Source organism: Heterodontus francisci, chromosome 29 (assembly GCF_036365525.1).
Source record: "Heterodontus francisci isolate sHetFra1 chromosome 29, sHetFra1.hap1, whole genome shotgun sequence".
Taxonomy (NCBI): domain Eukaryota; kingdom Metazoa; phylum Chordata; class Chondrichthyes; order Heterodontiformes; family Heterodontidae; genus Heterodontus; species Heterodontus francisci.
In genome coordinates, this window is record NC_090399.1 from 19659904 (window position 1) to 19731992 (window position 72089).

Consider the following 72089-nt stretch of genomic DNA (forward strand, 5'->3'; position numbering starts at 1 on the left):
TTAGTAGCACAGTTCACTGGAGAGTCTCTCAAACCAGCTTCAGGTGTTTTATTTTCACCCATCTGGTGCCCCGATGTCCTTTAGGGAAGGAAATGTGGCCTGGTGTGGCCTACATGTGACTCCAGACCCATAGCAATGTGGTTGACTCTTAAAATGCCCTCTGAAATGGCCGAGCAAGCCACTCAGTTCAAGGGCAATTAGGGATGGACAACAAATGCTGGCCTAGCCAGCAACTCCCACATCCCACAAACAAATAGATTTTTTCCCATAAATTGGAGGTCACCCAAAACTTTGCTTCCTGTGTCTTAACTTGCACTAAGTTCCGTTCCCCTTTTACCCTTGTGCTCACTAATCTATACCTGGCTCCTGATCAAGCAACATTGGTGATTTTAAAATTCTCATCCTCATTTTCAAATCCCTCCATCGCCTTGTCCTTCCCTATCTCTGTATTCTCCTCCAGCCCCCACAACCCTCAGATATCTGCGCTCCTCTAATTCAGCCCTCTTGAGCATTCCTGATTTTAATGGCTCCATGCTTTCAGTTGCCTAGGCCCTATGCTCTGGAAATACTCTCCCTACACCTCTCAATTTCTCCACCTTTAAAACACTCCTTAAAACCGACCTCTTTGACCAAGCTTTTGGTCATGTGACCTAATATCTCCTTGTGTGGCTCAGTGTCATATCTTGTTTTATAATGCTCCTGTGAAGTGCCTCGGGACATTTTATTATGTTAACGGCGCTATATAAATATAAGTTGTTGTTGCAGACTTCCAGAGTTTACAGCGCAGGAGGCCATTCGGGCCATTGTGCCTGTGCCATCTCTCTGAAGGAACAATTCACTTAGTCCCCTTGCCTCATACCTTTAACTTTCATAATTAATGCAAATCCATCTTGGAAAATCTGCCCCGTAGATCACCACTTTCCTCAAGACATAGAGTACTTGGTTCGGTTTGTTATAATTGGGTAACGGTTTTATAGCTTGGGTATGGTGAACATAAAATAGTAAATATTCTGATCGTTGACTTACTCCAAAGTATACACAAGGGAAAACATGAGCAATGTTCTGAGAAGGCAAGATGCAGAGACGTCTCCTCTTGTGGGGAAGACTAAAACTAGGGTCCATAAATATATGATCATTACTAATAAATCCAATAGAAAATTCAGGAGAAATTTGTGCCTTATAGATGGTGGAAAAGCTCTGGGGAGTCTGCAGGTGTGTCACTCTTTGCAGAATTCCCTCTGACTTGCTCTTGTATTTATTTTGTTATGGAATTTCCATCTTTTTTGTGTTAAAACTTGGGAATCTGTATTTTTAACAACTAAAAAGGGATTTTATGGACATTGAAACATCTGGAGATAGCTGAACTTTATGGATGCTTTTTTTAAAAAGGAAGGTCAACAAGAGGTTCCCAGGTTAACCAGTAAGCAAGTACTGGAAACAAGGTGATTTCAACTAAACAGAGGGGGGTTGAGAATAGAGAATTTATGACGAGCATGAGACTTGCTTGGAAAAATGTTAGTTTCACTTTGAACTGTTAAAAGATGCTGGTTTTTGGACTAATATATGGACCTACCAGGAGATCAGAAGAAAAAAATCAGACCACTATTACGTCTCTTTAAAGAATCCCCGCTACTGAAAAGCAAAAGCTTGCATGAAGCTGTACTGTTGCCTCCTGTATTTTTGAAGACATCCTGAATGCTTGCAGAAACCTTGCATCTTTAAAAGGTCGTTTGCATCAAATGTGTGAGAACTGACACCTCTGTTGCTGCACACCTGTTGTAAGACCTTTGTGAAGCCTTCAGCAGTTGAATTTCTTTGAATGTTTACCCAAACAGACTGTTCATCAACCTGTTCCGAAGAAGGGTCACTGACCCGAAACGTTAACTCTGCTTCTCTTTCCACAGATGCTGCCAGACCTGCTGAGTGAATCCAGCATTTCTTGTTTTTGTTCATCAACCTCGCCTGGGAAGTGTAGGATCGGAATCCCCTCCAACTGGGAAATTTATGGAATATAAAAATCCAGGCCCACGGACATGGTTTGACCTCATGTTTTTAAGCGATAAAATACAAAAGGCTGCGTTTGCTGACAATGCAACCACGAGGTGGCGCTGCACTGGCACATGTGCAATTGCAGCCTGTTCAATGTCACAGTCAGCGACGTTCAGGCAGCTGCCAGGACTAAAGATGGCGCTGCTCAAATAATCGCACAAAGGCAATGTAAACATATGGCCGGAGAGATCAGCTGGCTGGGGAAATCGCCGGAGAGATCGAGGGGAGGTGGGGAATTACCGGAGAGAGTGGGCCGGGGGTGGGGGGGGGGGGGTTGCAGGAGGAGACCGCACCCGCCACCAAGGTGTTCGGCCGCTCCCTCCCCCACTCTCCCCCCACACCCCGCTCTCTCCCCAACACCGCGCTTTCTCCCCGCTTCTCCGCTTGCTCTCTCGCCCGAGTTATGCGATGTCGTCATCTGGGCATGCGTGCACCAGTCCTGGCAATTTACGTGATGACGTCATCCGTGCATGCGCCAACCGGTCCTGGCAATGCGGAACGCAGCGCACGCGCAGAGAGCAGGAGCCCGTTTGCGCATGTGCGCAGGTTGGTGCAGTCGGATGACGTCCCCGCCTGCTGCGTTGTCAAGAATCACTTTGAAAGCACAAAGCACTCCAAGCACAAACATTAATACATTTTTTAAAAAACAGGAAGTGGGTAGGCACAGTAGAAACAAACTAAACACACTAAAAAACCTTAAAATAAAATAAAATAAAAATGAAAACATAACTAAACATAAAAATGGGGGGCCCGTCATGCTCTGAAATTATTGAATTCAATGTTCAGTCTGGCAGGCTGTTAGCGTGCCTAGTCGGTAAATGAGATGCTGTCCCTCGCTTGCGTTGATGTTCGCTGGAACACTTCAGCAATCCCTGGATAGAGATGTGAGCATGAGAGCTGGGAGGAGGGGGACTGGCGGTTGTTGAAATGGCCAGGAACCGGAAGCTTGGGGTTATGCTTTTGGACTCCCCAATGTAGAGGAAACCACATTGTGAGCAGCGAATACAGTTTACCACATTGAAAGAAGTACAAGTAAATTGCTGTTTCACCTGAAAGGAGTGTTTGGGGCCTTGGATAGTGAGGACAGAGGAGGTATTACACCTGCTGCGATTGCAGGGGAAGGTGCCCTGGGAAGGGGACGAGGTGGTGAGGGTAATGGAGGAGTGGACGAGGGTGTTGTGGAGGGAACGATCCCTTCGGAATGCTGACAGGGGAAGGGAGGGGAAGATGCGTTTCTTTTTATTCATTCATGGGATGTGGGCGTCACTGGCTATGCCAGCATTTATTGCCCATCCCTAATTGCCCTTGAGAAGGTGGTGGTGAGCTGCCTTCTTGAACTGCTGCAGTCCATGGGAGGTAGGTACACCCACAGTGCTGTTAGGAAGGGAGTTCCAGGGTTTTGACCCAGCGACAGTGAAGGAACGGCAATATAGTTCCAAGTCAGGATGCTGTGTGACTTGGATGGGAACTTGCAGGTGGTGATGTTCCCATGCATCTGCTGCTCTTGTCCTTCGAGGTGGTAAAGGTCGCGGGTTTGGAAGGTGCTGTCTAAGGAGCTTTGGTGCGTTGCTGCAGTGCATCTTGTAGATGGTACACACTGTTGCCACTGTGCATTGGTGGTGGAGGGACTGAATGTTTGTGGATGGGGTGCCTATCAAGCGGGCTGCTTTGTTCTAGATGGTGTCGAGCTTCTTGAGTGTTGTTGGAGCTGCACCCATCCAGGCAAGTGGAGAGTATTCTATCAAACTCCTGACTTGTGCCTTGTAGATGGTGGACAGGCATTGGGGAGTCAGGAGGTGAGTTACTCGCTGCAGGATTCCTAGCCTCTGACCTGCTCTTGTACCCCTGGTATTTATATGACAACTCCAGTTCAGTTTTTGGTCAATGGTAGCCCCTAGGATGTTGATAATGGGGGATTCAGCAATGGTAATGCCATTGAATGTCAAGGGGAGATGGTTAGATTCTCTCTTGTTGGAGATGGTCATTGCCTGGCACTTGTGTGGCGCAAATGTTACTTGCCACTCATCAGCCCCAGCCTGGATATTGTCCAGGTCTTGCTGCATTTCTACACGGACTGCTTCAGTATCTGAGGAGTCGCGAATGGTGCTGAACATTGTGCAATCATCAGCGAACATCCCCACTTCTGACCTTATGATTGAAGGAAGGTCATTGATGAAGCAGCTGAAGATGGTTGGACCTAGGACAGTGGCTTCATGCTGGAAGCGGCGGAGGATGATCCTTTGGATCTGGAGGCTGGTGGTGTGGAAAGGTGAGCACAAGGGGAACCCTGTCGCGATTCTGAGAGGGAGGGGGAAGGGGTGAGGGTAGAGGTGCGGGAAATGGGCCAGACACGGTTTAGGGCCCTGTCAACCACAGTGGGGGGAGGTAATCCTTGCTTGAGGAAAAAGGAAGACATATGTCGTGGAAGGTAGCACCATCAGAGCAGATGTGTCAGAGGTGGAGAAACTGGGAGAATGGAATGGATTGATATGTTTGAGTTGACTGATTATAAAAAGAGGGCATATTGGAGTGACTGTGCTGCAGTCAGGTGAAGGAGGACGGGGACTGGTCATCTCCAGATCCAGGCCGACAATCAACATCGGTAATGATCAGCCGTGTGGGTGATTGTAAGCTTTCAGTCAAGTCTTGAAGGGGTTTGTACTGTGGGGGCTGCAGTCGGAAGAAGGGTCAGGATTGGTCACCTTGACTGAGGACCTACAATCAACATTGGACAGGCCAGCTGTGTTGGGAATTGTAAGTTTTTCCAGCCAAATCGTTGTGATATTGGTCTGAGGGTTTTGCAAGGTTTTGGGACAAAAGCATAGCGCTTTAGTCTGTATTTTGAGAGTTTTAAACTAAGTCGTAGTGACTTCATTTTGGATAACTGGGAACAGCGGTCTAATCGCAGAAGGGTTCAGCTGGGAATTGGAGGTGTCAATTTGGATAACTGCAGAAGGTTTTCTACTGGGGACAGTTTGTTTATTTCTTTTAAACTAAGCAAAGAGGTATCTGTACTAGCGACATTAGTAGGTTCAATAAAACAACACATTTATGGTTGAGCCAAACTCTGTGTCAGGTGCATTTTGTTCTTGTAATTCCTGAAGTCCAAGAACCATCGTACGGGGGAAACGGGAAAGGCACCTCTTACAAAAGATTCCTAGTGGCAGCCAACTATTCGACTTTGGGGCACCTCACCAAAACAAAGGACTTCCTTCCATATCTTTGCAGACTAAGTTTTTTTCTTCCTTCTATTTCTTTGTAACAGCTGTAAACAAAAATCCTTTTTTCCCCCCGGTTAACTGGTTTTTGGATACATGTGCATGAGGACAAGGATATAAAAAATACTTCAATTTCAATTCACATCTATTTATTTCAATATTGATTCAGACTTGGTTTATAATAAACGGATAATTTTGTTGTTTATTAAAGAAACCTGGTTGATGTGCTTTATTCGGGGGACAAATAGAGTATCTAATTGGCTGTTTCAATAAGTGGAAACATTTATTGAAATGTTGTGACCTGTGGAGAGGTGGGACTGAATTAACAGTGCACTCCTCCTGCCTCAGTCATGACAATTTTTTGTTATTCTTACTTTTATGTGGTTTGTCCAGTTCAGTTGCTGGTCAATGGTGACCCCCAGGATGCTGTTGGTGGGGGACTAGACAATAGTAATTCTTTGGATGCCCAGAGGATGTGGCTAGACTCTCTTGTTAGAGATGCTCATTGCCTGGCACTTGTGTGACACAAATGTTACATGCCACTTATCGACCCAAGCCTAAATGTTGTCCTAACATTTAAACTGTGTTTTCCTTCTGGCAAAATGATAAATGTGTCAGGTAGAGTGGTATTGGGCCAACAGACAGAACCAGACAGCAAGTTCTCTGGTTCTATGCCCAGTCTGCACTGAGGTAACTACTCAAATCCAGTGCAGCACTCCCAACTGCTGCCATGGTCCTCAGCATACACTAAACTAGAAAGAGAAAACTCAGTCAGACCTCCCGTTTCCTCGTCACTATGCAGTGTCTTCCTCCATTCCTGAAAATTGCAGTCCCCCGTGGAATTGCCCAGACAGTGCTCAAAATAGAGGAAAGACCACTTGCAGTGGTGGGACCAAGATAGAATTATTACCCAGCAGGAAACAGCATCTTTGGAAGATGAGTGAAAACTTGCAGGAGGAATGATTTTATTTCAAAAAAGTATACTATTAACAGCCTATAGCAAAATCGTAATGTTCAAAAATGTTCAACAGCATTTTGTAAATAATCGTGATGTGCTCTGTAACTTTATATATTTGATTATATATTGTTCTGTATAGTAATTTTAAAAGGTTACACCACAAAAACCATCTTCTCTGCTAATTTCTAATGTTGGAAACAGATTTTCTTTGTTGCAAAAAGCTAATTTCTAAGTCTTCTCTGCAGCCCTTGATTAGATTCCAGTCTGTAATTCATTCCCAGGTATCCATTATTCTATATATAAACCACCTGAACCCTCAATTAGACTCCAGTCTGTAACTCACTCCCAGGTATCCATTATTCTATATATAGTCTTAGAGTCATAGAGTTATACAGCACAGAAACAAGCCCTTCAGCCCATTGTGTCTGTGCCGGGCATCTACTCTAATCCCATTTTCCAGCACTTGGCCCATAGCCTTGTATGCTATGGAATTTCAAGTACTCATCTAAATACTTCTTAAATGTTGTGAGGGTTCCTGCCTCTACCACCTCTTCAGGCAGTGTATTCCAGATTCCAACCACCCTCTGGGTGAAAACATTTTTCCTCAAATACCCTCTAAACCTCCTGCCCCTTACCTTAAATCTATGCCCCCTGGTTATTGACCCCTCCGCTAAGGGAAAAAGTTTCTTCCTATCTATCCTATCAATGCCCCTCATAATTTTGCATACCTCAATCAGGTCCCCCCTCAGCCTTCTCTGCCTAAAGGAAAACAACCCTAGCCTATCCAGTCTCTCTTCATAGCTGAAATGCTCCAGCCCAGGCAACATCCTGGTGAATCGCCTCTGCACCTCTCCAGTGAAATCACATCCTTCCTGTAGTGTGGCAACCAGAACTATACACAGTACTCCAGCTGTGTCCTAACTAGCGTTTTATACAGCTCCATCATAACCTCCCTGCTCTTATATTCTATGCCTCGGCTAATAAAGGCAAGTATCCCATATGCTTTCCTAACCACCTTATTTACCTGTGCTGCTACCTTCAGTGATCTATGGACAAGTACACCAAGGTCCCTCTGACCCTCTGTACTTCCTAGGGTCCTACCATCCATTGTATATTCCCTTGCCTTGTTAGTCCTCTCAAAATTCATCACCTCACACTTCTCAAGATTAAATTCAATTTTCCACTGCTCCGCCTATCTATATCGTCCTGTAATCTAAGGCTTTCCTCCTCACTATTTACAACACCACCAATTTTCATGTCATCTGCGAACTTACTTATCATACCTCCTATATTCACGTCAAAATCATTAATGTACATCACAAACAGCAAGAAGTCCCAGCATCGATCCCTGCGGTACACCACTGGTCACAGGCTTCCACTCACAAAAACAACCCTCGACCATCACCCTCTGCTTCCTGCCACTAAGCCAATTTTGGATCCAATTTGCCAAATTGGCCTGGGCTCTTATCTTCTTAACCAATCTCTCATGCAGGACCTTATCAAAAGCCTTAGTGAAGTCCATGTAGACTACAACTTTACCCTCATCTACACATCTAGTCACCTCCTCGAAAAATTCAATCAAGTTAGTTAGACACGATCTCCCCCTGACAAAGCCATGCTGACTATCCCTGATTAATCCCTGCCTCTCCAATGGAGATTAATCCTGTCCCTCAGAATTTTTCCAATAATTTCCCTACCACTGATGTTAGACTCACTGGCCTGTAATTACCCGGTTTATCCCTGCTACCTTTCTTAAATAATGGTACCACATTCACGGTCCTCCAGTCCTCTGGTACCTCTCCTGTGGCCAGAGACGATTTGAAAATTTGTGTCAGAGCCCCTGTTATCTCCTCCATTGCCTCACATAACAGCCTGGGATACATCTCATCTGGGCCTGGTGATTTATCCACTTTTAAGCCCGCTAGAAGTAAATACTTCCTCCCTTTCAATGCTAATTTGTTCAAGTATATCACAATCCCCCGCCCTGATCTCTACACCTACATCGTCCTTCTCCATAGTGAACACAACTGAAAAGTAATCATTTAAAACCTCACCTTTGTCCTCTGGCTCCACACACAGATTGCCACTTTGGTCCCTACACCTTACCTGGTTATCCTCTTGCCCTTAATATACTTATAAAGTGCCTTGGGATTTTCCTTTATCTTGCCCGCCAGTATTTTTTCCATGTCCTCTCTTCGCTCTCCGAATTACTTTTTTTTTTTAAGTACCCCCTTACATTATCAATACTCCTCTAGGGCCTCCACTGTTTACAGCGCTCTGAACTATCTGAACCCCTCGATTAGATTCCAGTCTGTAACTCACTCCCAGGTATCCATCATTCTATATATAAACCACCTGAACCTCTCCATTAGATTCCTGTCTGTAACTCATTCCCAGGTCTATGATATATGCACACACTAGCCAATCTCCTGTAGCATTGCAGACTTTGGGTTTAACAATATGGTCTCGTACCAGTCTCTGCTGTCTTTGTATTGCTGCCTCTTTCCTTCCTCCGGTTTCTCAATGGGGAGTAAAATCGAGCAGGTGTATAAAATAAGCATTGCACACGATCCTGTCAGCATCCCTCCGGTTGAGTCGAGTTAAAGTGACTCCCTTAGTTGATCTTCCAATCGGCTGTGGAAAGGCTGGGTACAAAAGGGAGGAAAAAATCCAGGGGACACGCATCTAACCCCTGCCGGAAATTGGGCATGTGGATGTGGGTAGAGGGTCCGAATTACACGGGGCTGCACTGCTCCCCACAGTTGAATAGTCGACAGGTATGCCCTGCTTCAGTTCGCACACGGAGGCCCATGGAAAGCGCACCTCAGCAACTCGTCAACCACTTCAGGACAGAGTAGATGGGGAGAAGGAAACAGAAGACTGACAACGTATTCAGCTCCTGGTACCAAGGATTTCCTTTTTTTTAATTATTATTGGAACATATTCGCTACTCAAATACACTGTACCAGGTGGGCGACGTAGTGTGATTGTAACAATCATAATTTCCATGCAAACACTGTTCAACAAAGATAAAGGAAAGAGGAAAATAAGTCTAAAAATTGTTTCGATAATGGAATAGTGTCACTTGCTGTCAAGTGCAGCTAAATGCAGGGTATTTACATTCAGTCATTTCCATTGTCAATGCCGGTGAACGCGCAATGTAAAACGGTGCAGACCGCACAGTCAGACTTCGGGCTGTCAACAATCGACGGCAATAAAAGCTGGGTTTGTAGTCGCTCGTCTATCTGCTCTGTTCAACTGGAATGAGAGAGAAAGAAAAAAATGTGAGTAATATCCTACACAATAAAAATGTCTTTTTTTGCATGTGACATATCCTCCTGAGCCTTCTCTTCCCCAAACACTACCTGGGCTGAAATCAATTAACTCCTCTGGTTTTCATGAAAGACCATGAGATGCTTTGATGTTTTGGCCTCAGGCAAGCTGACCTGGTACCTCCATGAAACAATAAAATAACTTACATTTATATAGCGCCTTCCAAGGCCTCAGGACATCCCAAAGGCGTTTCACAGCTGAGTATCCTTCTTTTTGAAGTATGCTTACTGTTGTAGCTTAGGAAACACGGCATGCAGCAAGCTCTCACAAGCAGCAATGTGATAATGACCATATAATGTTTCAGTGATGTTGGTTGAGGATAAATATTGGCTCAGGACACTGGAAGAACTCTCCAGCCCTTCTTTGAAATAGTGCTGTGGGATCTGTTACATCCACCTGAGGGGGTCAACGTGCCTCGTTTTAATGTCTCGTTAGAAGGACACTGCCTCTGACAGTGCAGCGCGACCTTGGTACTGCACTGGCAGTCTCAGCCTGGTCCTTAACTCAAATTAAAAACAAGCAGGGTATGGTACAACAGTCATGACTATGGTGTTGGACGAGAACTCTAAAGTCCATGAGTTCCAATCCCATCAAGCCGCAAAATTATTCTACAACGACGTGGATAGACCAGAGAAGCTCTGATTGTTTTCCTTAGAGCAGAGCAGGTTAAGAGGAGAATTAATAGAGGCGTTCAAAATTATGGAAGGTTTTGATAATAGATTGGGAGAAACTGCTTTCATTAGCAGGAGAGGTAACCATAGCACACAAATTTAAGTTCATATCTTGACCCAGAGTGATCAGAACTCACTACCACGTGGAGTGGTTCAGACAAATAGCATAAATAGATTTAAGGAGAAATCTGCTAAGTCTGTGCGGGAGGAAGGATCAGAAGGATATGCTGATGGAGGTGAGATGAAGTAGGGAAGGGGGAGGCTCAGGTGGAGCTTAAAAACTGGCCCAGACCAGCTGAGCCCAGAGGCTTGTTCCCATGCTGCACATTCCGTGCAATGCTTTGCAACCAACGGCTCAACTGCTATCAAACTGAACCAAGCTGACGTCCAAAGTGTTTGTCCATCTCTAGTGGGTTAATGGAGGGGGAACAGAAGATGCCTGTTAACAGAGGCTATGCTTGACACTTACTGTATGAAGAGATGTCGATCTCATCAGGCAGCTCGCTGATGTTCACTTCAAACCTGTCCTGCACATCGTTGAGGATCTTGGCGTCATTCTCGTCCGACACGAAGGTGATGGCCAGCCCCTTAGTGCCAAACCGGCCAGCTCTGGCCACCTGCGATGCAAAGACCCGGATGTTAGGATTAACTGGGAGAGCTGTATCCGTAAAATATCGGAGCTCAGAGAAAGCGTCAGAGAGCAGTCTGGAGTCGGACCCTACCCGGTTCCCTTTCTCTTCCCGCCCAGAGCTCTCAAGGCCCACGGTTGCACCATCCTGAGACCAGTCCTGGGCTCTCCCCGCCTGCGCAGCGCATTGCTGCAACACTCATTGCATTGACCTGCAGATGGAAGCTGAAACTATTGAAATCAGCCTAAGAACCTGCTTACATTATTAAGCAATAAGGACTCCCAGTTTAAACCGTGGATGTATTTTCCTCCAGTTGTAATTTGAAAGGTTGGCAAGAGTATGAAACGTGGACATTAGATTCAGCATATTCCTTCGCGTTGGTGACATTATGGCTAGCTGGGTGTCCAACACCTTGCAAAAACCCATGGCAGAAGTCTCCAAGTTATATAACTGGAGTTTGCGTTTTGTCCGAGTGTGAGTGCACACGCTCTCCATCCAGACACAGTTTGATAAGTTAATCCCAGACAGTCTCAGGTGCCAGTTGGTAACAGCCACTGTTTATCAATGCCAGGTGGTACAGAGAGTGTGGAAAGAATGTTTCCCCTTGTGGGAGAATCTAGAACTAGGGGTCACTGTTTAAAAATAAGGGGTCGCCCATTTGAGGCAGAGATGAGGAGAAATTTTTTCTCTGAAGGTCGTGAGTCTTTGGAATTCTCTTCCTCAAAAGGACGTGGAAGCAGAGTCTTAAGATTTTTAAGGCAGATGTAAATAGATTCTTGATAAGCAAGGGGGTGTGGAAGGTTATCGGGGGTAGGTGGAAATGTGGAGTAATCAGTTCAGCCATGAACTTATTGAATGGCGGAGCAGGCTTGAAGGGCCGAGTGGCCTTCTCCTGCTCATAATTCGTATGTACAGCTGAAGTTCAATCCCAACAAGGATTTACCAGCAGGGAGCTTCCCATGTCTTGGATGGTTAGGAACACTTTAACAGTTTGGACACAGCTTTGTAGAGGGCAAAGCATCCCAGTCCTGTGTGACTGCTCCAAACAACATACCATGGCTAGCTGGTCAATCTACACCAGGGCTCCAGGACACTGGAAATCTCCCAGCTCAGGTATTGCGTCTTCCATGGATGAGTTCCTTCCAATCTACCGTCACCAGGCAAGTCACCTTGGAGCCGACTGGACTCGAGATCCAGCTTACCATCCCCTCCACTCTCATCCTCAAGTAGCGTCATAGACAACTGATAAGCTTGGAATAGTGTTAGTCCCACACATGTCCATCAGAGAGGCAATGTGATTATTTACCCTGGACTGGAGGAAATGTGGCCCTTGACAGAACTGAAGTGATGAATTTCTGCTCCTTCAGTCAAGGACAAAACGTAACCAAAATCTGTAATAAAACCAGAAAGTGCTGGAAGTACTCAGCAGGTCTGGCAGCATCATGATGATGAAAGGTCACAGAGCTGAAACGTTAATACTGTTTCTGTCTCCACAGATACAGCCAGACCAGCTGAGCATTTCCATCACTTTCAGGTTTTATTTCAGATTTCCAACATCTGCAGTATTTTGCTTTTATTTTAGTGACCAAGATTTGTACTTGCTGAATGCAAGTTCGGGCCCAATTGGGTGTAGGCTGGAATTGTTGTTTCTCTAGTCTCAATAGACTCTGCTCCCCAGCTTTTCGGTCAGACTACGTCCCAATGATGCTCAGCATCTGTACAGTTCCAGCGACAGAATAAAGTGAAATTCAGGCAATCATCTATGGAAACAGTGTTAAGGATGCTGCCCATCATCACCTGCGTGCTTGAAGCCAACAGAGTAGCCTCGAAATAATGGTTAGTGATAATAGCGAACGCACACATAGTGCGCTCATACGACAAGGCTTTGCTTGCTATTTCAGTAAAGGGATGTTAAGTTAACTTGATTAACTTCAAATAAAAATCTTGTGTTCCACACGAGGGGGGCGTTTGCGCTGAGGAATGGAACAATTCCCATTTAAGGCGCCCAGCGTCAGCTAGTCAGATACAGTACAGCCAAGAGCAGAAAAAAGCCCCGTAATTCTGCCCCAACTGCATGCTCCAGCCGAACAGCATGCCCCCGCTCTGATTTTTTTTTTTAATGTACCATTGCCCACACAGCCACTTTGTGGCTCATCTGAGCGAGGGTGCCAACTAGCGCTGGACCAGGCTGAGTTTGGTACTGTCAGGCCACGTCCATTCGGAGCCGACCGTGATTGCCCAAAACTCATTTCACCCAGAGGACCCCATGCCCCTTATGGCCTTTCATACCACCAGTCTGGCTGTGAATTTAAATCCAGGTCTCAGCGGTGAAAGGCTCGGGTCATCAATCTGTATTAAACTAACCGACATCACAACAGCTTGCGCTTGTACAATGCCTTTAACATAGCAAACGTCCCAAGGCGTGTCACAAGACGACCACTAAATAAAATTTGACACCGAGACACAAAGAGCTATATTTGCACAGGTGATGAAAGGCTTGGCCAAAGAGGTAGGTTTTGAGGAGCATCTTAAAAGTAGAAGAGAGAGGTGGAGAGGCAGAGAGGTTTAGGGAGGGAATTCCAGAGCTTAGGGGCTAGGCAGCGGAAGGCACGGCCACCAATACTGCAGCAATAAAAATCGGGATGCTCAAAAGTTCAGAATTAGACAAACATTGAGGCTTGAGTGCCTGAAAGTGAAAGCTGTTAAGTCACCGTGTTGTTACTACATTCACTACAATAAAGCAAACACTTTGTGCTTTGGTACCACAGCAAAAGGCACTGTACCCTGTGTAAGTAGGTGTCGGAATCCTCTGGCATGTCATAGTTAAATACAATGTTGACTCGCTCAATGTCCATCCCACGGCCGAACAAGTTGGTGGCGACCAGAATCCGCCGCTGGAAATCCTTAAACTGCTGGTATCGGGATAACCTGGGGAAATGAAATGCTTGACAAATTCATTGCATTGATTTAATTTGGTCCTGGGGCTTGGTTGGGGGGTGGGGGGGGGGGGGGGGGGGAGGCGGGGAAAGAGAAATAGAAGCACAAAGGAGGGGGGAAAACAAGAGTCAGCCAAGGATTCGGACTTCTGGTCATTAGCACGCAACCCTTTTGCTGGAAAGTGCATATAAATTGGGCATCACATGACATCAGGATCAAGCTTGGCTGTGAAGCACGCAGCAGTTGGATAGTCCACTGATGTTCAGCACCATGTTCACATTAGAACGGGCACCTGGACAAAGTAAGGGAAGGTGATGAGCCCAGGGAAACATACTCCATAGAGTAGCTCTTCAGAAGAGGGGGGGATGGGAGAAATCTGGAGAGGGGGATGGTTATATGCTAATGCTCAGAGTCACGGTGCAGCCAGGGAAATAGATCTGAGCTCGGGATCTGGTGGCCCACCACAAGGTTTATTCTAGCATGCAGTGAGGGTGGTGGGGAAAGGTGAAACCTGAAGAGGAAGGTCCCAGTAATCTTCCAACAGCTATTTGCAGCGAGAGCCCTATGTTGAAGATTACAGAGGCCTTTCTCCCCACTCTTTCCGCAGCTCTATATGGCTGAGTAGAGAAAGTGGGATTGTTTATCTCAGAGCAGAGAAGGATAAGGGGACACTTAATAAGAGGTTTTCAAAAATATGATAGGTTTTGATAAGAGTAAATAAGGAGAAACTGCATCCGCTGGCAGGAGGGTTGGTAACTAGAGAACACAGATTTAAGATAACTGGTAGAAAAACCAGAGGGGAGTTGGGAAGAAAAGAGTGTTGTCCCAGTGAATTATGATCTAGAACGTGCTGCCTGAAAGGTTGGTGGAAGGAGATTCAATAGTAAACTTTCAAAAGGGAATTGGATAAATAATTGAAAAAGAAAATTGTGCAAGGTTAAGGGGAAAGAAGAAGGGAGTGGAACTAACTGGATAGCTGTTTCAAAGAGCCAACATAGGCTTGATGCATCTGTGCTGTGTGATTCTTTAAGTTCCACACTCCGTTCCCTTACAAACTGGGTCATGAGGGCAAGACTGCTCTCGCCTGACCATCTGTGTCACTGAACGTGGCCGCACTGACCTCTCCTCCTGGGGCATGCCTCGGTGAATGGCTATAGCAGGGAAGTTCTGCTCGACCAAGAGCTGTGCCAAGGCGATGCACCTCTGCACTGACTTTACGAAGATCACCACCTGCAGAGAAACAGAATCTGGTGAAGGCGGAACCTCACAACTCTGCTGTTCACTGTCTACAAGGGTTCCGGCCGGCCAAACATCCGAACCAACAAGCTCTTGACTAATGCGTACAAAGGCATCCCCACAGAAATGCTATTTTCTAACCTTAAACCCATCACCTTTCAATACACGCATCACCCAGTAGTTGTCACATTGCTCACTGAATGCACTAATGCTTCTCATGACGTTTTACAAGAGAAAAGTTAGATTTTGCTATACACAATGTATTATGTTGCTGAGATTTAGCTGTGGCAAACCTAACTTGGCAGTTTAAGGTCCTGTAAGGAAGCGATCCTAAAAAGATAAATTAGCAGCTAATTACTGTTCAGAGTTTCTCTAGAGTGACAGCTGCTCACCTCCTTTCATTACCTCAGCACCTCTCCGGGTTACCCCAAATCACAAAAGAAATGACTGGATTTCATTTCTCGTGCATTATTTTTTTTTAAATAAGCTACAATTTATTTTTGCTTTATGCAGAAGGTGACATCAAGAGCATAGTGGGCTCTGAAGATCTTATACAAAGATACAGATTAGCACCAATAGCTATAAAGAGAGAAAAAAGTCACACTTGAGTCATTACACAGTAATGCTCTTTGTTCACCACGTCAGTGCATCCATCATCAGTGTAAACCCCTGTAGTACATTGAAGTGTTACACCTCAAAGTGCTCACCCCAGATGCAGACAAGTTTGGGCGGACAGAATCTATAATTGTGCTGCTGGCGGGGGAGAGGGGGGTGGGGGGACGCGTCCACAGCTCAAGCAGATGGTGCCCGAGAGTTTCAGGTGTTCCCCGATACACTTCAACAACCTGAACTTCTATAGTGCCTTTACTGCAGCAAAATGTCCCAATGTGCGCTCAAGGAGCAATTATCAAATAACATTTGACACCAAAGCCACAAACGTGAGAGAGAGAAGCAGAGAGGTTTAGCGAGGGAATTCCAGAGCTCAGGGACCAGGCAGCTGAAAACATGGCCACCAACTGTGGAGTGATGAAAAACAGGGATGTGGAAGAGGCCTGAATTGGAGGAGTGCTGAGATCTGAGGGTTTCTGTGAAATCCCAGTGGCAACAATGAATTTTGTTTTGATGCACATCAACATGCACTCTAAATATGGGAGCAACTTCACCATATAGACTACTGTGGTTCAAGAAGGCCCATCATCACCTGCTCAAATGGATAAGAAATGCCAGCCTTGCCATTAAATACCTGGATATCTATATTAATATTTAATTTTGACATGATTTATTTGATGTAACTTTGTTTTCATAATTTTTGTTTTTCTTCCATTTAACAAGTTTTCTCTATTCCTCTCCCTCTGCTGGGCTGTGTGATTCCACAAGCACAGGCAGCTGTCCACTACCTCAACGTGAATGAGCATTCTTCATCTGCGATTCTGGACAGAGAGCATCAGCAGGTTATTCACCTGTAGGGGCATCGCAGTCGCTCCAGCTAAGACCGGGGAACCAATCTGATACCCCCCTGGTCTATATGGCCGAGTACCAGACTGAACAGTCCAGTTACCCGCAAGGCCACCAGAGGAAATTTTGATAGAGTTTATAAATTTTTTTCAATAAACCCAATTTTAAAAATGCTTTTAGCAAAGAAGATTGGAATTTTAAGCTACCCCAATGTCAACCGTGGCTCTGTCAGTAACACTCTCGCCCCTGGGTCAGAAGGTTGTGGGTTCAAGTCCCACTCCAGAAACCAGAGTACAAAAGTCTCGGCTCACACTCCAGTGCAGTTCTGAGGGAGTGCTGCACTGTTGGAGGTGCCGTCTTTTGGATGAGACATTAGGGCAGACAGAGCCTCGGCTCATCAGATGAATGCAAAAGATCCCAAGGCACCATTTAAGGAGTAGGGGTGCTTTTCCTGGCAACCTGGCCACTATTTATCCCTCAACCAACATCACGAAGAAAACATAATATCCAGTCATGATCACATTGCTGTTTGTGGCAGCTTGCTGTGCACAAATTGGCTGCTGCACCTCCTACAACAGTGACTGCACTTCAAAAGTGAACATCCTGAGGTTGTAAAGGCACTATATAAATGCAAGTCTTTCTTTATAACCTGCCCGTCGGGAAACTGACAGGGTTGGGTGCAAAACCGGTTTTGCCTCCTGCCCTTAAAACACTGCAATGCCCTGTTGGATAGCCTTATATGGGAAATTCCCAACCCGCATCCAACACATTGTCAGGTCCCGTCGGGTCGCGGACCTTTACTGATGTAAAGGCCTGCTACCTGACCCGACCTCGACAGGCGCGGGTTCGGGTAGGGTCGGATCGCACTTCCAGGCCCGGCATTCGGGCTCGGTTGGGTTTCCTTTGCAAACCTTTATCTGCCCTGACTTTATCCTCCATTGAAGTCAGTAATACTGGGGTGCGGAGGGTTGTAAAATCGGCATTTTACCCAATCCCGTGGAATCCCCGTCCAGCGAAGTTTGGTTAAAATAACCCCCACAAAATGTTGCGTAAGTTGATCATCTTTTCAATTCATTTCTTCCCCAGCCAACAACCCCCACTCCCCCTCAAACACCTGATTAGAAAGTCCTAAATAAAGGCAGAGAGAATGCTGGATGTACACAGCGATTATCTCATGAAGGGAACATGCCCAAAAGGCCATAACCCATCTTTTCACTCCATTCAGATGTTGGGGTGAACCTGCCATGTACTCCAGGCTGTATTGCTGTTTCTACTACCCCACCTTTCCCCCCCAAGAGGAAGGGACTATGGGAGGTGTCGATACCTGGTTGAATTCCAAAACATCGAGCAGGTCGAAGAGCTTGCGGTTCTTCTCGTTGTCTTTCAGTTTCACGTAGTACTGTTGCAATCCATGCAGGGTGAGCTTCGTCTCATCATCTACAAAGATCTCCATCGGCTGTGAAGCAAATTACCCCAATGTTAAATCCACGCCCCCCTCTAAGCAGCCTCCGAGCTTTACCGCTCTGAGACCACCACCCCCCCCCCCCCACCCCGCCCCAACCCACACAAGATATTCCATCGTTCTAAGAACAGCAAGACAACAATCTTGTACTAATGACATGCTGAGAGATGCTAACAGGAAGGTCACCAACCCTTTGGGAAATGAATGCCAAGCGTGAGATTACACCGTTCTTAACCCTCTCCCGCACGTCAGCTAGGTTTCCCAACAAAAAAAACTTTTCACTGCAATGCACAGACTAAGCTTGTATATCCTCGAGTATAGAAGATTAAGGGATGGGCTAATCAAGGGTTTTGTGGTGATCGAAGGAATCGACAGGGCAGACAGAGAGGAACTATTCCCTCTGGTGGGGATGCTAGAATAGAAATTTCTTCTGTTCCCCTTTCTCGTTCTCTTAGTGGCAATTTCAAATTAATGACCCCTGGTCATTAGAGCTGCGCCATTCAGGGTGATGTCAGGAAGCACTTCACACAAAGCGGAGTGGAAATCTGGAACTCTGGCCTAAGAAGATGCTGAGGTTGGAGGTCAATTCAAAACTGAAAACGGAGATTGATAGACTTTTATTTATTTTTATTTTGTTATTTAGAGATACAGCACTGAAACAGGCCCTTCGGCCCACCGAGTCTGTGCCGACCAACAACCGCCCATTTATACTAACCCTGCAGTAATCCCATATTTCCTACCACCTACCTACACTAGGGGCAATTTACAATGGCCAATTTACCTATCAACTTGCAAGTCTTTGGCTGTGGGAGGAAACCGGAGCACCCGGCGAAAACCCACGCGGTTCCAGGGAGAACTTGCAAACTCTGCACAGGCATTACCCAGAATCGAACCCGGGTCCCTGGAGCTGTGAGGCTGCGGTGCTAACCACTGCGCCACTGTTAGGTAGGGGTATTAAAGGATGTGGAGCCAACGAGATGGAGCAGATGTAGTTAAGGTGCAGAGCAGCTGTGATCGAATTCAATGGTGGAACAGGCTTTAGGGGGCTGAATGGTCTCCTATGTTCCAAATATCCCAGAAGTTTGACATATTCAGTTACCTTAAATCAGTGTCCATTGTATAACTGCTGCACCAGGAGACCGTAAAGTCATTTCACAAGCACTAGGAGACACCTCGGGACGGAACGCTCCAACCATAACCTCCACCTTCTCTGCACTTAAAACCCCTTTGACCCAAGAGCGCGCAATCCTGTGGTTAATGACCACAGTGGCTGCCTTACGACAGAATGGACCACTCTGCAGTCAGTCAAATTAGATGAAGAAAGAAACTTTAAGAGCTTGCTTCACTGCATTATCGGGAAAGCCTTTTAAATCAGTACTTTCTCCGAGTTCATCAAGCATGCAGTCGGATCATACTGAGCAAGGAATCTTGTTCCTGGTGTGTGCCCCGTTGTTTGATCTCAGCAGAGGCAGATGTGAGGGGCAATTTGCTTCAATTAACTTCAGTGCTTCAGAGTTAGAAGCTAAGAGCGAGGAGCAGCAGTAGGTCATTCGGCTCCTCGAGCTTGCTCCGCCAATCAATAAGATCATGGCTGATTTTCTACAACTCCACTTTCCCACCCTATCCCCATATCCCTCGATTCCCTTAGTGTCCAAAAAAATCTATCAATCTCAGTTTTAAATATACTCAACGATGGAGTATTCACAGCTCTCTGGGGTAATGAATTGCAAAGATACACAATGCTCAGTGAAGAAATTTCTCATCATCTTAGTCCCAAATAGCCGGCCCCTTATCCCGAGACGATGAGCCCTAGTTTTAGACTCTGCAGTCAGGGAAAACAGCCTCTCATCATCTAACCCATCAATCCCTCTCTGAATTGTTTTTTAAACCTTTCAATGAGTTCGTCTCTCCCTCTCCTAAAGTCCACAGAATATAGGCCCATTGTACTCAATCTCTCCTCATAGGAGAATCCCCTCATCCCAGGAAACAACCTTGTGAATCTTCATTGCACCCCCTCTATGATAAGTATATCCTTCCTTAGGTACGGACACCAAAACTGTACACAATCCTCCAGGTGTGGTCTCACCAAAGCCCTATACTATTACTGCAAGATTTCCTTACTCCAATCCCCTTGTAATAAAGGCTAACATATCATTTGCCTTCCTAATTGCTTGCTGTACCCAAAGGGTCACTACCCGACCTGAACCAGACGGGACACGACGACACGTGTCGGGCCGGATCGGACATGCTTTATCACCACCTCAGGTAAGTGACTTTAATGTTAATTTACTTTTTGGACTTTAAAGGTGGTTTTGCAGGTTATTTTAAGCTTGTGCAGGTAAGGAACAAAGTGAAAAACAAAAGGTAAGTTAACTGATGGTCAGGTCGGGTCGGGCACGGGAAAAAAATGGAAGGACCTGGGCCGGGTCGGGCAAAGGTTTGGATTGGGCTCTGTCGGGCGTGGGTCAGGTCTCCAGCTGTCCCTACATTTTAACTTTCTGTGATTCGTGTACAAGGATGCCAAAATCTCTCTGTATACTAACATCTATTAGTCTCTCTCCTTTTAAAAAAATTCCACTTTTATAGCGGGCAAAAGAAATTGGTTTCGGTTTCTGTTCCTATCCAGTGATTTCCCCCTCCCGAATTGAAGTCCATGTACACAGATAAAGTAACAACATGATCGTGCGCAGTTGTGTGCTACCCAAGGCCAAATAACCTGCTGGTGCTCACTTTCGTTCTGCACATCGAGGATGGTCATTTGAGTGAGGTACCAGTCTCTGTGGTATGATAGCTCAGAGCCTTCAGCATTGGAAGAGAGACTGGTGAGCAAGGATTCAAGCAAAGCTTTCTCCACAATCAGCAGTCGGATGACAGGATGCGATAGAGTGGCAGGCCCGACATAGTGGTTTGGGGGTTAGGCCACACTCTCCCGCACTCAATACATGTCAGAGACAAGGGAGGAAGAAAATATAGCGAGGTCGAAAAGACAACAATTAGCTGAGCTTTTAATTACCGTTGATTTTTGTTTTTGAAAAAGCAGGATGCAATACTAAGGCTTTATAAATTACTAGTTAGGTCCCAGCTGGAGTATTGTTTCAATTCCGGACAGCACACTTTAGGGAGTGTACACACATCTTTGAATTTGAAAATGCCATTAAAAAAAACAAACTTGGCTTTATTAATAGACAGAGTACAAAAGCAAGGAAGTTATGCTAAACCTTTATGAAACCCTATTTGGCCTCAGCTGGAGCATTGCATTTAATTCTGGAGACAACACTTTAAGAAGGTTGTCAAGGCCTTGGAGAGGGTGCAGAGATTTGCTAGAATGGTACCAGGGATGAGGGACTTCAGTTATGTGAAGAGGCAGGAGAAGCTAGGATTGTTCTCATTACAGCACAGAATGTTAATGGGAGACTTAACAGAGATCTCCCAAATCATGATGGCTTGGGCTAGATAGCTCTTTTTCATAAGTAGCAGGAGTAGGCCATGCAGCCCCTCGAGTCTGCTCTGCCATTCAATAAGATCATGGCTGATCTGATCGCGAGCTTAACTCCACTTTTCTGCCTGCACCCCCCCCCCCCCCCCCCCCCACATAACCCCCGACTCCCCTGTAGTTCAAAACGCTGTCTAACTCAGCTTTGAATATATTCAATGACGCAGCCTCGACTGCTCGCTGGAGAACAGAATTCCTAAGATTAACGACCCTCACAAAAGAAATCCCTCCTCATCTCCACCTTAAATGGGTGACCCCTTATTCTGAAACTATGTACCCTAGCTCTAAATTCCCCCATGAGGGGAAACAGCCTCTCACCGTCTACCCCGTCGAGCCCCCTCAGAATCTTATGTTTCAATAAGATCACCCTTTCTTCTAAACTCCGAGTATAGGCAAACCTGCTCAACCCTTCCTCATAAGACAACCCCTTCATCCCCAGAATCAACCTAGTGAACCTTCTTTGAACTGCCTCCAATGCAAGTATATCCCTCCTTAAATAAGGAGACCAAAACTGTAATCGGTACTCTAGGTGTGGTCTCACCAATGCCCTGTACAGGTGTAGCAAGACTTCCCTACTTTTATACTCCATCCCCCCTTGCAATAAAGGCCAACATTCCATTTGTCTTTTGAATTACTTGCTGTACCCTTTGGCCGGCAGGACACAATGGGCAGAATGGCCTCCTTCTGTGCCGAAAATCTTTCTACATTTCTATTAGAGGTTTTGATGGAGTAAATAAGGAGAAACTGTTTCCACTGGCAGGGGTGTCAGTAACCAGTGGACACAGATTTAAGGTTGGCAAAAGAACCTGAGGAGAAATGCACAGCCTGAGAGGGTAGAGGACACAGATTCAATAATAACTTTCAAAAGAGAACTGGATATAGACTTAGAAAAGAGAAATTTGCAGGGCTACGGGGAAAGACCAGGGGAGTGGGACTAATTAGCTTTTACAAAGAGCTGGCACAGGCACAATGGGCTGAGTGGCTGTCTTCTGCCCTGTATCATTCTATGAAATACCCAGAGAGGCCACCATCCGGACAGAGGTGGCACCAATAACCAGTTTGAGACAGGGAGCTGGTCCAATGTCTGAAAACCGCCCAAACAGTTAAGGAGATTAATGAATTCAGAAAATGATAGATTCAGCCCCCATTTTTAAAATAGGGGCATTAACCAGAACGAAAACGAAATATTCTTAGCTTGGAAATAGCAATTTAAAAATAATACATTCTTTATAAGGGCTGCGTCGTTGGTAGCTTCATTATTATACAGAATTTACAGCACAGATACAGGCCATTTGGCCCTACTGGTCCATACTGATGTTTATGCTCCACAGGAGCCTTCTCCCACCCTTCATCTAAACCCATCAACAGCACCCTTCCATTCATTTCTCCATCATGTGTTACATCTCTCCTTGTCCAAGGACCATCTCGAGTGTGGAAAGCATTGGTAAACAAGGAAGAGAGAAAATGGGGCAGCAGAAACTAGGGAGGAAGGGGTTCCCAAAAGTACAGTCAGAGAGAAGGGTGCTTGTGTGGTTTGGGAAAGCAGAGCAAGATTTAGGGAGGGACTTAAGGGTGCTGTGGCTGAAGAGGTCACCACCAGTGGGGGGAAATGAGGGAATGCCCAAGAAGCAGGGTTTTCATGCAAGGGCTCCAGAGCATCCAGTTTAAACCTATTTTCAGAGAGCCATCCAGCAACCACACTGAGACTGTCTCTAAAGCAGCCTGTGTTAATTATTTAATATAAGCATAAAATGCATGGGCAGACTTATGGGAGCATGCAAGGCCACATTGTTGGCATCATGCATGCATCATTGCAATGATAAGCTGAGGGCAATTACAATGCACCTCTCCCTGCAACTTGATACAGCCCTTTAAGTGCTGCACTGAGTAATTGCTAGCAATGGTACCTACCACCAAGGCGTTACTTAATGATCAAAATCAAACAAATGTATTTAAAGGGAAGCTAGATAAGCACATGAGCGACAAAGGAATAGGAGGCTACGCTGATATAAACGAGAGTGGGTTAAGGCTCGTGCAGAGCACCATTGCCAGCATAGACCAGTTAAGACAAATGGCCTGTTTCTGTGCTGTACATTCTTTGTAATGATGTCCAACATAGCTTTCTAAAAAAAAAAAATCAAAAGTCTCCAGTTCCATAAACATTAATAAAAGACCGTCAAATCTATAGAGCAGCCCAAAGGATTAGACGCTGATGGACAAAGTGGAAAACCTCCTGCTAATCATCATGGATAGAAAACGGGAGGTGAAAAATGACTGACAGGAGGAATTCCACCCCCACGCAGGATGCAAGGAAAAGAAAGCAATTTTTACTGAGGAAAACCAAACTGTCTATTGTGGCTGCTCAAAAGAAAAATAAATCCGGTTAATGCTGGAAATAGGCAGCAGCTAAAGACTTTGTTTTAGAAAAGGTATTGAATGGGTTATTATTCCTTTTCTTGGGCTGTTGGATTTCCTGAGCACAATTAATACAGGAGAATATCTCACTCCCCAGACAGAACGCACCCAGTTTCCCTTCCATTAATTTAAGTGGAAAATCAACTGGATTCACTGACAGTCGTACGTTCCGTCCTGCCCAATTTTCTTGTCTGTGCTGTGTCGGGCGATCCACAGCTCAAGAACAGTAAAATCGTCCCCGTGACTATCAGTGACAGAAGTCGGCATGCCACGACTCTTCCATTCTAGCCCTTGTACGCCCTCCGCCCCATAACCCCATCACTTCATTTAATGCAGGCCAATTAACCTCTTTCTGTTTTCAGCTGACAAAAATGCAGAAACCCTTACTTTCCAATAACAGATGCTGACAGGCCTGTTGTATATTTCCAGCATTTTGTTTTGTCTTTAATTCATCTATCATAGCTGCTGCAATCTAAAGAGTCAATTTCAAATGAAACATTTAGTATGTAAACTTTTGTAAATACAGGGTATATTGGTGAGGTAAAATAACTGGGATGGATCTATAAAAAAACGCCAGTGTTTATAATAAAGATAGATGGGCCTGTGGTTTTTAGTGCGCACTTCATATTAATATTTGTCAGCCCAATGCAAAATAAAAGGTGGAAAATTTGACAGATTCGTGACATTATTTAGAGTGCTTCAAACCTCTAGGAAGTTTCTGTGTAGATATATAACCCCTTTGATGAAGTAAAACATCCCAGGGCACTTCTCAGGAGCATTACCAAATAAAATTTGGCACCATCACATAAGGAGATATTAGGATAGGTGGAGAAAAGCTTGGACAAAGAGGTAGGTTTAGGGAGAGTCTTAGAGAGAGATAGCCAGATGGAGAGGTTTAGGGAGGGAATCCCAGAGCTTAGAGCCTTGGTAGCTGAAGGCATGACCACCAATGGTGGAATGAGTAAAATCAGGAATGCCCAAAAGACCAGAATTAGATGAGTGTCTCAGAGGGTTGTAGGACTGGAGGAGAACGCAGAGATAGCAAGTGGCAGGGACATTGAGGGAACTGAAAACAAGGATAAGTTTAAAATCAATGCGTTGCGAACCGGGGCCAGCGCAGGTTGGGGAGCACAGGGGTGATGGGCGAATGGGGCGAGTTAGGATACGGGTAGCAGAGTTTTGGATGAGGATGGGAGGCTGGCAAGGGGAGAAATGGAACAGTCAAGTATAGCGGTAACAAGTGCAAGGATGAGGGCTTCAGTCACAGAAATAGTTGAAAAGGAAACAGTTGTATATGTTTTCAGGAAGAGCAGTTGGATTTTTATTTTGAGTGGGCTGCCCAGATATTGTTAAAATGGAAACCACAGGCCAGAATTTTAGGTTTTTACAACAGATGCCAAATTCTCAATGCCCCACTTCTGCGCCTTAGTGAGGGTGATTTTTTTCTGGCCTGAACATTAGCAGGGCAGTGCTACACCACATCTGCAGGAGTGCTTGATGCTTGAAATGGAAACCCTATCAGGCCTCAGTACTAACAGGCCCACACCTCGATTAGCAGCAAGTTCACAACGAGAAAGAGCACTTGCAGACTGGGTTAAAGGAAAAGTCTGTCTCTAAAGCAGATTGTATGGAAACAGCACACCAGGGGCTATACGTTAGCTGTTCCAATCAGCATCAACACAGTGGCGCAGTGGTTAGCACCGCAGCCTCACAGCTCCAGGGACCCGGGTTCGATTCTGGGTACTGCCTGTGCGGAGTTTGCAAGTTCTCCCTGTGTCTGCGTGGGTTTTCGCCGGGTGCTCCGGTTTCCTCCCACATCCAAAGACTTGCAGGTGATAGGTAAATTGGCCATTATAAATTGCCCCTAGTGTAGGGAGGTGATAGGGAATATGGGATTACTGTAGGGTTAGTATAAGTGGGTGGTTGTTCCAAACAAAAATAAATTGAATATCTCGTTTAGTGGAGAGGAAACAGCCACAATAGATCTGCAAGACAATTCCATTTTGGGTTTAAGTTTACATGCTTTGGAATCCTTTGAGCTGAACTATGAATAGGGGCTTTTCAGGGCTGCCTTAGCAACCAGCTCAAAATGTTAAACAAACCCTTCTTAACGCAAACCAATTCTCTCCAAGATGCAATTCTTTCATGTTAAAAGGACTTACAAACATCACTTGTCTAAAACAGCAAGTCTACATCCTTTCATTCTCCATATTTTCAACACTCGAATGCATCTAAACACCATACAATCCCATGTTGGCACATCAATGCTGGGAAGAGGGCCACACCCAGAAGCAAATGGAAACTACTTCTCCCTCATCCTCTCTAGATTGGACAGTTTTCTCCATTTATGCTACTCCTTTCTCCCCAGTGAACATTTCCTCTCTCTTAACTGTTTGATAACAACACTGAATTTGTATTGCATGCTCCTCTCAAAATGGTCAGAAGTCTATTGCAATCTAAATTCTGCTTTTTGACCAACTACTGGCTGAACACAGGAACAAGAGGAGGCCACTCAAGCCTGTTCTACCATTCAACTAGATCATGGCTGATCTGTACCTTTACTTGCCTTGGTTCCATAACTGTTCATACCTTTGCCTAACAAAGATGAAGGGGGCTGGCACTTGCTCAACCATTCCCTAGCATGGAGTCATTGCCTTCAGAAAAGAGGGGAGAACTACAAAGATATAAATTATATATTTACACTTACTAAGTTATGAGAACGGGAGGATTTAATATCATGAAATTAGAGTTGAAAAACAACTGGTCAAATTAGCCCATTTCTAGAAATGAAAATAGAGAACAATTTTTTTTTTTACAGATTACTAAAATAGGAAAGATTACGCCCATTTGCTTACCAACTAACTATGTCGAGTTTCAGAGCGGCCATTTAATACAGCAACTCGAGCTGGGTAAGGCTCAATAAAGAATTCCTCGTTTCTGGTGATGAGCTTTATGGTCAGTCACCAGGCCTCCCAACTTATGCCGATATGCCACCGGTCTGAAATTTTCACTCTCTCTCTCTCCACAGATGCTGCCTGACCTGCTGACTACATTCCAGCATCTTCTGTTTCTATTCCCAATTTATAACGTGTCCATGAGGGTGTGTTACAACCGCTGCCAGTCAATGTTGCAGGGAAACCAAATCACCACTGTCTGGCAAGGCTGGCTACTGCCTGGGTCTGTGTCTGGAGAAAGGGGAAGCCTGCCAAAAGGAGATTGTATGGTGTGAAAGCTTGAAATTTCATGCCCTATGCTCCTGCTATGCTTGTCCAGAATGCCACAGTGATGCAAAGCAAAGACTAAAAAGAGACAGCTTCCTTATGGTCAGTTGACCTAGACTTTGCGGAGAAATCCCATTGAAAATTTGAAGGATTTTAACCGGAGCTTTCTGCAATTGCTCAATGGGCAAACTGACGTCAGCTTCGCTCAATTGGAAGCACACGTGCCTCAGATTCAGGTTATGGGTAAAAACCTAAGCTTTTGCTCCAGTGTAAGCTGAGGGAGTGCTGCATTGTCAGAAGCGCTGTCCTTTAGATTAGACTGGGGTCCCATTTCCCCTGGACATAAAAGGATCACATGGTGTTACTGCATGCAGTTCCAGTCACTAAACCACAACTGCCATCTTGTGATGGCACAGAGGCAGAACAAAGATGATTCTGTGTTCCTGGAGTTTAATTTATGAGAAGAGGTTCAGGAAGTCGGGATTGCTTTCTTTGGGATAGAGAAAAGTAAGTAAGTCATGCATTTGTATCACGCCTTTCATGACCTTGAGACGTCCCAATGTGCTTTACAACCAATTAAGTACTTTTTGAAGTGTAGTTACTGTGTAATGTAGGAAATTCAGTAGCCAATTTGTGCACAAGGTCCTACAAACAGCAATCTGTCTTAGTGATACAGGTTTGATGGATAATCATTGGACACTGGGGATAACTCCCTTGTTTTTCGTCAAAATAGTGGCATGGAATCTTTTACGTCCACCTGAGGGGGCAGACGGGACCTCGGTTTAACATTGCACCCAAAAGATGGCACCTCCGGCAGTGTAGCACTCTGTCAGTGCCGGCCTTGATTTTGAGGAATTCAATGAAGCTTTCAAGATCTCGGAGGGGAAACTGGCCAATCTGGTGAATGAACTACCAGGGAAGATAAGTTAAAAACTAGCAGTGCAAAGGGAAGCCAGGCATTACTTTGCCACCAAAACGGATAAAAAGGTAAGAGAAAATATTGGGGTAGGTCAGTAGCGGCAGTACACAAAGGCTCGAGAGAGAATTGGATGGGATTCTGGAGGGTTTGAGATACAAAGTGCGTTTCATCTGTCAAAATGGGATAGGCTTGTTGGACTTAAATGGCCCTTATACCTGTTCCTTAAAATAATGATGAATTACATTACTCCCCAACTTTCATTCCCTCAATCCTCGGTTAAAAGCTTTCTGAATCCAAAGAGTAGGCCAACAACAGGGATGCTGTCTCGACATAGCAGCAGCCTCCTAAATCTTGTAGTTCCTCTCAAGATGACAAAGCTTTTAGCCTTATCTTTCCCACGCTGGACTCATCCACAAAAGACCGCTTAACCACAAGATAACAAGCATGCTAGAATAGACTAGATATTGCTCCCTTGCACTATACTTCAGGCAGCTGGTTTTAACCTTTGCATCTTCACCCTTCTAAAAACCAACATGACAGCAACACAAAAAGGATAGAGTGCCCCCCCTGCTGGTCGACAGCATCGTCTTCCTCCTCAGTTCCGGGCTGCGGACACCGATCCTCACCAGAGATTTCCGCGTGCGGTCTGCACCCAGCCATCCACATCACTCTCGCCTGCTGCACTGGCCAAGATGTTCTGCTGCACTGGGAGATCAGAGGTTTTGTTGGGGGTGGGGAGGGTGGGGTGGGGGAAGGTGTGTGTGGAGGTGTGTTGCATCAGGAAAGATCTTCTGAGTGTGCGAACAGACTCAGCAAACTGTGGTCTGCCCCAACGACTATTAACTGCTGGGGCTGGGTGTGTGTGCGTGTGTGTGTTAGGTAGGGGATGGTGGGGAGAGTTAAGATACTCATTCCTTCTCCCTCCCCCACCCCTTGCTCTAGCAGCTAGCAACTTGATTTGTTTTTTTCTTTTTAAAAGAAAGTTTTTGCCCATTTTAATGTGCAAAAAACTGCAGTTTTCTCCTGTTCTTTTAAACAGACATTAAAAATGTCTAAAGCCAGGATCTGACGAACATCTGGTATTCCTTCAGACTTGCTACAGGGAAACTGCACTTTCTTGCTTGTAAAGGACAAGAGGCGATGGGTGGTGTTGATTTAGGTGAACAGAATGATCTCCGTCCTTATGTTGGGTCATTGCTGTTTCTCACTACATTCTCATGTATTTGGCCAGTTATGCTTCAAGTACTACAGCTACCTTGTGATGGGTAGGGAGAGAAACTGCTTCTATCTACATGTGACCCGAACGTTCATCGGAGGTGGTCTTCCCGCAATGTCTTCCGCATATCTCTGTTCCTCGCTCTGAGTGAAAACAAAGGACTCGCCGCCCTTAACCTGACTCAAGCTAACAGCGTTAAAGGGCGACTGCATTTTTCTTCTGTATTTACATTCGTCGGCCCACGACGGGGCTGGGGCTAAAAATTAGGCTGCGCTGGTACTGAGGTGCTGCCAGCTTTATGTGGCGGGAATTAAGGCCAAAAAGAAGGTAGAAGGATAATTACGTCTTGCATGAACTTGCGGCAGACGGGGCGGATCTCCTTGCTTAGTGTGGCACTGAACATCATGACCTGCTTCTCATGAGGGGTCATGCGAAAGATCTCCTGGACATCTCGACGCATGTCTGAAAGAAAGCAAGGGTGGGGTGGGCGGGGAGGGAAGGAGCGGAGAGAAAAATAATCAGCCATTTTGTAGATTCAAATATTCACCATCTTCAGCCTACACTGTACCAGTACGAATCTTCATTCATCAAATCAGCCAGCCATCCTGTGGTCTGAGAGAGAGACTGGCACATGGGATTAGAATAGGTGGATTATTTTTCAGCCAGCACAGACATGATGGGCTGAGTGGCCTCTTTCTGCCTTAAACTATGATTCTACGATTTACGTGGTATTATATAGTATCGACCACATGGAAACAGTTCATGCTCGGCACAAGCCACCTCTTACCCTACTTTATCTCACCCGACCACCATATCTTTCTATTCCTTTCTCCCTCATGTGCTTGTCTAGCTTTCCATTAAATGCTACTCATCTTAACTGCTCCCTGTGGTAGTAGTCCCACATTCTCACCACTCTCTGGGTACAGAAGTTTCTCCTGCATTCCCTATTGAATTTATTAGCGACTTTTTTATATTTATGGCCACTGGTTCTGGTGTTGCCCACAAATGGAAACATCTTCTCAACGTCTATCCCTTGCATAATCTTAAAGATGTCTATCAGGTCACTCCTCGGGTAAAAAGAAGCCCCAGCTGTTCATTCTTTCCTGATGAGTATGACCTCTCAGTTCTGGTATCATCGAGGAAACATTTTTCCACCTTCTCCGGATCCTCTATATCCTATTTATAACATGGGCATCAGAAATGTTCACAGTACTCCAAGTGTGGTCTAACCAAGGTTACATATCAGTTCAATGTAACTTCGCTGCTTTTCAAATCTCTCTCTCTAGAAATGAACCCCAGTGTTTTGTTTGCTTTTTTTGTGTATCTGTACCGCATACCCCTCTGTTCCTCCACCCCATTTAAACATAATTTCCAAAGATTGTGCGCCTTCCTTATTCTTTCTACAAAAACGTACGACCTCACACTTATAAATATTGAAGTTCATTTGCCAATTACATGCCCATTTGGTATAGTTATGCATTGTGGGCTCTTGCTCCCGATTCCCTGGGTTGAAACTACCCCCAAAGCCAATGACTGACAGCAGAGAGGGGTGACGTTCTTGGAGCTGGATTTGAACACTGTAGTGGAAGGAGTGTCAAACCCACTGAATTGCCCAATCTCGAGGGGATAGAGCAGCATTGGGCTTACTGCACTGGCCAGTCTAAAGCAGCGCGAAAATATTCAGTACTACGGATGTGCGGCTGCATTTCAAACTCTCTTTGTCTGACGCACACACAAAATTAAATGCATATACAAGTCTGATAGAAAGGCTCAGTGCGTTTGACTTGCTTAGTAGAAGCCCAATATTGTTTGCACAGACATTTACTACCAAACCGGCTGTGGCCAGGGGCTGAACACTCACCGAGCTGCTCGAGCATCTTGTCACACTCGTCCAGGATGAAATGCTTGATGTGTTTGAGGTTCAGAGACTTGTTGCGAGCCAGTGCCAGGATCCTGCCAGGAGTGCCCACCACAATGTGCGGGCAGTTCTTCTTCAACAACTCCTCGTCCTTCTTAATGGAGAGCCCACCGAAAAATACAGCGACCTACGACAGCCAAAAGATACACGCGAGTAGTACCCTCTGGTGAGGACAGCAGCTCCCACCTCCACTTTTAGTGAACGGAGTTAAAGGGGAGCTTCAAATGGATCACTCCCTCCTGCATCAGTGGGTAAATGGTCTCAAACTGAACCAGGTTGTCCAGTCTTCACTGTCCAGTGAGTGTGGGACCCTCCCACATACATACATGGGATTCTACATCCATCAAACATCAGGGTGGACAACTGATTGAGATCATCAATCAGCCCGACTGGATAGTGTATAGGCGAGTGGATTTTAAAATAAATTCTTGGCACGTGGTCGTCACTAGCAAGACCAACATTTATTTCCGATCTCTAGTTTAGTTTAAAGATACAGCACTGAAACAGGCCCTTCGGCCCACCGAGTCTGTGCCGACCATCAACCACCCATTTACACTAATCCTATATGAATCCCATATTCCTACCACATCCCCACCTGTCCCCATATTTTCCCTACCACCCACCTATACTAGGGGCAATTTATAATGGCCAATTTACCTACCAACCTGCAAGCCTTTTGGCTTGTGGGAGGAAACCGGAGCACCCGGAGAAAACCCACGCATACACAGGGAGAACTTGCAAACTCCGCACAGGCAGTACCCAGAATTGAACCTGGGTCGCTGGAGCTGTGAGGCTGCGGTGCTAACCACTGCGCCACTGTGCTTGAAAAGGTGGTGGTGACCCAGCGGCCATGAAGGAACAGCGATATATTTCCAATCTGGATGAGGTGTGGCTTGGAGGGAAACTTGCAGTTGGTGGTGTTCCCACACGTCTGCTGCCCTTGTCCTTCCAGGTGATAGAGGTGGTGGGTTTGCGAGGGGGCTGCCGAAGAAGCCTTGGCAAGTTGCTTTGAAATCAGGCAAGGACAGGTCAGGTAGGGCTTTGACATCCTCCATAGGGGAATATCTTGCCACCATTCACTGGCTGGACTCAAACATGGAATACAACTATTTGGGCAAGCAAATACCCCATTCACCAACCAGAAACGCAACTGGACCATCCACATAAATACTGTGGCTACAGAGGCTGGGAAATCTGCAGCAAGTAATTCACGTCCTGACTCCCCAAAGCCTTTCTAGCATCTACAAGGCACAAGTCAGGAATACTTTCCACTTGTCTGACTGAATGCAGCTCCAACAATACTCAAGAAGCTCAACACCATCCAGGACAAAGCAGCCCGCTTGATCAACACCCCATCCACCACCTTAAACATTTACTCCCTCCACCACCGGCACACAGTGGCAGCAGTGAGCACCATCTACAATTGCACTGCAGCAACTCACCAAGGCTCCTTGGACAGCACCTTTCAAATCTGCCACCAGTACCACCCAGAACAAGGAAAGCAAACGGATGGGACCACCACCACGTGCCAGTTCTCCTCCAAGTCACATACCATCCTGACTTGGAACTATGTCACCGTTCCTTCACTGTTACTGGGTCAAAAGTCTGGAATCCCTCCCTAACAGCACTGTGGGTGTACCTACACCACATGGACTGCAAAGGTTCAAGAAACCGACTCACCATCACCTTCTCAAAGGGCAAATAGGGATGGGCAATAAATGCTGGCCTTGCCAGTGATGCTCATATCCTGCGAATGAATAGATAAAAAAAACCAAAAAAAAAATCCATGCAACCATATCCCAAGTGAGAGTCAACGCCTTCAGGGCAAGGAGTGAGGTTGGGGGTGTAGAAGGCTAATGCCTTGGGGACACATTCAAATCCCACCTTGCCAGCTGGTGGAATTTAAATTCATTTTCTTAATAAATTCAATTGATTAATAAAAATCTGGAATTGAAAGCTAGTCTTAGTAATGGAGCCATGAAACTATCTTCGATTGTCATAAAAACCCATCTGATTCACTAATATCCTTAAGGGAAGGAAATCTACAATCCTTCTCTGGTCTGGCCTACATGTGACTCCAGACCCACAGCAATGTGGTTGACTCTTAATGGCTCTCTGAAATGGCCTAGGAAGCCACTCAGTTCAGGGGTAATTAAGGATGGGTAACAAATGGTGGCCTTGCCAGGGACGCCTAAGTTGTGTGCAAAAAATTGGAGGGAAAATATTAAATGTGAAGTATAAAGAAAACTACACACTTGGCCGTCATCTCTTACCTTCACGCTTGGCATGTACTTAGAAAACCTTTCGTATTCCTTGCTGATTTGGAATGCCAGTTCTCGAGTGTGGCACATCACCAGGACTGAAATCTAGCAACAAAAAAACAATGAACATTCCTACTGCACAACCATCAGACTTTATACAAACAGGGCACTTAACAAGGTGGGTGCTCTGCTGTATTACAACAGAGACATCCCAGCAGTGGATACAGGAGAACCGCAGGTAATTCAATTTATACCGTTGATGAGGCAACAGTGCTAACAGGCCAGGCCTAAGTGAAACACAGAACATTTACAGTGGAGAAAAGGATCAAAAGAAGCATCACTAAAACACCCAAGATACCAAAGGGTTAACTGAACCCTAAAAGTTTAGCATGATTGCAAACCCGATGAGATGCAGCCTCCAGGTCAGATGGAACTGTAGTACAAAGGACCGATACCACTCACAGATCAGGAACTGTAGTACAAGGGACTGATACTACTCTCAGATCAGGAATTGTAGTACAAGGGACAGATACCACACTCAGATCAGGAACTGTAGTACAAGGGACAGATACCACACTCAGATCAGGAACTGTAGTACAAGGGACAGATACCACACTCAGATCAGGAACTGTAGTACAAGGGACTGATACCACTCTCAGATCAGGAACTGTAGTACAAAGGACTGATACTACTCTCAGATCAGGAACTGTAGTACAAGGGACTGATACCACTCTCAGATCAGGAACTGTCGTACAAGGGACAGATACCACTCTCAGATCAGGAACTGTAGTACAAGGGACTGATACCACTCAGATCAGGAACTGTAGTACAAAGGACTGATACTACTCTCAGATCAGGAACTGTAGTACAAAGGACAGATACCACTCTCAGATCAGGAACTGTAGTACAAAGGACTGATACTACTCTCAGATCAGGAACTGTAGTACAAGGGACAGATACCACTCTCAGATCAGGAACTGTAGTACAAAGGACTGATACCACTCACAGATCAGGAACTGTAGTACAAAGGACTGATACTACTCTCAGATCAGGAACTGTAGTACAAGGGACAGATACCACTCTCAGATCAGGAACTGTAGAACAAGGGACAGATACCACTCTCACAGAATAGAAGAATTGTTACAGTGCAGGAGGTGTCCATTCAGCCCATTGTGTCTGCACCAGCTCTCCGAATGAGCAATTTACTTAGTGCCATTACCCAGTCTTCTCCCCCAACCCTGCACATTCTTCCTTTTCACGTAACAGTATAATTCCCTTTTGAATGCTTCAATTGAACCTGCGTCCGTCACATTCTCATGCAGTGTTCTCCAGACCTTAACCACTCTCTGCATGAAAAAGCTTTTCCTCGTGCCACTTTTGCTTCTTTTACCTATTACTTTAAATTTTGTTCTCGATTCTCACGAGTGGGAACAGTTTCTCTCTAGCTACTCTGTCCAGACCCCTCATGATTTTGAATCACCTCTCAGTGTTCTCTCCTCCAAGGAAAACAGTTCTAACTTCTCCAATCTATCTTCATAACTGAAGTTTTTCATCCCTGGAACCATTCTCGAGAATCTTTTCTGCACCCTCTCCAATGCCCTCACGTCTTTCTTAAAGTGCGCGTCCCCCAGAACTGGATGCATTACTCCAGCTTCGGCCGAACAATATACAAATACAAATTCAACAAAACTTCATTGCTCTTGGACTCTATTAATAAACCCACGATACTATATGCTTTATTAACCCCACACTCGACCTTATGCTTATGCACATTTACACCCAGGTCCCTCTGCTCCTGCCTCCCCTTTAGAATTGTACCCTTTATTTTATATTGTCTCTCCATGTTCTTCCTACCAAAATGAATCACTTCACATTTCTCTGCATTGAACTTCATCTGCCACCTGTCTGCTCATTCCACCAACTTGTTCATGTCCTTTTGAAGTTCTACACTATCCTCCTCACAGATCACAATGCTTCCAAATTTCGTATCATCTGCAAACTTTGAAATTGTGCCCTGAACATCAAGGTCTAGGTCATTAATATACATCAGGAAAAGCAAGGGTCCCAACACTGATCCCTGAGGAACTCCACTACAAACCTTCCTCCAACCCAAAAAACATCCATTCACCACTACTCTTTGTTGCCTCTCAGCCAATTCCGTATCCATGCTGCTACAGTCCCTTTTACTCCACGAGCTATAACTTTGCTCACAGGTCTGTTGTGTGGCACTGTATCAAAAATCTTTTGAAAGCCCATGTACACCACATCAACTGCATTGCCATCATCAAACCTCTCTGTCACTTCCTCAAAAAACTCCAGCAAGTTAGCTGGCTTCCTTTAATTAACCTGCACGTGTCCAAGTGAAATCTCAGATCAGGAACTGCAGCACAAGGGACCGATACCACTCCCACATTACGAACTTCTAAATAACTCCAGCCTTAACCTCAAACAAGAGCCAAGTACTGCGGATGAAGGAAATCCAAAATGAAAACAGATAGTGCTGGAAACGCTCAGCAAGTCTGGCAGCATCTGTACAGAGAGAAACAGAGTTAACGTCAGGCGTATGACCCTTTGTCAGAACCTCTGCTTAAGCATTCACTCCACTCAGCACCGACACAACAAGGCTGCAGACTGCATTGTCTACAAGATGCACTGAGTTCTGACGAAGGGTCATCGACCCGAAATGTTAACTCCTGTTCCTCTCTCCATACATAATGCCCGACCCGCGGAGAATTTACACCATTTTCTGTTTTTATTGTAATTACTGTTTGTTGACTTCACATGAACACAAGAAATAGAAGCAGAAATATGCCCTACACCTACTGCCAGAAAAGTGGGGCACAATTAGCGACAACATGGAACTCACTTGTCCGGTAACAGGTTCAAGTTGTTGGAGAGTAGCCAAGACGAACACCGCTGTTTTTCCCATGCCAGATTTGGCCTGACACAGGACATCCATGCCCAGAATTGCTTGGGGAATGCACTCATGTTGCACTGCAAGGGAACAGAAGCAACAATTAACAGAAATAAACAGACATCAATTAAAAGAACCTACAATCAGAAAATAGGAGAAGTGCAGTGCTGGAAATCTGAAGCAAAAGCAAAAAATTCTGGCAACGCACAAGTTAGTCAACCGGCCTGAAAATAAAAAGTAGGCTAATGGTTCAGGTGAGATGCTTCATCAGAATCCAAAACTATTTGCCAACAGGACCGTGAAACAATAAGTCCCTTCTTGTCAGCCCTGAGAATTTGCTGGATAATTTCCAGGATTTTCTATTTTTATTTCAGAGAAGCAGGTGCTTTAAGCCAGATCAAAACTATAAACGTCAAAGCTTGGAACACTCTCAAGCTCCTGGTCATAACAGCAAGTCCCAGGCTGTTACAATGTGTTTACTTCTCTCGCTATAGATGGCTGTTACATACATGATAGCACATAGATAGGCGAGTGCTACAAGACAGCAAGTAATTTAAAGACCATCACAATTGGCACTTATACAGCAGCTCCACGTAAGAAAGGATACCAAAGTGCTTCGTCGAGGTGAAGGTAACCACGACACTTTCGTGCTGGGATATCCGATGTTGGTTGAAGGCAAGATCACAGCAGTGGACCTTAAGCGTGCTTAAGAGCTGGAGAGAGGGTGCAAGGTGGTGACGTTTAGTGGAGAGAATTCCAATCATGGGACCGAGACAGCTTACAAGTCTGCCAGTGACACTTTTTTAATGATTCATGGGGTGCCGGCATCGCTGGCAAGTAATTGCCCAACCCTAATTGCCTTTGAGAGGGTGGTGGTGAGTCGCCTTCTTGGACTACTGTCGTCCATGTGGTGTAAATACACCCACAGTGCTGTTAGGGAGGGAGCTCCAGCATTTTAACTCAGCGACAATGAAGGAATGCTTGATGCATGTCCGAATCATGATGGTGTGCGACGTGGAGGGGAACTTGCAGGTGGTGGCGTTCCCATGAATATGCTGCCCTTGTTCTTCTACGTGGTAGAGATCGTGGGTTTGGGAGGCGCTGTTGAAGGAGCTTGTAGACCAACTGGGGGCGGGGATGCAAAGGAGGCCAAAGTTGGAGGATGGATGGCATACATAGGAATTAGATTCCAGGGATGAGGAACTTTAGTTACCTGGATAGGTTGCAGAAGCTGGGGTTGTTCTCCTTAGAGAAGGTTGAGAGGAGATTTGATATGAAGTGTTCCAAATCACGAGGGGCCTGGACAGAGTAAAGAGAGAGAAACTGTTCCCATTGGTGGAAGGGTTGAGAACCAGACGACACCAATTTAAGGAGATTGGCAAAAGAATCAAAGGCGACATGAAGAAAAACATTTTTATGCACTGAGTGGTTAGGATCTGGAATGCACTGCCTGAAAGGCTGGAGGTAGATTGAATCGTGGATTTCAAAAGGGAATTGGATAAGTACTTGAAGGGAGAAAAATTGCAGGGATTCAGGGAAAGGACAGGGAAGTGGGACTAGCTAAATTGCTCTTGCAGACAGCCGGCATAGACTCAACGGGCCGAATGTCCCTTTCAGCGCGGTCATGATTCAAAATTGATGCTTGTGATGAAGGGGTTGGCCTATGAGGAGCGATTGGGTAGAAAGGGTCTGTATTCTCTGGAGTTTAGAAGAATGAGAAGTGTTTTCATTGAAATGTATAAAATTCTTATAGGACTTGAGAGGTAGCTTCCCCTGGCTGGAGAGTGTCCAACTAGGTGTCACAATCTCAGGATAAGGGGACAGCCATTTAGGACTGAGATGAGGAGAAATTTATTCACTCAGAGGATTGTGTATCTTTCGAATACTCTAGTCATTGAGTATCTTCAACGTAGAGATCGATAGATTTCTGGACATTAAGGGAATCAAGGGGTAAGGGGATAAGGCAGGAAAATGGAGCTGAGGCAGAAGATCAGTCATAATTGCAGAGTTGGCTCGAGGGGCTACTTCTGCTCCAGTTTCTTACACTGACTTTTGCAAAGAGGTTGCAAAGGTAGGAAAGGGCAAGGGCATGGTAGGACATGTAGATGAGGTCAAAGATTTTGAAACTGAGGTGTTCAGGATAGGTAAGCCAGTGATATCTGGTGAGGGCAGACAGGATTGTGGAATGGGTCTCATGTGTGGGCTACACTAGACAGCAGAAGTTTGTACCACTTCCAAACTGAGAGTGGCAGAATTCAGGGTCCATCTGGTGAAGAAAGTGTTGGGTGGTAATTGGAAAGGTCAAAGGAATTAACCATGTTTCATTAAAGGAGCAGCCTGAGCCAGAACAGGGGAGAAACTACCAAAAATGTGAGCGAGCAATGTTTTTTTTTTATTCTTTCATGGGATGTGGGCATTGCAGGCCAGGCCAGCATTTATTGCCCATCCCTAATTGCCCTTGAATTGAGTGGCTTGCTAGGCCATTTCAAGGGCATGTAAGAGTCAACCACATTGCTCTGGATCTGGAGTCACATGTAGGCCAGACCAGGTAAGGACAGAAGATTTCCTTCCCTAAAGGACATTAGTGAACCAGACGGGTTTTTACAACAATTGACAATGGCTTCATGGTCATCATTAGACTAGCTTTTAAATTCCAGATTTATTAATTGAATTCAAATTCCACCTTCTGCTGTGGTGGGATTCGAACCCATGTCCCCAGAGAAATACCCTGGGTCTCTAGGTTACTAGTCCAGTGATAATAGCACTAGGCCACCACCTCCCGCTATGTGCAAAAGAGGGGGCGTTGTGTCGAGAGAGGACCAAGGAGGCAGAATGTGGATCTAATGAAGATGCGCACAGTGAAAGCAGGGGAGGAATGGAAAAGTATGGGAGGGAAGAGTCCTGTTCAGAAAGGAGGAGCCTCAGCATAGGTCTTTTCCTTTGAAATGCAAACAATCCATGCGCTCCTCATGTTTGGTATTGGGGTGGAAAGATGGGAGGCTGAAGGAGACAGTACATCATCCAGGAAAGGTTTTTGGGGGTTATCCTTCCCTTCCATGATAATCCCGAAGGACTGGGAGAATTTGGACAGGGAGCATGAGGCATGACATCGCTTTAGAAGATCTAGCAATCACCAACTAGGCCAACTGTGTTCAAAGTATGACTCAGTCTTATAGACACGAAAATGGGAATTAGATTGCAGGCTGTGAGCTTAAAAACTGAGATTCTCAATTATGTACACTCCCATGAAGAGCTCAGCCAGTATGTGCACTGAACAGTGCGAGGCTAAAGCCTGAAGATTCCTGCAAGTACAAAGTTAATTGAGCTTGGGTGCGTGCTACAATTGGGTTTAGTTTGGAAGGTTGAGGGGGGAGACCTAATAAAGGTATTCAGAATTATGAGGGGTTTTGATTGTTCCTCCCTGCTTGCTCTATTTCTTCTGGAAAGTGGGTCAGTAACCTGAAGCCACAGATTTCCAATATTTTGCAAAAGAACAAGGGGAAATGAGAAGTTACTTCTTCTGGAACACATCACCTGAAAGGGCGGTGAAATCAGATTCTATTGGAATTCAAAAGGCAAATTGACAGGTACTTGCAGGGTTATAAAGGAAAAAAGCTGTGGCGTGGGACTAAATTGGACAACTCCTCCAAAGAGCCAGCACAGGCACGATAGGCCGAATGTCCTCTTCCTGTGCTATCAGATTCTACATTTCCAGTGCCCCAAGATAGGGAGAACGGGAAACAAATTAGCTGCTGATCCCGATCTCAATCCAGAGATTTCTGCAGCAAAACTGAGTAGACAAGAACAGGATCAGCTATTATATCCCTCCACTCCCCTCGCCCACAATCAAATACCCTGCCAACACTCAGTGGGCTCTATCACAATGCATGAAGGTACTAAAGGATGGGCTGTAGCCATGAAATGCCTTGAGCCATTTATCCATAGTAAAGGCGCTTTACAAATGCAAGCTGCTGTCACTGTTTTGGGAACGGAACAGCTCAGGATAGGAAGAAAGCAGAGAAAATGGGAGAGAAAAAAATAGAGGAGATTGAAACTTCCTACACAATCTGTGCTGGAGTTAGTGGTTTGGGGAAGTGAGCTACAAAAACATTGTTCACCTCAGAAATTCGGAAGGCACTGATAAAGCTACCGGAGCTTTCGCTCGCGTCACTGTCTTGTAGCTCACTCCGACCCGGGCGGCCCCCATTACGGTTCGTTGCAACAAATACTGCCTCAGAGCTCAGATACCTTCAGAGGGGTGCTCAAAGCCGCAGTCAACAATGGCGCGCAGTAACTCCGGTTTCAACAGGAAGTCTCGGAACCCAGAGCTGTGGATGGACACGTAGGAGCCCTTCACATCCTTCTTAAGGGGCACCTCCGAGGCATCACCAGCTGCCTGGTTCTCAACCTCATCATCCTCGTAATCCAAGAGCTCATTGTCTACGTCATTTTCTGCCATTCTGTGCTGTTAAATGTAGCTGGGTTTTGCTAAAACAAGGAGAGAGAAATGTTACGTCAATTTGCTTTGTTGAATGATCATTTTCTTTAATTCACTGACTGGAGATCTGAATTCGTATTTTTTAAGACATTTTTAAAAAGACAAGCTGCCAACAAAGTCATCCTTTCAGTTTAAGATAATCGCCTAGTTTGCAAAAGTGTATCCTACACTACAATGCTTGTGAGGAGATACGAAATGTCTAATTTCCCAGCAAGAACCAAGACCCAGGAAGTTTAAAGGAACTACCTGTTCTCTCAGCAATCAGAGAAATACTGCTAACTATGTTTGAATTACTGAGTGACTGTCATTTGACAAGCCCCTCCCCATCTGTGGTTTTAAGTTTTTTTTTTCTCTGCAGCAGAGGAGACATGCACAGACCCTAAGTGGGGGTCCCTTTCTCTCTCTCCATTCCAGCTTGAAAGCTTTCAAATCCTGCTGTTGGCTGACCACCATTGTATACTCCGGCTACAACCAGAAACACCACTGGAGGAAATCATCTGCAGTGCTATCTCCAAGAGACTCACCGAATCAGTCATCTACCTCTTCAAACTAAAAACCTCAGGACCACTGAATTCAGCCAGAAGCCAGCTGAATCACCAAATCCACAGACTGCATACCGTTCTTTTAAATGGATCCTAACTCAACCAATCTACCTTTCCCCACTCAGTAATCTATTTGCGTGTGTAAACCACTTTTGTGTGTGTGTGAGAGTGGAAGTTGGCATGTTGTTTATTATTTTATTAGTGTGGTTTAGGGAATATAAAGTTAACCTCTTTCTTTGTTAACTCAAGCAATTAAGTAATCAAACACCTACTGAATTGGCCAGTACATCCACTTTAAGAAAGAAGTAAACTTCTTGTGGTCAAACAAGGAGAGGGAACAGAGGGAAGCCCTTCCAGCCCTCCTCACTTGACCATAACAGAAAGAACACGACAGTTTAATTTCGAGTTTAAGCTCTTGTAAGCTAGAGACTGCTGAGCTTCCGTACAAAGATTAAGTTTTATTAAAGCTAACATTAACTAAGCAGTAACTTTAATAAAGTATTGATATGATATTATGAAATTAGACAACCCGGCTATCCTGGATCAGACCCAGACTTCCAGCAATAAAGTGGGTGATCCAGACTCAGAGCTCTTAAAAATCTCTTGACACTTGCCTTATACCCCACATGTCAGGGTCAATCACGTACACTCTGGCCTAGTCCACACCAGTGACCTGTTGTTCCAACCTGTTATCTGCATATGTCTTGTCCTGGCAGTGGCAAGCTCAGCTTGTTCCCATAGAAACCTGCGAAGCTGCTCAGCTGGCACGTCAAGAGGACAAGCAACACATGGCAACTTGCCAAAAACAGGCAAAGCCTGATGGGGAAATGGCCAACAATCAGATTCATTCAATCAGTAATATTCAAAAAAGAATTCACTAACTACCTGAAATAAAAGCATTTACAGAGCTATGGGGAAACAGCAAGGTGAGGCAATGGGAGTACACAGCACCCAATGTACTTCATTGCTTGTGGGATCAGCAAACCGCGAGTTAAAAGAGCTTTCAGGTCTGCTGAACAGGGATGCTTTGTGAAGCAGGCCTAAGGAAAGATTGAGCTGCTGAAGAAATGGGAAGGTCACTCATCCATCTCTTCAGGGTCTGGGACATGTTGGTTTGGTCACTACTTATAATAATGCAATTAAAGAACTTAAATGGACTGTGCAACAAAATCATTCGGAGAGATTGAGATGAACATAAGTGTATCTGCTTGGCTCCATGTTATTCGAAAGTCCCATTTGTGTTCTTTTGTAATTTAGTGTTAGGATGCATGGAATGTAGAGAACAAATGTAGAATTGGCATAAAAGCAAAACACTGCAGATGCTGGAAATCTGAAATAAAAACAGAAAATGCTCAGCAAGTCTCGCAGCATCTGTGGAGAGAAAAACAGAGTTAACCTTTCAGCTCGATGACCTTTCATCGGAACGGTATAAATGTTTTGAGTAAACTACTGTTTGCTATAGTCACCCTGGAATTGTGAAGTGTGGTACCTGAGTTTTACAGTGAATCGCGACCTCAATAATAAAGAATCATATAATCAAATGAAATCGTATTGTTGATTTGACTGAGTACTCATGTTGGATTATGTAACATGAGCTCATTAAAGAAAAGATCTTTTTCTGCAGTTGTTCCAACTGATGTGTGTTTAAAGTAAAGGAAGAAAACAGAACAGGAAAGCAGACCAATACAGGGGAGTGGGATTAACTGGACAGTTCTTTCAAAGAGTCAGCACAGGCATGATGGACCAAATGGCCTCCTTCTGTGCTTTGTCATTCTATTCTGATAACAACCTCTGCCTTTCTCTGGCAATTTTCATCCTGCCTCTCCCTGTGAAGCATTTGCCTCTTGCTAAGATAAAAGGCAGTCAACCCACCCTGAACAGCAACCAAGTGCTAGTCTAGGGTGCTGGCAGGCTGTTTGATAGTGGAAGGCCTCACCCCCAAGTCCCAACCTGCCCTCAACAGACATCAACATACTTAAAAGGTTCTTAGCAGGCTTCGGGTGGTGGTGGTGGTGGTGGTAGGGTTGTGGTATAACTGGATAGTAATGAGGCATGGCTACATTGGCTTATCTTGCCTCTCTCTAGCTCAAGAGCAGAGGCTGCTTGTGGCACCCTTTATAGTTTCATGAGATGTTTAAAATGACAAAAAGCATTTGTTAGGGTAAACGCAGAGCAAAAACTTCCACTGGTGGGTGAATCAACCAAGACGGGGAGCATAATTTAATAGGCATTTAGGAAGGAAAGCAGCACTTTTTCTTCACAAAAAGGTAGTGGAAATCTGTCCTCAACTCCTGCAAAAGGTTATGGATCAATTCAAATACTCCAGATTTGAGACTGACAAATTGTAATCAGGTTAAAGACATCAAGGCAAATAAATGGATTTGAGGGGACATTTCAGCCATGGACGTAACTCAACGGCAGAACGGACAGGAAATAAAGAATGGCCTTCCACTCCTATTCCTAATGGGGTACAAATAGTGCAACGGTTATGGTGTTGGAAGAGCAAGAGAATGGTCAATGAAAAAGGCTTCAAAGCACTGCAAAAATACGGAGCGGGGTGGGGGAAAGGGGGTCAGCGTTCCCTCATTTGGAGGGGGGGGGTTGCTCAGTGATCATTCCCTCTCGGGGGGGGGGGGGGGGGGGGGGGCTGGTGGAGGAGACAGTGTTCCCTGATTGGTGGTGGTGGTTGGGGGGGTCAGTGTTCCCTGATGGAAGGGGTGGCAGGGGAGGGGGTCAGTGTTCCCTGATTTGGGGGGGGGGAGCAGCATTCCCATGGGGGGGGCAGAAACGCAGGGCAGTGTTGCCTCCCGGAATTGGGAGGGAATTTCCTCCTGGGGGGAAATGGAGCAACATTCCCCACTGGGGGGGGGGGGGGGAAAAGAGAGGAGATGGAGCAGCATTCTCTACCAGGGGAGGGGGAGATGGAGCAGCATTCACTCCCGGGGGGTGGGAGGAGAGAAGGAGCAGCATTCCCTCCAGGGGGAGATGGAGCAGCATTCTCTACCAGGGGAGGGGGAGATGGAGCAGCATTCCCTCCTGGGGGGGGGGGGGGAGGGAAAGAGATGGAGCAGCATTCTCTACCAGGGGAGGGGGAGATGGAGCAGCATTCCCTCCTGGGGGGGGGGGGGGGAGGGAAAGAGATGGAGCAGCATTCTCTACCGGGGGAGGGGGAGATGGAGCAGCATTCCCTACTGCAGGGGGGGGGGGGGGGGGAGAAAGAGAGAGGAGATGGAGCAGCATTCTCTACTGGGGGGGGGGGGGGGAGATGGAGCAACATTCCCTCCCGGGGAGGGGGATATGGAGCAACATTCCTCCCGGGGAGGGGGATATGGAGCAGTATTTATTCCCTCCCGGGGGAGATGGAGCAGTATTTATTCCCTCCCCCCACCACCACACATCACAGAAGCCGCTGCTGCAAACACCGTTCACATCGCCTCACACATTTTTAACCGCCACAGCAGTAACCTTAACGAGTTTGTTTTTTGGCTGTTAACCTACCTGAAGGAACAGAAATTTGGAGACAGATGATGGTCAATGAATCTCTCTTCACTCCGCTTTCACCCACTCCATTCACCTCCTCCTCAAGACCCCAACACTCAGGCTGCCACCCGAGTGCCGGTCTGCTCATGACCCCTTCCCCCCGACAACCCGGGATCTAGAAACAGAGATTCATTTTAAACTATTTTCATGATTTAAACGTCAGCTTATTTTTTTGCTGTTGCAAGGAAATGTCATTCCCAATCCCCTGGCCCGTTTTCCCACCTGTTGCCTCGGCAATTGAAGGCATCTCGTCGGACAGCTCAATTAGGGTTTTTCCTTTGGTGCCACAGGGATTTCGCGGAGATTCCGGCACTGCGCATGCGTCTCCGTGAATAGCCGCTCGCCACCGCGCATGCGTCTCCGTGAATAGCCGCTCGCCACCGCGCATGCGTCTCCGGGAAAAGCCGCTCGCCCCCGCGCATGCGTCCCGCGGAGGCGCTACTGCGCGTGCGTCTGTGGGCAAAGTGGAATTCCATTTTCTTCCCCATAGCTGTTAAGTGGGATAAACTTTTCAGGCTCTTTGTTGTTGTGGGATGATTTGAAATGGGATGTTTGCCTTCCTTAAAGGTGGCATGGGACTGAAAACAACGTGTTGAGGGGAGGTCATCATCTTGAGTTATATATAGGTCAAGAACAGTAAGCCAGGGAAGTAGGAGCAGAGGGACCTGAAATCAGTGCAAGGTAAATTTAAGGAGTTTCCTGCTCAAAATTGGTAATGAAGGTTTGAAAAAATCGACCAGACAGGGTTACACGGACATCACAACAACAACACAACTTGCATTTAAGTAGTTGTCCAAAGCTTCACCAAGGTGTAATCGCACCAAGGTGGATGGTGAATCAAAGAATGTGGTATTTGTTAGAAAGGGGGAGGGGGAGGGTCAAAAGCTTGGTTAAAGAGGTTGGCTTTAAGGAAGGTTATCAAGGAGGGGAGAGAGAGGTGCAGTGGTTGAGGGAGGGAATTCCAGGCCTCGGCTGCTGAAGATATGGCCATCAGTAGTTGGGGCTAAAGGAGTGGAGGTGCACAAGCAGCCAGAGTCCAAGGAATGGAGAGGCTTTACGGCTGGATTTAAACACAAGGCTAAGAGACAGCAGAAAAGTGGCGAATGGATGGTTATCAGATTGGAGATAAGTAGATTGTGCTGTTTCCCCAGAGGTCAGTATTAGGACCATTGCTCCTTTAGGTACACGTTAATGACCTGGACTTGGGTATAGGTGGCATAATTTTAAAGTTTGCAGATGACACTAAACTTGGAAATGTAGTAAACAATGAGAAGGATAATAATGGACTTTAGCAGTTTATAGACTGGTGAAATGGGCAGATTTGGGAGATTAAATTTAATGCAGAGTGTGAAGTGTTGCATATTGGAATAAATAAGGAAAGAGAATATAAACTAAATGGTACCTTTTTAAAGGGGGTGCAGAACAGAGAGACCTTCACATACACAAATTGGCAAGTTAATAAAGTTGTGATAAAAGCAAATCGGATCCTCAAGTACAAAGGCAGGGAAGTTATGCTAAACCTTTAATATATCACTGGTTAGACCTCAGCTGGAACATTGTGTCCAATTCCGAGTGTCACATTTTAGGAAGGATGTCAAGGCTCTTGAGAGGGGACAGAGGAGATTTACTTAAATGGTACCAGGAAAAAGGAACTTCAGTTATGTGGAGAGACTAGAAAAGCTCTTGGGAGCAGAGACAGTTAAGGGGAGATTTAATGTAAGTGTTCAAAACTGTGTAGGATTTTCATAAGTAAGGAGAAACTGGCTGGAATTTTACACCCCCTGTGGGAGTGGGCTGGAGACGGGGAGGATGTAAAATTGAGTGGGAAGCGGAGGAGGTGCTGCTCCCATCGCCTTCCCGCCCCCACTGCAATTTTGAATGCAGTGGTGGCGGCAAGAAACGGCCTGCCTGCATCAGGCCAATTAAGGAACTTAAGTAGCCAATTAACTGCCACTTGAGGGCCACCTCCCACTGCTACTGGTATATTACCAGCGGGGGGGAGGCGTAGGTGGCTCAAGACCTCAAGAGGCTGCTCAGTAAACTCTGGCAGCCTCCTTGTGGGGTGGGGGTGGGCCCTCCTGCTTGGGCACCCTGTGCCCCACAGTGGGCCCGCCTGCGGTACAAGCCGCCCCCCCCACTGCACTATGTTCCCCCTGACCGACCACATCGCCCCCTTGCCTCGTCGGGGTCCGGCCGTTTGTCCCCAGCGAGGCCTGACACACTAACCTTTATTCTGGGGTTGGCAGCCCTCCTCCTCTTCTGGCGGTGGTGCTGCTGGGACTGAGAGCTACCGGTCCGCTGATGGGCTGGCAACTCTTGGAGGTTGGACTTCCTGCCTCAGAGGGGTGGAAGTCCCGCCCGAGGCTAATTAAGGGTCTAGGCCATGTAAAGTCCAGACTTGCCGGAGGCGGGCTCGCCCCCGACTTTTTGGCCAATGGGTGGGGCCTCTAGCCCAACATAAAATTCCGGCCACTGTTTCCACTGGTGGGAAGGTGGGCAACCAGAGGGCACAGATCTACGATAATTTGCAAAAGAAGGGCAGCACAGTGGTTAGCACCGCAGCCTCACAGCTCCAGCGACCCAGGTTCAATTCTGGGTACTGCCTGTGTGGAGTTTGCAAGTTCTCCCTGTGTCTGCGTGGGTTTTCTCCGGATGCTCCGGTTTCCTCCCACAAGCCAAAAGACTTGCAGGTTGATAGGTAAATTGGCCATTATAAATTGTCACTAGTAGAGGTAGGTGGTAGGGAAATATAAGGACAGATGGGGATGTTTGGTAGGAATATGGGATTAGTGTAGGATTAGTATAAATGGGTGGTTGATGTTCGGCACAGACACGGTGGGCCGAAGGGCCTGTTTCAGTGCTGTATCTCTAATCTAAACCAGGAGGTGGTGAGGAAATAATTTTCCGTAGTGAATTGTCATGGTCTAGAATGCATTGCCTGAAAGCGCGGGAGAAGCAGATTCATTAACATCTTTCAAAAGGGAGTGGAATTTACACTTGAAAGGGAGAAATTTGCAGACTACTTCTGAGAGAGAGTTTTCCATTTAACTCATTGGAGGACCTGGAAGCAATGTAAGCCTGTAAGTACACAAGTGGTGGACGAGCAGGACTCTTGTGTGAGATGGAATGCAAACGGTAGACTCTTGGATGTGCTGAAGTGAAGAGAGTATTGAGCATGGCAGAGCAGCCAGGACAGCCTTGGAATAGCCCAGTCCGGAGGTGACAAAGGCATGGACGAGCATTTCAGCTGTGGACAGGGTGAGGCAGGAGATGGAGACAGATAGTGTTCCGGAGTTGCAAGTAGGAGCTGTTTTTGAGGGAGCAGATTTGGGATGGTGTAAATATTGGGAAGAATGTTATAATAGGAGAGGTTACTGAAAGGATAGGTGGATGCCGGGTGGGGGGAAGGGGGTGGAGGGAAGTGGGTGCGAGGGGGTGGGGGGAAGGGGGTGCGCGGGGAAGGGGGTGGAGGGAAGTGGGTGCGAGGGGGTGGGGGGAAGGGGGTGCGCAGGGGAGGGGTGCATGGGGAGGGGGTGGAGGGAAGTGGGTGCGAGGGGGAGGGGTGCATGGGGAGGGGAAGGGGGTGCGCGGGGGAAGGGGGTGCGTGGGGGAGGGGGTGGAGGGAAGGGGGTGTGAAGGAGAGCTGGGAAGGGGGGGTGCAGGGAGGTTGGGGAGGGGGTGCGAGGGGGAGTGGGTGCAGGGAAAGGGGGTGTGAGGGGCTGGTGGGAAGGTGGTGTGGGGGGGTGAGCTGGGAGGGGGGCACGAGGGGGGAGCTGGGAAGGGGGTGCAGGGGGGAGGGGGTGGGGGAAGTGGGTGCAGGTAATAAAACATTTCATCAGCTCCGACACAATGCGGTCCCCATGTAAAGTTGGGGTTGCCTTGTGTAGTTTCAACCTGAGCAGGGGCCCTAAAAACCCCACTGCCTTGTGGGAGTCTCGGGAGAGACCAAGGCTAAGGGAGTAAACCCTAACAGAAAATCCGGAGTGGAACCCCGAAGGCGGTCATGTGTCACCTTTGGCATGTTTCCGGCAGTTCCTGCAGCCATCCCAGTGCCAAATGTCGTGCTCTCCATTCCTTTGGACCCCACCAGGAAGGCCGAGAGGGGGGTTTTGACGCTTGGGCAACTCACAACCTCCATACATTCGCCCAGGCATGCGCCATGGAGAGGTCACTCCATAGTCACCTCACAGTGATCAAAACAAAACGGAAGGCAGCAGTTACGGGTTATAAGTCCAGCTGAATTGCCGTAGAGATTGGGTGCCACGGGTTGCCTTTGTCGGTGGGAGAGGTCATCGCAACTCACCGGACAGCTACCGCGCGCCTCAAATCGGGCAGCCCCCGGTCAGTAAGGTTCTGTCCTGCCACAGTCCACCTGCTTCAATGGGTGCTTGGAGCTCAGGGTCATTTCCCGACAAGTGGACTGTAACACCGCACCAAACAGCACGACCAAAAAAGGAAAGAAGGTACCAGCCCTTTGTTTTGCAAGCTGGAATGTCAGAACTATGTATCCTGGCTGTCGGAAGACCTTACACAAATCAACGATTCTCGGAAGACCGCCATCATTAACAACGAGCTCAGTAGACTCAATGTGGACATTGCAGCACTTCAGGAGACACGCCTCCCTGCGAGCGGATCTCTAAGAGAGCAAGACTACACCTTCTTCTGGCAGAGTAGGGATCCTGAAGAACCAAGACAGCATGGAGTGGGCTTTGCCATCAGAAACTCCTTGCTCAGCATGATAGAGCCACCTTCAAATGGCTCGGAATGCATACTTCCATCTGACTGCTCACCGCCTCTGGTCCAGTACACCTACTCAGCATCTATCTTCCAACGCTCTGCTCCCCACCTGAAGTTAAAGACCAGTTCTACGAGGAACTCCATAATATCATTAGTAGCATCCCCAATATCGAATATCTGTTCCTGCTGGGGGACTTTAATGCCAGGGTTGGGGCCGACCATGACTCATGGCCCTCCTACCTTGGGCGCTATGGCATTGGAAGGATGAATGAGAAAGGACAGAGACTGCTTGAGTTGTGTAGCTAGCGCAACCTCTGCATCAACAACTCGTTCTTTCACACTAAACCCTGTCACCAGGTTTCTTGGAGGCACCCAAGATCACGTCGTTGGCACCAGCTAGACCTCATCGTCACAAGGCGAGCCTCCTTAAACAGCGTTCAAATCACACACAGCTTCCACAGTGCGGACTGCAACACCGGCCACTCCCTGGTGTGCAGCAAGGTTAGACTCAAACCAAAGAAGCTGCATCACTCCAAGCAGAAGGGCTGCCCGCGCATCAACACTACCAGAATTTCTTATCCACAGCTGTTGCATAAGTTTCTAAATTCACTTGATAAAGCCCTTCAAAACACTCCTACAGGTTATGCAGAGACCAAGTGGGCCCACATCAGAGGTGCCATCTATGACTCAGCAATGACCAGCTCTGGCAAACGTGAGAAGCAGAATGCAGACTGGTTTCAATCTCACTTTGAACAGCTGGAACCTGTCATAGCCGCTAAGCGCATTGCACTGTTGAACTACAAGAAAGCCCCTGGCGTGTTAACATCCGTAGCACTTAAAGCAGCCAGAAACGCTGCAGAAAGAACAGCCAGGCGCTGCGCAAATGACTACTGGCAATACCTATGCAGTCGTATTCAGCTGGCCTCCGACACAGGAAACATCAGAGGAATGTATGATGGCATTAAGAGAGCTTTTGGGCCAACCATCAGGAAGATCGCCCTCTCAAGTCTAAATCAGGGGACACGATCACTGACCAACGCAGGCAAATGGACCGCTGGGTGGAGCACTACCTAGAACTGTACTCCAGGGAAAATGTTGGCACTGAGACCGCCTTCAATGCAGCCCAGTCTCTGCCAGTCATGGATGAGCTGGATGAACAGCCAACAAAATCAGAACTCAGTGATACCATTGATTCTCTAGCCAGTGGAAAAGCCCCTGGGAAGGACGGCATTGCCCCTGAAATAATCAAGAGTGCCAAGCCTGCTATACTTTCAGCACTCCACGAACTGCTTTGCCTGTGCTGGGACGAGGAAGCAGTACCACAGGACATGCGTGATGCCAATATCATCACCCTCGATAAGAACAAGGGTGACAGCGGTGACTGCAACAACTACCTTGGAATCTCCCTGCTCAGCATAGTGGGGAAAGTCTTCGCTCGAGTCGCTTGAAACAGGCTCCAGAAGCTCGCTGAGTGTGTCTACCCTGAGGCACAGTGTGGCTTTCGAGCAGAGAGATCCAACATTGACATGCTGTTCTCCCTTCGCCAGCTACAGGAGAAATGCTGCGAACAACAGATGCCCCTCTACGTTGCTTTCATTGATCTCACCAAAGCCTTTGACCTCATCAGCAGTTGAGGTCTCTTGAGACTACTAGCAAAGATCGGATGTCCACCAAAGCTACTAAGTATCAACACCTCATTCCATGACAATACGAAAGGCACAATTCAGCATAACGGCACCTCATCAGACCCCTTTCCTATCCTGAGTGGTGTGAAACAGGGCTGTGTTCTCGCACCTACACGATTTGGGATCTTCTTCTCCCTACTGCTCTCACATGCGTTCACGTCTTCAGAAGAAGGAATTTTCCTCCACACAAAATCAGATGGCAGGTTGTTCAACCTTGCCCATCTAAGAGCGAAGACCAAAGTACGGAAGGTCTTCATCAGGAAACTCCTCTTTGCTGACGATGCTGCATTCACATCCCACACTGAAGAGTGCCTGCAGAGACTCATCGACAGGATTGCTGCTGCCTGCAACGAATTTGGCCTAACCATCAGCCTCAAGAAAACGAACATCATGGGACAGGACTTCAGAAATGCTCCATCCATCAATATCGGCGACCACGCTCTGGAAGTGGTTCAAGAGTTCACCTACCTAGGCTCAAATATCACCAGTAACCTGTCTCTTGATGCAGAAATCAACAAGCGCATGGGAAAGGCTTCCACTGCTATGTCCAAACTGGCCAAGAGAGTGTGGGAAAATGGCGCACTGACACGGAACACAAAAGTCCGAGTGTATCAAGCCTGTGTCCTCAGTACTTTGCTCTACGGCAGCGAGGCCTGGACAACGTATGTTGGCCAAGAGCGACGTCTCAATTCATTCTATCTTCGCTGCCTCCGGAGATGCCTTAGCATCAGGTGGCAGGACCGTATCTCCAACGCAGAAGTCCTCAAGGCGGCCAACATCCCCAGCATATACACCCTACTGAGCCAGCGGCGCTTGAGATGGCTTGGCCATGTGAGCCGCATGGAAGACGGCAGGATCGCCAAGGACACATTGTACAGCGAGCTCGTCACTGGTATCAGAACCACCGGACATCCTTGTCTCCGCTTTAAAGACGTCTGCAAACGCGACATGAAGTCCTGTGGCATTGATCATAAGTCGTGTGAGTCAGTTGCCAGTGATCACCAGAGCTGGCGGACAGCCATAAAGGCGGGGCTAAAGTGTGGCGAGTCGAAGAGACTCAGCAGTTGGCAGGAAAAAGGGCAGAAGCGCAAGGGAGAACCAACTGTGTAACTGCCTTGACAACCAATTTTATCTGCAGCAGCTGTGGAAGAGTCTGTCACTCTAGAATTGGCCTTTATAGCCATTCCAGGCGCTGCTTCACAAACCATTGACCACCTCCAGGCGCTTACCCACAGTGTCTCGAGACAAGGAGGCCAAAGAAGAAGAAGACTGCAAGGATGAACTTTGATCAGCTGAATGGTCACTGCTTGACCTTGATGTTTGGTAAATGCCTCTGTTTCTATAATTGGGCAGCTCCAGGTTATCCCTCAGGCTTGTAAAAAGTCACTATTCCCGATTGAGCTTACCTGCTGGAGGATACCTGTGTCTGCAACCCAGCTGGACCAATCTGTAGATAAAGTGACCTGACATGGTGCATCTTGGTTGAAGTCAAAAAAATTAGTTGATTTTAAGCAAAGGAGTTTTCGATAGTATTTACAGCACTGACACAGGCCACTCGGCCCAAGAGGATCATGTTGCTGTTTGTTTTCCACACAAGCCTCCTTCTGCCATTTTATTAATATGCATGATGAACTCTCCCTAAATTTATTCTCACCCTTTATAATTATTTGCTTTTTATCCAGTTGAGACATTCCAGATTGGACAGCAACCCTGGCCAACAAGTCCCTGACAAAGCTTGAGGTAGCCAGAGAATGGCCATTCCTCTGATTTTTTTTTCCCCTGCCTCGCTGTCAGGGGCAGTACCACTGGTACAGTTAACGTGGGGCATCCAGTCAGGGGGTTTCCGAGCGGATCCACTCCCGGCAGCCGTCTGCCTCTCGCGGCATTATTAGTCAGTCCCAGGTAGGCTGAACATTATAGCCTAACGCCCACGGTCTCTGCACAGACAGCCGGTATAGATCCTCCCCATTATCGATGAGCTTAGGGGTGGCGTTTCTACCTTGCAACCCGTGCAGTTGAACAGTGAGGGGTTCCTCAAGCAGACTCTTTGCACAGGGATTCCCGCCAGGGAAAGGCCACCCTGCCTCTTTTGGGTCAGTGTCTGGTGCTTTTGAGTAGCAGGTACAAATGCATATATGATCGGTTGATATAGACTTGCAAAAGTCCCCAGCATCGAAAGGGCTATTCAGCCTGAGCTGTCATAGAACATAGAACAGTACAGCACAGTACAGGCCCTTCGGCCCACAATGTTGTGCCGAACCTTTGACCTACTCTAAGATCTAAGTAACTACCTACGCTTCATTCTACTATCATCCATGTACCTATCCAAGAGTCGCTTAAACGCCCCTAATGTATCTGCTTCTACTACCACCGCTGGCAGCGCATTCCACGCACCCACCACTCTGTGTAAAGAACCTACCTCTGACATCTCCCTGAAACCTTCCTCCAATCACCCTAAAATTATGCCCCCTGGTGATAGCCCTTTCCACCCTAGGAAAAAGTCTCTGACTATCCACTCTGTCTATGCCTCTCATCATCTTGTACCCCTCTATCAAGTCACCTCTCATCCTTCTTCGCTCCAATGAGAAAAGCCCTAGCTCCCTCAATCTTTCTTTGTAGGACATGCCCTCCAGTCCAGGCAGCATCCTGGTAAATCTCCTCTGCACCCTCTCTAAAGCTTCCACATCCTTCCTATAATGAGGCGACCAGAACGGAACACAATATCCCAAGTGTGGTCGAACCAGGGCCTTATAGAGCTGCAGCATAACCTCACGGCTCTTAAACTCAATCCCCCTGTTAATGAAAGCCAACACACCATACGCCTTCTTAACAACCCTATCAACTTGGGTGGCAACTTTGAGCGATCTATGGACATGGACCCCAAGATCCCTCTGTTCCTCCACACTACCAAGAATCCTGTCTTTAAGCCTGTATTCCGCATTCAAATTCGACCTTCCAAAATGAATCACTTCACACTTTTCCAGGTTGAACTCCATCTGCCACCTCTCAGCCCAGCTCTGCATCCTGTCAATGTCCCGTTGCAATCTACAACAGCCTTCCACACTATCCACAACTCCAGCAACCTTCGTGTCATTGGCAAACTTGCTAACCCAGCCTTCCACTTCCTCATCCAAGTCATTTATAAAAATCACAAAGAGCAGAGGTCCCAGAACAGATCCTTGTGGAACACCACTGGTCACCGAGCTCCATGCTGAATACTTTCCATCTACTACCACCCTCTGACTTCTATGGGCCAGCCAATTCTGTATCCAGACAGCCAACTTTCCCTGTATCCCATGCCTCCTTACTTTCTGAATGAGCCTACCATGGGGAACCTTATCAAACACCTTGCTAAAATCCATATACACCACATCCACTGCTCTTCCTTCATCAATGTGTTTTGTCACATCTTCAAAGAATTCAATAAGGCTTGTGACCTGCCCATCACAAAGCCATGCTGCCTGTCTCTAATCAAACCATGCTTTTCCAAATAATCATAAATCCTGTCTCAGAATCCTCTCCAATAATTTGCCCACTACCAACGTAAGACTGACTGGTCTATATTTCCCAGGGTTATCCCTATTCCCTTTCTTGAACAAGGGAACAACATTTGCCATCCTCCAATCATCTGGTACTACTCCAGTGGACAGTGAAGACGCAAAGATCATCGCCAAAGGCGCGGCAATCTCTTCCCTCGCTTCCCGTAATATCCTTGGGTATATCCCATCTGGCCCCGGGGACTTATCTGTCCTCATATCATTCAAAATTTCCAGCACATCCTCCCTCTTACCCTCAACCTGTTCAAGCATATCAGCCTGTTCCACGCTGTCCTCACAAACCACCAGGTTCCTCTCACTAGTGAATACTGAAGCAAAGTATTCATTTAGGACCTCCATTACCTCCTCCGACTCCAGGCACAAGTTCCCTCCACTATCCCTGATCGGCCCTACCCTCACTCTGGCCATCCTCTTGTTCCTCACATAAGTCCTTACTGGCATGTCTGCTCCACAAAAGCCCCTCACCCCCCTCGGTATCTAACCCCATCAACATATCCTGTTCCTTGTCAGCTTTGGCTCAGTTGGTAGCACTCTCGCCTCTGAGTCAGAAAGTTGTCCCACTCCAGAGACTTGAGCACAAAAATCTAGGCTGACATTCCCGTGCAATACTGAGGGAGCGCTGCACTGTCAGAGGTAATGTCTTTCAGATGAGATGTCAAATCGGGGGCCTGTCTGCCCTCTCGGGTAGATGTGAAAGATCCCATGGCACTATTTTGAAGAAGAGCAGGGGAGTTATCCCGGTGTCCTGGGGTCAATATTTATCCCTCAAACAACATCTCAAAAACAGATTATCTGGTCATTATCGCATTGCTGTATGTTGGAGCTTGCTGTGCATAAATTGTCTGCAGCGTTTACTACATTACAACAGTGACTACAGTTCAAGAGCACTTCAAATCTTAGACGATTTATGGCACAGAAAGAGGCACTTGGTCCATTGAGTCTGCGCCGGCCGAAAAACAAGCCACCCAGCCTAATCCCACCTTCCAGCATTTGGTCCATAGTCCTGCAGGTACGGCACTTGAGGTGCATATCTAGACACCTTTTAAATGAGTTGAGGGTTTCTGCCTCCACTACCTTTCAGGCAGTGAGTTCCAGACCCCCACCACCCTCTGGGTGAAAAAATCTTTTATCATCTCCCCTCTAATCTTTCTACCAATCACTGTAAATCCATGCCCCCTGGTCACTGACCTTTCTGCTGAGGTAAATAGGCCCTTTACATCCACTCTATCCAGGCCCCTCACAATTTTGTACATTTCAATCAGATCTCCCCATAGCTTTCTCTGTTCCAAGGAGAACAACCCCAGCCTATCCAATCTTTCCTCATAGCTGCATTTTTCCACTCCCAGAAACATCTTCGTAAATCCCCTCTCTACCCTCTCTAGTGCAATTACACATTTTCTCTAATGAGGTGACCAGAATTGCACACAGTACTCGAGTTGTGGTCGAACCAATGAGTTATACAGTTCCAGCATAACCTCCTTGCTCTTATATTCTATACCTCAGGTAATAAAGGAAAAGATTCCATATGCCTTCTTAACCACCTTATCGACCTGTCCTGGTACCTTCAGGGATCTGTGGACATTCACTGCAAGGTCCCTCACTTCCTCCACACCTCTCAGTATTCTTCTATTAATAGTGTATTCCTTTGCTTTGTTTGACCTCTGCAAATGTATTACCTCACACTTCTCCAGGTTGAATTCCATTTGCCACTTTTCTGCCCACCTGATCAGTCCAGTGATATCTTCCTGCAGCCTGCAACTATCCTCCTTGCTAACAATCACACGGCCAATCTTTGTGTCATCTGCAAACGTCTTGATCAGGTCTGCTACATTTACATCCAAATCGTTAATATATACCACAAAAAGCAGGGAACCCAGTACTGAGCCCTACGGAACACCACTGGAAACAGCCCTCCAGTTGTAAAAACACCCGTCACCAATTACCTTTTGTTTCCTGCTACTGAGCCAATTTTGTATCTACCTTGCTTTTCTTGGATTCCATGTGCTTTTATTTTTTTAACCAGTTTGCCATGAGGGGCCTTGTCAAAAGCCTTGCTAAAATCCATGTAAACCCACATCAACATGTTTCATCCTGCACAGGTGGTTTATCCACTTTCAGGGATGCTAATCCCATTAATACATTCAATATTTCACACCCCTCTTCCTTGACTACAATATCTGCATCGTCCCTCTCTTTTGTGAAGACAGATGCAAAGTATTCATTAAGAACAATCGCGACATCTTCCTCCCCTTACCTTTTTGGTCTTCAACCAGTTTGTCATGTGGGACCCTGTCAAAAGCCTTGCTAAAATTCATGTAGACCTCATCAATCTTCCTTGTTACTTCAAAAAATTCAATCAAGTTAATCAGATAAGTTTTTCTCTCAACTACGCTGACTGTCCTTGATTAATCCGTGCCCTTCTAAGTGACAGTTTATCCTGTCTCAGAATTGCTTCCAATAATTTGCCTACTACTGAGGTTAAACTGACTGGCCTGTAATTATTCAGTCTATCCCTCACTCCCTTTTTAAACAAAGGTACAACGTTAGCAGTCCTCCAATCCTCTGGCACCACACCTGTATCTGGTTAGGACTGGAAAATGATGGACAGTCCTTCCATTGTTCCCTCTCTGGCTTCTTTTAACAGCCTAGTGTACATTTTACCTGGCCGTGATGATTTATCCACTTTCAAGGATGCTAATCCCATTAATACTTCCTCACTCCCTATGCTTATCACATCCAATACACCACACCCCTCTTCCTTGATTACAATATTTGTATTGTCCCCCTCTTTTGTGAAGACAGAGGCAAAGTATTCATGAAGAACGATACCAACACCTTCTGCCCCTATACATAGGTTACCTTTTTGATCTTTTATGGACCCTACTCTTTCCTTAGATATCCTCTTCCAAGGTTCACCTTGATTTTGTTTGCCAATGTTCTTTCATGCCCTCTCTTTGCTTTCCTAATTTCCTTTTTGATTTCACCCCTCCACTTTCTATACTCCTCTCAGCTTTCTGTAGTATTGCATTCTCAGTGTTGGACATAAGATTTCCTTTTCTGCCTTATCTTACCCTGTAAGCTCCTTGACATCCAGGGGGCTCTGGTTTTGACAATCCCAGCCTTTTTCTTTGTGGGAACATGTTTAGTCTGAACCTTTTGAATCTCCCCTTTGAATACCTCCCACTGCTCTGACACTAATTTACCTTCAAGTATCTGTTTCTTGTCCACTTTCACTAAATCACTCCTCAGTTGGTCTTGCCCCAAATGAGAACTCTAACTCCTGTTCTATCCTTGACCTTTTCCATAATTATGTTTAAACAGACTGAATTATGATCACTACCATCAAAGTGCTCTCTCATTGCTACTCCTTCCACCAACCCAGCTTCATTTCCTAAAACTAAGTCTAAAACTGTTTCCTCTCTTGTTGGTCTCGCTACATACTGGCCAAAATAATTCTGCTTCCTCAATTCCTTTCACACTAAAACTATCCCAGTTTATATTGGGGTAGTTAAAATCCCCTCCTATTACTGCCTTATTGTTTTTGCACTTCTCAGAGATTTGCCAACATATCTGCTCTTCTGTCTCCCACTGTGGCTTGGAGGGGAACTTGCAGGTGATGGTGTTCCCATGCATGCGCTGCCCTTGTCCTTATAGGTGATAGAGATTGCAGGTTTGGAAGATGCTGTCTAAGGAGCCTTGGTGCATTGCTACAGTGCATCTTGTAGATGGTACACACTGCTGCCACTGTGCATTGTTGGTGGAGGGAGTGAATGTTTGTGGATGGGGTGCCAATCAAGTGGGTTGCTTTGTCCTGGGTGGTGTTGAGCTTCTTGAATGTTGGAGCTGCACCCATCCAGGCAAGTGGAGAGTATTCCATCACACTCTTGACTTGTGCCTTGTAGATGGTGGACAGGCTTTGGAGAGTCAGGAGGTGAGTTACTCGCCGCAGGATTCCCGGCCTCTGCCCTACTTTTGTAGCCACGGTATTTATATGGCTACTCCAGTTCAGTTTCTGTTCAATGGTAACCCCCAGGATGTTGATAGTGGGGGATTCAGCGATGGTAATGCCATTGAATGTCAAGGGGAGATGGTTAGAATCTCTCTTGTTGGAGAAGGTCATTGCCTGGCACTATTGTGTGGCGCGAATGTTACTTGCCACTTATCAGCCCAAGCCTGGATATTGTCCAGGTCTTACTGCATTTCTACACAGACTGCTTCAGTATCTGAGGAGTCGCGAATGGTGCTGAACATTGTGCAATCATCAGCGAACATCCCCACTCTGATCTTATGATTGAAGGAAGGTCATTGATGAAGCAGCTGAAGGTGGTTGGGCCTAGGATACTGCCTTGAGGAACTCCTGCAGTGATGTCCTGGAGCTGAGATGATTGACCTCCAACAACCACAACCATCTTTCTTTGGGCTATGTACGACTCCAACCAGTGAAGAGTTTTCCCCCGATTCACATTGATCCCAGTTTTGCTAGGACTCTTTGATGCCATACTCTGTCAAATGCTGCCTTGATGTCAAGGGCAGTCACTCTCACTTCACCTCTTGAGTTCAGCTCTTTTGTCCATGTTTGAACCAAGGCTGTGATGAGGTCAAGAGCTGAGTGGCCCTGGCGGAACCCAAACTGAGCGTCAGTGAGCAGGTTATTGCTGAGCAAGTGCTGATTGATAGCACTATCAACGACATCTTCCATCACTTTACGGATGATCGAGAGTAGACTGATGGGGCGTTAATTGGCTGGGTTGGATTTGTCCTGCTTTTTGTGTACAGGACATACCTGAGCAATTTTCCACATTGCAGGGTAGATGCCAGTGTTGTAGCTGTACTGGAACGGCTTAGCTAGGGGCAAAGCAAGTTCTGGAGCACAGGTCTTCAGTACTATTGCCAGAATGTTGTCAGGGCCCATAGCCATTGCAGTATCCAGTGCCTTCAGTCATTTCTTGATATTACATGGAGTGAATCGAATTGGCTGAAATCTGGCATCTGTGATGCTGGGAGGAGGCCGAGATGGATCATCCGCTGGGTCAAAATCCTGGAACTCTCTTCCTAACAGCACTGTGGGTATGCCTACCCCAAATGGACTGCAGCGGTTCAAGAAGGCAGCTCACCACCACATTTTCAAGGGCAATTAGGGATGGGCAATAAATGCTGGCCTGGCCAGTGACGCCCAAATCCCATGAATGAGTAAAAGAAAACTTGACATTTATGGCTGAAGATTGTTGCAAATGCTTCAGCCTTAACTTTTGCACTGGTGTGCTGGGCTCCCCCATCATTGAGGATGGGGATATTTGATAAGGTTTGCACCGCAGTGTCGCCTGCTGCTGCTCAAGTTCTGAAACCTGGAGCTCAAGCTGCTGCAACTGACGACAGTTCCTGCACATATGATTATCCAGGACCCAAGATGTGACCTGGAGTTCTCAGATAGCACAGGATGTGCACTGAGGTTGGAGGAGCCCTGCCATTCCTCTATTAGATAGTAACCTTGCTACTCCAACTAAATCCTGCTACTAATAAACCCTGCTGCTGCTGTTACTAATAATCCTATCAGTAGTAATAAACCTTACCAATAGTTATAATAACCTTGCTGCTGCTAATACTAAACATTATCAAAACTATTCTACCTTACCACTATTAGTATACCCTACCAACACTAAAACATTACCAATAGTAGTAACAACCTCACCAGTAGCACCTTATATAAAAACCATTAAATAATAAGAATGATTTCATAAAGATTATTTAAACCTTATTAAAAAATAAACGATAAGGCTCACAGCTAGCCACTTGTTACTTTTGATTAATATTTAATATTTTAATGTTTTTAAATTCCTAGTTGTTTCGACTGAGTTTCTCAGCTGCAAATTCTCACCAGCCAATCAACTCACCGCTTTCCTGTGATGTTACGGTTTGATTTTTTTTTTCCTTCACTTCTTCAAACCCCAGCGTCTAGGTTCCACACAGGTCCATTGGTGCTGCTGCCGCCGCTGTTTCCGACTCTCTCCAGGTACTTTGTTGGGTGTAAAGTACTTTCGGATGTTCTGAGGTCGTGAAAGGAGCTATAGAAAGGTGAGTCTTTCCATTTCCTTTCTCTGTCATGTTTACCTAGCTTCCCCTTTCAAACATCAATGGTACTGCGCACCAGAACCATGTTGATACTTCATGCTGTTACCTTCAGTCCTGCAGTGCAGTCACTCCTTAGAGAGGCCAAAGTGAAACAAAGTCCCTTCACAATACTTTCTTTGCTTTTATTCTTTGCCTCCTCTGTTAGCCTAGTTGAGGTGCAGCAATTGGTATTTTGGGGAATCATTGTAATAAGACATGCACCATTCCTTTTACAGAAAAATAGACACCAGAACACCGGACTATGGGGAAAAGACAGGGGAGTGGGACTAGGTGAGTTGCTCTTGCAAAGAGCCAGCACAAACACGACAGGCCAAATGGCCTCCTTTTGTGCTGTAACCATTCTATGATTCTATGACATCAATATTACCCTCATCGCTGCCTGATTGGAACCAATTTTGATCATCCTACACAATTAAAGGAATTAAAACTAATTGTACAGTGGATTTTGCCTGAGCTGATTTTAAAAAAAACTTACAATATGTCTGCAATGCTAGATTCAGTATTTTTATCAACGACAACTTATATAGAACCTGTTACGAAAGTGCCTCTGTATTTTGTTAAATATATTTTTTGAGGATTCATTTTTGAAACATTGAAACTTTACAGTCCAGTCCCTGGAAAGTTTTTTAAAAGGGGCACTAAGAGGTCTTGTGAGGAAAACAAACCTTTCTGGGAAATCACTTGACTTCCAGCAACAAGTCTTACTGGGAAACCACCTGACTTACAGTTCAATAAACAGAGAACTTTGGACACCTGGAGAAGTTGTTTACCAAGAAGTGACAGGTCAAGCTTTATGGGGGTCAAAAGGTTGAGCTCCTGTTGTCGGTTTCGCTTTTGAATTATTTTGAGTTGGGGTTGAACTTTGTAAAAAAGGAAGAGAACTTACAAGGAGAGAAAAGAATTCCCAAGGAAGGAGAGAAGACCACAACCCAGCTCAGCTTTCCGGCACCTCTCTAAAAGACCCGGAGAAGTCCACTGTGTCAACTCATCTCATCTTCTGTCTTTGAAGAAAAACCTGCTAAAATAATTCTCAACGCCACCTGAAAATAATTGTTCTGAAAGATCCCAGTGATCCATCTATGTGTACTCGGAGGCCAGACTGTATGCCAGTCTTTGGAACACAACGTATCTCATCTGCTGTTTCTTGAAGAATGAGCAAGTATTCAGCCAAGTGTTTTTTTGTCTGTAATAGAGCTCTAAAAACAAAAATCCCTTTATTTTTCTGGTTAACCGGTGTATGTATATCTGTGAGGGGGCTAAGGAAAAAGGGAACTTTAATATTTCAATGTGTGTTTATGCTTTACTTCATTACTAGTTAAGACTTGTTTTATAATAAACTGATAATTTTGTTTATTAAAGAAACTTAGTTGGTGTGTTTTATTCTGGGATCAAAAATAGAGTCTATGATTGACTGTATCGGTAAGTGGGGAAAAATTTAAATATATGTTATGACCTGTGAAGAAGTGGAACTCGAACAAACAGTGCACTCCTCCCGCCTCGGTTGTAACACAACTTTAATGTGATGAAATGTCCCAAGGCGCTTTACAGGAGCAATATAAAACAAAGTATAACACCGAGCCACAAAAGGAGATATTGGGTCAGATGACCAAAAGCTTGGTCAAAGAGGTAGATTTTAAGGTCTTAAAGGAGCAAAATGAGATGGAGAGTTTTAGGGAGGGTATTCCAGAGCTTGGGGCCTAGGCAACTGAAGGCATAGCCACCAATGGTGGTGTGATTAAAATCAGGGATGCACAACAGGCCAGAATTAAAGGATTGCAGATATCCCTGAGGGTTGTTGGGCTGGAGAAGATTACAGAGATGGGGAGGGGTGAGGCCACAGAGGGATTTGAAAAGAAGGATGAGGATTTTAAAATCAAAATGATGCTTGGCCGGCAGTCAGTGTAGGTCAGCGAGCACAAGGGTGATAGGGGAACGGGTGTGAGTTTATATATGGGCAGCAGAGTTTTGGAAGACCTCAAGTTTACGGAGAGTAGAATGTGGGAGACCAGCCAGGAGTGCATTGGATTAGTCAAGTCTAGAGGTAACAAAGGAATGAATGGGGGTTTCAGCAGCAGATAACCTGATACAGGGACAAAGTCAGGCATCAGTTCTGTAACAGACCATGAACCATAGGGCTTTTAAGTGTGAGTAAGCTAGTCTAAGAAAGAACTTGTGTTTCTATAGCGCATTTCACGATCTCAGGACATCCCAAAGCGCTTTACAACCAATAAAGTACATGTGAAGTGTAGTCACTGTTGTCGAAGGAAACTCAGCAGCGAAATTGAAGATACCACAAACAGCAATGTGATAATGGCCGGATAATCTATTTTTTCAGGGATGTTGATGAAGGGGTAAATATTGACTTCTTTAAAATAGTGTTATGAGATCTATTACATCCACCTGAGAGGACAGACGGGGCCCTCAGTTTAACATCTCATCTGAAAGATGGCCCCTCTGATAGTGCAGCAGTCCCTCAGTACTTCACTGGGAGTGTCAGCATGTACTTGATGCTGAAGTTTTTGGAGTGAGACTTGAATCCATGACCATCTGACTCCAAGGCAAAAGTGCCACCGACTGAGCCATGGCTGACAAAGGGAGGATTGTTTTGTACAATCCAGAAACATTTCAAACTATTGCGAACAAATTACTCCTTGGAATTCTGACACTGGGGAGCAACCCTACTGTCGCATCCCCAAGGATAGGGTCTAACTAAGTAGTCGGCAGAAAAGGTGAACTCTGGAACTTAGTGAAGTTTGCTTATGGGAGTGACTGGTGACATTGATCTCAAATGAACATCTTGTGCTAAAACCTGACAATTTTGACAATTAGAAACAATCCTCTTTCAACTTAAAATTTCCCACCATTTCTCAATTTAGAATATAGCTATAAAGTGGAGACTTCCACCTCCTTTTACCCCTGGCTGTTTTCAGTGTGGCTGGGATAAGGAAAGGGCTCACTACTATTCATGTGCATTGTCACATGCACAAGAAGTGCGATGATACAAAAATTATGGACAAAATCTGAATATTATAAAAACTAACTTTGTCTTTTAAAAAAAGGACCTTTCTTTTAAAAAGTGAACAATGTTCCAAAATGGCCACTGAAGGAAAAGGGCTTGGCCTTTGTATATTCAAACTGTCTGATGACACCGACAAAGTGTTTTAATTCTGACACCAGTCTTGTTTTCTGTCACCCAGGAAGGAATGGCTTTGCTGGTGAAGGTATTTTCTCATCGGAAGCTCCTGATGGTCTTGTCTGCCTGCACCTTTGCCCTGTTTCTAGTGCGTCGCCTGTCCAAAATAGCTGAGATAGAGCAGTTGAAGAGTGAGCTCCAGATGCACAACACATTCAGCCTGCCCAAGGTTCCTGTCAGAAAACCAGCCAACATTGACCGGCGCTGTCTACCTGGGTACTACTCTGGCGTGGAGCTGGGGCCGGCTGTGCCTCGTCAGCCTGAGGACCTGGGAGCACCGGGCGCTTCAGGCAACGCTCTGGTGCTTGACAACCTCAGCTTCAAGGAGGTGACTGAGAGGTCCATTGGTTTCCAGAAGCATGGCTTCAACGCCTTCGCCAGTGACAGGATCTCTGTACACCGCAATCTGGGACCCGACATTCGAGCTCCAGAGTAAGAATCTGTGTTGGCTATGGTATGTGGGTGGGGAGTGGGTGGGGTGGGTGGCTTGCTGGCTGGCTGTGGTGTGGGGAAGAAATGTACTTGTGGCTGGGCAGCTGGGCAACCCCAATCAAAGATGGAAATAGGTCATGTGGTGGCTTAGCATGTAATTTATATAGCGCCTTTAAATGGTTGGAAAACATCCCAAGGCGCTTCACAGGAGCATTATCAAACAAAATTTGACACTGAGCCACATAAGAGGATATTAGGACAGGTGACCGATAAGCTTGGTCAAAGAGATAGGTGTAAGGAGCGTCTTAAAAGAGGAGAGAGAGGCGGAGAAATTTAGGAAGGGAATTCCAGAGCTTAGACCAAGACAGCTGAAGGCACAACCACAAATGGCAGAGCGAGAAGCCAGAATTCTAGGAGTGCAGAGATTTTGGAAGGTTGTAGTGCTGGAGGAGGGTACAGAGATAGGGAGGGTCAAGCCATGGAAGGAATTGAAAAACAAGGATGAGAATTTTAAATTTGAGCTCACTACTTCATATTTTATTTTCACCTGGCTATTTCACTTTCTGAAATTTTATGCCCATCAAGGTGAAGGATGTCACTGGCAGGTAATGAGTTACTCAGTGTGTAGCTCTCTCATACCTTTACAGATTTTACACTTTTCACTAATCTCTTTTATTAGCCTTGTATACTCTTCATCAACCATTCCTGCATCTTTTAGCAACGCACCAAGGCTCCTTAGACAGCACCTTCCAAACGCGCGACCTCGACCACCTAGAAGGACAAGGATAGCAGTTACATCGGAACACCACCACCTGCAAGTTGCCCTCCAAAGCCACACACCATCCTGACTTGGAACTATATTGCTGTTCCATCACTGTCGTTGGATCAAAATCCTGGAACTCCTTTCCTAACAACACTTTGGGTGTACTTACCACACATGGACTGCAGCAGTCAAGAAGGCAGCTCACCACCACCTTCTCAAGGGCAATTAGGGATGGGTAATAAATGCTGTCTTAGCCAGCGACGCCCACATCCCATGAACGAATAAAAAAAGTTAACTTTTGACGAGTAGGGTGAGGAAATTGTCTGTGTAACTTTAAGACTTTTTTTTTATTCTCACCACCTGATGCCATTAATACTTGTCTAACACTCAGATAAGAAATATCAGGTTTTGTTAAGTGGATACAATAATGTCCTGACTCGGTAAACTGCAGATCCACTGACTTTCCAAAAATAATTACCTTATAATGCTCCGTATCAAATTTCATTTGTGCCTTTTTGCTAGAAGGTTTACTCAAAGCACAGGTTTCTCACTGAAGACTACATTAGTACTTATAAAATCACTTAGTCCAGCCATTTCATATGGAATTACAACTCTCTTTGGTAACATTAATGTGTTGTCATCATCAAACCTAAAGCAAGTAATACTTTTATATTCCTTAACTTGGCATTGGTCCTCACTACTTAGTGAATCAAGTTAACGTTTTAACCAGTCTGTTCCACATGCTGTCGATGTGCGAGAATTATTCAGCACTGCACAATTAAAGAAGTCTGTCACCAACACATTCATCACAAGAGATAGTTGATGCATTGGTGATCGTCTTCCAAAATTCTATAGATTCTGGAGCGGTTGCTGCAGATTGGAAGGTTGCAAATGTCACCCCACTATTTAAGAAGGGAGGGAGAGAGAAAACAGGGAATTACAGACCTGTTAGCCTTACATGAGTCGTTGGAAAAATGCAAGAATCTATTCTAAAGGATGTGATAAAAGGACACTTGGATAATATTGATCTGATTGGGCATAGTCAACATGGATTTATGAACAGGGAATCATGTTTGACGAACCTGTTGGAGTTTTTTGAGAATGTTACTAACAGAAGGCTTTTGATAAAGTCCCCCACAGGAGTTTGGTTAGCAAAATTAAAGCACATGGGACAGGAGGTAATATACTGGCATGGATTAAGGATTGGTTAACAGGCAGAAAGCAGAGTGGGAATAAACGGGTCATTCTCGCGTTGGCCGGCTGTGACTAGTGGGGTACCGCAGGGATCAGTGCTTGGGCCCCAGCTGTTCACAATATATATTATGATTTGAATGTGGGGACCAAATGTAGTATTTCCATGTTCGCAGATGACACAAAACTCGGTGGGAATGTGTGTTGTGAAGAAGATGCAAAGCAGCTTCAAGGGGATTTGGACAGACTTAGTGAGTGGACAAGAACGTGGCAGATGGAATATAATGTGGAAAAATGTGAGGTTATCCACTTTGGTAGGAGGAACAGATATGCAGAGTATTTCTTAAATAGTAAGAGATGAGAAAGTGTAGATGCATAAAGGGACCTGGGTGTCCTTGTCAATAAGTCACTGAAAGCTAACATGCAGGTGCAGCAAGCAATTAGGAAGGGTAATGGTATGTTAGCCTTTATCGCAAGATGTTTTGAGTACAGGAGTGTGAAGTCTTGCTTCAGTTGTATAGAACCTTGGCTAGACCACACTTGGAGTACTGTACACACTTTGGTCCCCTTATCTTAGGAAGGATATTATTGCCATAAAGTGCAACGAAGGGTCACCAGACTGGTTCCCGGGATGGCAGGACTGTCCTATGAAGAGAGATTGGGGAAACTGGGTCTGTATTCTCTCGAGTTTCGAAGAATGAGTGGTGATCTCATTGAAACCTACAAAATACTTAAAGGGATAGACAGGGTAGATGCAGCTAAGATGTTTTCCCTGGTTGGGGAATCTAGAACCAGGGGACACAATTTCAAAATAAAGGGAAGCCACTTAGGACTGAGATGAGGAGAAATTTCTTTACTCTGAGGGTTGTGAATCTTTGGAATTCTCTATCCCAGAGGGCTGTGGAAGCTCAGTCATTGAGTATGTTTAAAGCAGAGATTGAAATATTTCTAAATACAAATAACGTAAGTGGAGATGAGGACAGTGTGGGAAAAAGGCATTAAAGTGGATGATCAGCCATGATCAGATTGAATGGTGGGGCAGGCTCGCTGGGCTGAATGGCCTATTCCTGCTCCTATGTTCCTAAGACTAAAACTCCTTGTGACCAGTACAATTTCTTCAGATTTATCATTTTTTTTTATCCTCTTCCCTGAATTCTCTTCTTCATGTGTCATTTCAAGGACCCTGCCTCTTCACTTTGGGAAGTTCACTGCACAATGATACTTCAAGTCACACCTAAAGCACCTATTAACTGATCTATGGGCATTCCTAGGATTCATTTGCCTATTATTGCAGCTCCAATTCTGTCTTCTTCCGTAATAGCCGGACCTGCTAAAGGTGCTTTCATCCTCATTTTTCCTGTCTTTAAACCTTCCATTGTATTGGTACCTGAGTCCAGTATCTGGACCATTTTAAAATCTGTCAATCATTCAGGCCTTTATTCTTTGTGTCATCATGGAATGCCCCATTTGTTCCACGAAGGCTGAAGGAGATGCCTGTTTTCCCAGGAACTTTTTCAAGGCAGTAGACATCTGATCTAACAAGGTCTCCCTCTCCAAGAACCAAACGCTAGTTAGAGCCAAGAGCCTGTCCATATGAGACAACTTCGTACAGTCCAGCAATTTAAATGCTAGTACTGATGCAGGGATCTCCATGTTGAATTTTGTCATTCTTTTGTACAATCTGTTACAATCCATGATATATTTCTCCATAGAATGACCATTTCTGAAATCTATCGAAGCCTGACCATGCCTGATAGACATTTAACAGAACATATTTCTTGTAAATTTCATCCAAGAACTCTAAGAGAAAGTCCAAACCTTCAACACTATCTGTCTCACTCACGCAAAGAGCAGTTACGAGCTATAAAAAATTGAACTGATGAATTAAACTTCCAGAAAATGGACATACTTTTGCTACCAGACAAAATGGGGTAAGAGGTCAGGTGACCTCTCCTATACTGTAAATATACATAGTGACTGCTGGAGACTGAAATCATCATGTCTTGAAGAAAGCATTAGATATGCTAATGACCCCATTCCATTTAATGGCTACCTTTTCAACCATTTGGACTACCCATGACCTTTGCAGACATAGCATCTTCAGACCCAAACTCAGGATAATAGGTGTGACCAAACACCACTTTAACAAGATGAGCAGAATTCAGACAACATTGTCTAATAATGGCCACACGTTCAGAGACATTGTATGAAAACTCCAGGGGAGTGCAACTTTGGTCACCTGACAGGAACCAAGCCTGATAAGCTTTTTTTTTAAAAAAGAGACTTTTCAGTGCAGAAAGCCAGAGAGCAGGAGACAGAAAGCCAACAGCCAAGAAGGCTGAGAGAAAGAGAGATCTGTTCCATCCAAGAAGGAGACCCTGCTATATACCATCTTTTAAAAAACTACCAGGCGGCAGAGATGAAGAGGTGACCTTTGAAAACTCCCCATCTGAGAGATTGAAAAAGGATCTTCGTAATCGGACTGTAACTGAGACTTAACCAAAGAAGACTGCAGCAAAGCATCCATCCACCTGAAACTGTGGTGAACCAGGAGAAACAGGAAGAACTGGCCTGCACCGTTTAAATTTTTCTTCCAGGAAACCCAACAAAGTTTCATAACAAACTCTTTTAAAAAACACCAGGCCTAAGTGCATGCTATCTTTTGATCTCCATCTTCTCTTGTGTGTGTGCATGTATGGGTGAAGTTGCAAAGTTAGAGGTTTTGTTTCATTATTTTTATATTTAAACCGACGAGAAAACCTGTCATTTGTCTGTTTATTGATCATTAAAACGCTCAAGGGTTAAAACAACAATTCTAATAAAATACTGTGGTCAGTTGAGAGGTGAAAAGGGAAACCACCCCTATCATTTTTTACCTGTTCGTAACACTATTCAACTAATGGGTATCCAGCTCTTAAATACATTTTTTTCTGATTTTTCTAGTAGGAAGTGACAACAGCAAGGCTATATCTTATTTCCTTTTTGGTAGGGACATAACCGGTGTTGACATAGCACTTCATTCTTCCATGGTCATATTGTTCATACTCCGAGAACATCTTAGGGTAATCATTCCCCAACAATTTGCACAAGCTTTCTGCCATTTCTCACAATGGCTACTGGGATTGTAATTTTCTGTCTGAATTTTTTTTTTTAGTTTCCAACCTTCACCTTTAGGCAATCACCCTCTGCTATCATGAGCTATTCCAGAAAGCTGGTTGGTGAAGGATAGAGCTGGAGCCAATCTTTACACACTTTTAGAAGCATTTATTTACACAATTACAAGAAAGCACCTCCTAACCCCACAGTTGCAGTCTGTGTCTATTTATAGAGGCTCAGGTGAATCACCAGTTAATGCCCAGCACCTGTATATAATTAAACACAATTAATGTACACTTAACATGGTGTTCTTCCAAATATTTATCCCTCACTTAAAAACAAATTATTATTAAACAGGTGTCTTATTGCTGTTTGTCAGAGCTTACTATGTGCAAATAGACTGTTGCGTTTGTCTACGTTACAACAGTCACGACACTTAAAAAATGACTTCATTGACTGTAAGGTTGTTTGGGATGTCCTGAGGTTGTGAAAGGTGCTATATGAATGCAACACTTTTCTTTCCTTCCTTCTGTTCGTAATTTGGGCACTTCTTGTCAGCGTCTATCCCTCCCAGGTCTTGTACAGCATGGATTCACTGAAAAGTAAGGCTCCCATTACACAGCATGTTAACTTGCTGCGATTTGTGTACAAGGACATTCAGGTGCCTCTGAACACTAACATTTAACAGTCTAATTGAGAAATCTGAATGAAGGGTCGAAGCCCAAGATGCAGAAACACTGGCTTTCATAGCTTGGGAAGTGCACAAGAGGAAAGCTCAAAGGTGAAACGGTCTCAATGGCACTGATAAGGTTGAGGAAAGTTAGTGACTGAGCTACTGGCAGAGAGAGAGAGAGAGAAAGGTGAGAGAGTCACCGTCACTTTCTTGACCCGGTTCTGTTTCTTTATTCCCCACCTCAGGTGTGTCAACCAAATGTTCAAGCGTTGCCCTCCCCTGCCAGCCACTAGCGTGATCATCGCATTCCACAATGAGGCATGGTCTACTCTACTGCGGACTGTGCATAGCGTTCTGTACACGGTCCCCACCCTCGTTCTGAGAGAGGTCATTCTTGTGGATGACGCCAGCACAGAAGGTCAGATACTAAACGTGTTTAATAGCTGCGTTAACCCTTTTGAGACTGAACCTGCCCTATGATTCAACAACTTGCATTTACATAGTGCATTTAACATAATAAAACATTCCACGGCACTTCACAGAAAGCATTAGCAAACAGAAAATGCTGGAAATACTCAGCAAGTCTGGCAGCATCCATGGAGAGAGAAACAGAGTTAACGTTTCAGGTCGATGACCTTCTTCATTAAGGACCATCGATCTGAAACGTTAACTCTGTTTCTCTCTCCACAGATGCTGCCAGGCCTACTGAGTATTGCCAGCATTTTCTGTTTTTTATTTCAGATTTCCAGCATCTGCAGTATTTTGCTTTTGCGTTAACAAACAAAACTTGGCACTGAGCCATGTGAGGGAGATATTAGGACCACTGACCAAAAGCTTGGTCAAAGTAGTAAGTTTTAAGGAGTGGCTTAAAGGAGGAGAGAAAGAAGGAGAGGGAGGGAATTCCAGAGCTTAGGGCCCAGGCAGCTGAAGACACGGCCACCAATGGTGGAGTGATTGAAATTAGGGATGCACAAGAAGCCAGAATTGAGGGAATGCAGAGATCTCAGAGGGCTGGAAGAGGTTTCAGAGACAGGGAGGGGTGAGGCCATAGAGGGATTTGAGTGAATAGATAAGAATTTGCCAGACTGGGAGCCAATGCAGGTCAGGGAGCACGGGGTGATGGGTGGATGGGGCTTAGTGTGAGTTAGAATACAGACAGCAGAGTTTTAGATGAGCTGAGGTTTATGGTAGCTGGGAGACTGTCTGGGAGAGCTTTTGAATCGTCGAGACCAGAGCTTACAAGGGCATAAACCACCAGGTGTGATAGCGAGAGGTGTAGATCAGCAAGGTTTCAAGTTAGGCAGGACCCAAGTCCCATAGTTTTAAGTTATAGCAGACCTAGATTCTAGGTTACATGAGGAGGTGCTTTCTTTCCCAGAAAATATTGGTTTCGGGAAACAGGCTACCAACTTGTATAGTGGATGCTGATTCATTGAATTCCTACAGAGGAGTGCTGGACCCATTTCTGACCTGGGGCTGAGATTGCAATTTGGGCATTTGGGCTAGAGAGATGACACCAAAATCCGCCAGAGTCCCCAGACCTGACAGCTATCCACTGAGTCTGGTTGGTTATGAACACACAGTGGTTGGGTGGGAGCACTCCACTCAATCTGAGTCAGAAGGTCTTGGGTCCGAGCCCGCTCCAGAGACTTGAGCGCAATAAAGTAAGTTGACTCTTCAGTGCACTCACTGATGGAGTGCTGCACTATCAGAGGTGCTGTCTCTCCAATGAGATGTTAAACCGAGGC

The 72089-nt window shown here is 45.7% G+C and overlaps 2 protein-coding genes across 3 annotated transcripts in view; one reads left to right on the plus strand and one right to left on the minus strand.

The window, feature by feature from the left end:
• Nucleotides 1-9116: 9116 nt before the first annotated feature.
• Nucleotides 9117-45194, minus strand: LOC137346174 (spliceosome RNA helicase DDX39B). Of its 2 annotated transcripts, XM_068009555.1 has the most exons (12): nt 45108-45194; nt 44844-45000; nt 40554-40793; nt 36258-36385; nt 33404-33496; nt 31074-31257; nt 29556-29674; nt 17811-17942; nt 14916-15025; nt 13642-13786; nt 10699-10846; nt 9117-9483 (listed from the first exon to the last, which is right to left on the minus strand). In XM_068009555.1, exons 3-12 carry the CDS (start codon nt 40762-40764, stop codon nt 9467-9469), a joined length of 1287 nt encoding a protein of 428 aa, XP_067865656.1. In that variant the 5' UTR covers nt 40765-40793; nt 44844-45000; nt 45108-45194; the 3' UTR covers nt 9117-9466. The 2 variants fall into 2 exon arrangements, with proteins under 2 accessions (XP_067865656.1, XP_067865657.1); XM_068009556.1 differs by lacking the exons at nt 44844-45000; nt 45108-45194 and having other exon boundaries at nt 40424-40647.
• A 19002-nt stretch (nt 45195-64196) lies between these two features.
• Nucleotides 64197-72089, plus strand: part of LOC137345955 (polypeptide N-acetylgalactosaminyltransferase 3-like) — a 50754-nt gene continuing 42861 nt past the window's right edge. Inside the window, exons 1-2 of the mRNA XM_068009213.1 lie at nt 64197-64618; nt 70587-70759. Coding sequence (XP_067865314.1) covers nt 64197-64618; nt 70587-70759 — 595 coding nt within the window. The remainder of the gene's footprint in view (nt 64619-70586; nt 70760-72089) is intronic.

Coding starts and splice junctions, on each gene's coding strand:
- LOC137346174 (XM_068009555.1), bottom strand. CDS start 40,764: ATGGCAGAAAATGACGTAGACAATGAGCTCTTGGATTACGAGGATGAT. Junction 31,258..33,403: donor AGTACATGCCAAGCGTGAAG/GTAAGAGATGAC, acceptor TGGCTGTCGTAG/GTCGCTGTATTTTTCGGTGG. Junction 15,026..17,810: donor ATGTTTTGGAATTCAACCAG/GTATCGACACCT, acceptor GTTTCTCTGCAG/GTGGTGATCTTCGTAAAGTC.